Below are 60,948 nucleotides of genomic sequence, written 5' to 3' on the forward strand. Positions count from 1 at the left end.
CTGCCTGCATCGAACTTATGTTCGTGGAAAGATGATCGAGTTGAGCTCCTCCGCCCTCAATGAGTTGTTACAAATGCCATTGGACAACCCTGAAAGTTTGTCATCCTCACTTTTGACCGAGACAAAACGAAATGTTTCCGTATACATCTCTGTCATATAATCAGGAGATTTTTGTCATGCTGGACTTTGTTCAAAGGAACTAACCATGAAGTTCCAATGATTGTTCCGTTTATGTGCTCATAATTTCTTTCCAACAAACTAAGATTTGTATATAGGCTCGGAGATGGGTAAGCTAATCTTTTACATTGATAAGAATTGAGCTCAACTCAATTTTGGTTTCTTTGTTCTTTCAAAGATGCTTATCATACCCTTCATTAATTATGTTGCTGCTAATGGAGAATGGGATCCATCCTGAGGCGGGAGAAAATGTGATTACGATTGCCATATTCCGAAGAATATGGCAGATCAATATATGAAAGCCTGGAAGATTTTTCATGAAGTATTGTCCAAACAACTTGCCATCAAAGTCACCTTGGGCGATTATCGTCAAAAGATTGCCCGTGCTATTAATTTGCTCTCTCATGATCCTCGTGCCATCGGAGCATAGGAGAAGGAAGTCAGTGCACCATCGAACTGATGAATTTTTGGCTATGTGCTCCTTGCAATAGGGGGTATGTGCATGATGATAGGGGGAGTGATAACTCCAAATAATAACATATTTATCGCTTGATAAAACTATATATTTCCTGAATTTTTATGTGAGAACCATCACAATATCTGATTTATGGCACATTTTATTGATTTGTTTCGCTTGATATGATCCAAAGCTCGCTTGTATATATTATTGATGTTTTTAACCTTTTTCAAGCGATGATTATGGCTCAGAAATACCTAAGTATGATTAAATGAGCAAGAGTGTAGTTAGCTATGGCAAGCAACATTCTTTATGCTTACGCCTGAGCTAGCAAGCCAAACGTCCACCGCTGATGAGCAATGATCCAGAAGTCCCAAGAAATAATTAAGTGTGAAGCTCTCAGCAGTCAGCTATCCATTACCAACCAGCGACGGAAACCTCGCTTAAGCTGTGCCAATGGCCTCCAGCCAAGCCAAATGTAGCAAGGCAAGCAAGAAATATCTGTGCCTAACTAATGCAGTCCCGCAGACGAGAGAGCAAGCTGAAAGTTATGGTAGTTTCAACCGTTCAACCAACTAATTGCCCAGCGGTTGCAATAGCATTTCAACTGTTCTCAACTGCTACTCTGTAATCGCCCAATTTTCATCGACTTTTGTTCTAAAAAATCTATAAATATGGTGATTTCTTTTGTAAAATATCATGGAATATACTGCGGTACACTCTGTTTTTACTCTGTTCATTCTCCTAGTTATAAAGGAGGTCGGGGGAGTGGAGATTCTCTTCTCGGCTTACTGCCCAGTTTAGTTTCTTTCTAGGCAGATTTATAGCTTTATATACTATTTTGTTATCGTTTTTATAGCATAAAGTTATAGTTTTCTTAGTGCTAATTCAATATCAAGATTTCTTCATCCTCAACCTCATTCCATAATTCAAGTTTGTATTTGATTATTTAAATCTGAAATTTTACTTGTTGTGAAAAGTGCATTACAAGAATTGATTATCAAATCCTAATTTCACGTCGTATTCATTAATAGATTTTGGGTAGTTCGAAGTAGTTAAGTACGCGGGAGCGTTGTCGACCTGTTTAATTACTGTTCTAATTCAATTTTGATTAAAGAAAGGTATCAGAAGGATAAAGCCACTAATGGAACATATTTCCAGAATAATTAGTTAGACATAGGCGCTTGTCTATCAGGTCTTAGAAATGTCTAGTGACAGTAGTTTTTCTTGCTTATAATATTCTAAATCTTGGTGTCATTGAAATCTTGTTGTAAATCCCTTAAGGTCAAGTACCAACGAGTTAAGAATCTGGTTTATATGAACAAGTATGATCACATTCTTTACTTATGTTGCTTTGCATTATATATATGTTTCACTATTTCACTTTCACCATATGTTTATTTTATCCATGAGAATCTAGTCATTTCGGAACGCACAGATCACACAAACACCACTGAACATTCCTATCGACGTTATTATTGTCGCTCACTTACCCATCGTCATTATCATTCATCACTCATCAATCATTGCTCATGTATATATATACCGTTCACATGACATCCCTACTGTTCTGCTCACATACGCACTCACTGTATCCGCTGCACGTAATCCGTCGCCCCGCTCATCATTGCCCGCTACTTTTACTGCAATTTACTGCTTTAGGCTCGCTCACTAGCGAGTAACTCTTAGTGTTTTTTGTCCAATTTTTCCAGACTTAATAAAAAATTCTTGATTTAATTTCATGACTTAAAATTCTTGTCTTCGACCTGGACACTCACCAGTTAAAGAGTATAAAATCAACTATGGTATAACATTTTATGGTCTACAACAATTTTATTTTCATCAAATTCTATATCTGACCATTAGCTATATGTCAAGATTCAAGATAACTTTAATTCATAAAAAGTCCCTATTTTCCGAAAAGCTAAACAATTAATCAATCAAAACCAAGCATATCAGGGATTCGTGGATAGGGGGAGTTATTGTTTGTTGGTGTTGCTGTTATTTTCTGCTGGTGCTTTTATTTGTTGTTGATCAGGTCAAGTGGTTGTTGTTTTGATGTAATTACAATTCTCTTGTTAATTGTTGTACAAGGCTGCCTGTAACCTTTGTGTTGTCAATCAACCGGTAATTTACTATTATGAACCTGAATATTTTGGTGTTTATTGGATTGGTGGATTGAAGGTGTGGGAGACTATCTCCTACATATTTTGCATGGATCCATATGCAAAACTGGGGAAGAATGTGAAAAAAAATTACCCTAAATTATTTTGGCATATAGACAAAAAGTTTTTTTCATTTAAGTATCAAATTTTTTCCATTTTCAGCAAATAGAGGTTGCAAACAGCCAGCTAATGCAACCGTGTTGCAGACTTGTTGTCTGGGTTTTTTCATATTCAATTTGTCTATTATACAAAATTTTCACAAGAGACAAGTTAGGTCATGTCTCAAACGAGTGAGATTTGGTCCAAAGACAATGGACTTTATTTTTATTGGATATACAGATAACAATAGTGGTTACCATTTTTTGGTATTCAATTCAAAAATTCCGGATGCTCCAAAAAATACAATAATATAATCAACGAATTAATCGGTCTTTGAAGATGTGTTTCCTGCAAAGGTAGGCATTAAATCCATTTCAGCCAATTGAGAACACGAAATAGTGGATCAAGATCGAATAAAAAGAGATAGATTTGAATCTAAACCAAGTCAAGTACCTAACCTCAAAAGAAGTAAGTGGGCAAGAGTTGAAAAGTCATTTGGAGGTGACTATTTCACCTATCTTCTTAAAAATGAGCCTCAAATATATGTTAAGCCTATGGGGTTTCTGAAGCGCCTCTCTGGAAAGGAATTGTAAAAAGTGAGATTGATTCTATTTTTCAAAATTACACTTGTGAATTTGTAGATCTCCCACCTGGCTCGAAATATCTCGAATCAAAGTCGACATTCAAGAGAATTAAAACCATATGGCACAATAGACAAATACAAGACCAGACTTGTAATCAAAAGTTACAAGTAGCGAGAAGGCCTAGATTACTTTGACACATATTCTTCTATCATCAGAATAACATCCATTAAATGATCTTGTCAATAGCCGCTCTACGAAACTTTGAAGTACATCAAATGGACGTGAAAACGACTTTCTTGAACGGATACCTTGATGAAGGAATTCAAATAGAACATCCAGAAGGCTTTATTGTTCCATGAAAAGAAGAGAAAGTCTGTAGACTTATAAAATCACTGTACAGACTTAAACAAACTCCAAAGAAATGGCATGAGAAATTTGATCATATTATGATGGACAATGGTTTCATAGTGAATAAATGCAATAAGTGTATATACGTAAAGACTAATGAGTCAGATTATTTTTGTGCCTTTATAGAGACGATATACTTATCGTAGGTAGCAACAAAAAAAATTTTAGGTCCACTAAAGACATGAAATTCCAAATTCGACATAAAGATATAGGTCTCGCTGATGTGGTCTTAGGAATCAAGATCAAAAGAACTGAAAATATTTTAAGTCAAACTATTTATGTAGACAAAATTCTTCACAAATTCAATAAGGATAATACGGGGATAGCAAAAACTTCATTGGACAGAAGTATCTATTTATCCAATAACTGTGGTGAAAGTGCACCTCAGATCAAGTACGCTTTGATAATTGGAAGTTTGATATCCCTGATGAGTTGTACCAGATCTGATATAGCTTATACTATAAGCAAGTTGAGTACGTATACAAGTAATCCAAGTCGCGAGCATTGGAAAGCCATCATTCGCGTAGTTAGGTAATTACGGTACACTCGAGATTATGGGTTGCACTATGACAGACATCCGACTGTAGTAGAAGGCCATTCAGATGCAAATTGGATTTCTGACACACTCAATTCGAGATCAACTAGTGAACATTTGTTCACAGTAGCTGGCGTAGCAATCTCCTGAAAATCCTCGAAAGAAACAATTATTGTCAAATCAACAATTGAATATAAGTTCATTGCATCGGACAAAATTGGAGAAGAAGCTGAATAAATTCATCACTTCCTTCAGGCTATTCCAAAATGGGATAAACTAGTCTCTAACATTACTCTCTAGTATGGCAGTAAATTTTCTATTGGTACAGCAAAGTTAGTCAGTTTAGTTCTTTAAAAAATTTCATAAAATCAAGATAAGATCTATGGTAAAAATGGACCAAACAATGAGAATCAAACTAGGAAAATGGATTCTATGGGTGTCTACTAAACACTGGGTAAAAACTACATACTACTAAAAACAGTTCAAATGGAAACTTTGTAATGCCTCGATTTTGGAGTGCATAAAATAATATTACTATATCAAATAAATATTTTGATAATATTAATGGAAGCAAAAAATTAATATTTTGGAATAAAGTTTATACATTATCGATTATGATTAAAGAGACTGTTAAAAGAATAAATATCGATATGAATATCTATAAATTATAATATATAATATATATTAATACAATAACAACGATGGATAATAATAATAATAATATAATTATATATATATAAAGAAATAAAGAAACCTATCCAAACTCTTATCTTTTGAACAGAAGCAAGAACACATGGAGAAAGAGAATGAAGAAAAAAATACAAAAAGAAAAATTAGCCATTTCCTTTCATTTCGATTTTGATATTGTGTTCTTTGTTTGTAAGTAGTGTTTAATTATAATTTTAAATTTGAATTTGGATATTGATATATTAAATTAGAAATCCTTCGAAAATTCATAATTGGTTATTTAGCTATTTAATCGACGAATTTCTTTAGCTAATAGTCTATTCTTCGCCCTAGTGTTATATTTCGATAATTTTGTATCGATCCAAGCAGAATTAAAAATGGCAGCGTATTGCACCTGCTTGTTTGTTCATATATTTAAAGGTTTTAATTTATAATCAAGCAACATAAATATTGTGAGGTATAAAAGTTTTATAACTAGGATATCGTTTTCTACTAAATATAAAACTTTGAAACCCAACAAACTAGTTATAGAATTAGCTTTTGAATAAACGGATGACTCCTATAAATAAGCATGTTGCTAATCTGATTTGAGTAAATAATGAGGTAGGTGTATTTTGAGGGAGATTTGGGTGAAATTGTAAAAATTAAGGAGTGTCGATAAAGAGATATACAATAGGGAATGAAATCTAATTTTAATAAATTAGGTATGCATGTGTATATGATTATAATGTTATTGTGCTATTATGTGGATAATATTTTCAGTGCATGTATATATCTATATATATGTGTGCATATGCATGTGTGAGACTTCACATTTTATGATATTTGATATACGTATTTGATCGCGCTGTTGAATTTCTGAAAAAGAAGGATAAATGAGTTGTCTTACCAGCTATTTTCGGTAAATTCACTTATTTGACATGTTACACACTATTGCACGGTTAGCATCCATATTTTATGAATCTGTTGTTTAGTCGATGTGTGTGGTAGTGCTAAGCGATGGCATCATCTAGAGATAGGATATTTGCCCCGATGTATCGTAATATTTTGGCGATAGCGGACGATAGTAGTTGGACAACTGGATGACTTAGTCGCGCGGTCATTCGGGGATTAGATGTAGTTGAGACGTATTCGGTGTAATCATTCATGTTATATGTTATTCCACTCATTCGAGTAGTTACTAATGAGGTCTATTGATAGTTTAGGATCATATATCAAACTCCAAATGTGATCCCGTTAGAACGCACAAAGAGGAGTAGAGCTTTCGGGTTTCCTTTGGGTGATTTCAGGTTGCACGGATTCTACTATATTACACAGGGAAGAGTTAGATAGGGGTCGTATCTTTGTTATCACAGACTATGGGGCGTCTTGTGGTTAATTGTGACAATGTTGCTATTCATGTATTGATTGTAGGAATCGTATGATAGGTATATGAAAGTGACTAGATGACCGTTATATTATTATGGGTTTATCAGGTCTTTCCTTTCATCCCGAGGGTTTTTCAGTTATTTATTGATGATGGTCTAGTGAGCCTATTTTTATGGGGCCAAGGTTATTTCGGTTGCTCACTTAGATAGATACAGTGACTCTATTATTATGGGGTTTAGATTATTCCGACTGCTCACTTCGACAGATATATATATATATGTATGTATGCGCATGATTAATTGAATTTGATAATAATGTTGCATTATTTCACTATTATCATAGCATGACACTTATTTTGTGAATAGCGGATATTAGACTTCAATTTAAAGTATGACATGACATATTTTATGTCAGTTCTTAAAATAGATTTAATTTTATCCTACTTTTAAAAAAATATTTGGTTTAGGTATGCATGACACCTCCGAATCAGGGGACGTATAGGAATATAGAAAGACGGACTGAGTGACTTAACTTGTTCTTATATATTATACTCTCTTCATCTCGCAAGGTTGTCATTTGGTTTTTGCGTCATCGTACTTAACATTAAAAATATCCTAATATTTGAATAATTTACTCAACAAATATCATTGTATTTATATTATAAAAGACTAATAAACGTATTTTGTCATTTTTTTTATTTGTACTACGTATTGATATAATAATTAATAGTCAAATATCAACACGCAAAAAGCCAATAGCAACCTTTTTGCGGGACTAAGGGAGTATATAAATTTTTAACTAAAAAAACCTATATTTAGGAGTGTATTTTTGTAAATATTCATAAAATGATTTGTGTGAAATAATAAGATGTCTTTATAATTAATTTTAGTTTTAACATTGTATTATGAAACCCGAAATATGAAGTGATGACCTCATAATGCAGTGTGGCAATAGTATTTTCAATACGAACCAACTAAGAATATTACAAACTTACTTATCCTACATGTGGCGAATTGTTGGGTGTCTAAGTATGAAAGAGGAAGAAGAAGTGTGTGAAAGGATTATGTCTCACATGATACACACAAACAATTCAATTGTATTTTATTCGATTTTAAATATATTTGATTATATGTCAAATATTTCTTCCATCTTAATTCAAAGTGTTGATGTAATTTTTCAACAAAAATAAAGTAAAATTCAAAGATATAGAAAATATCCTTAAACTTGATTAATTAGTGCCTGAGATTAGGAATCTCTAAACACTGTATGGTACAGAAAATAAACTGGAAAATAAAAGACTGAAATTTAAAGTGGTGATCCCCAAATCTGACTTTGCTTTGTTGAAGTTGATTGAAGATGCCTTGCCAAATGATGATTCAAACCTTTAAATATTCTCTGGGAAACCGTACTGAAAACCGTCACCCGAACGGTTACAACGTCTCCTTCCCAACCTTCTTCCAACCCTTCTCATGCTGACACGTGTCCTCAGCAGACCAAAATTATCCCTATATTTCACTCTTTGAGCCGACCACAGACCTTCCGCTCTTTTGGCCCAACTTCGTCCTTCGCCCGACCTGCTTCTTCGCCCGACCTCACTTGGGCCGACCTCCGCATCAGCCGCCCTCCGTCTTTGATCAAAGACCTCCGCGTCTGTCCGTACCTCTTCCTTGCCCGACCTTCCTCTTGACAGATCTTCGCGTCTGCCCGACTTCGCCTTCTATCCGACCTACGGTTTACCCGACCTGCGGACTTCCCATCCTGATGACTTTCCGTCTTGAGGACCTCCCGACCTGAAGACCTTCCGCCCTGAGGTCTTTCCGTCCTGAGGACTTACCGACTTGAGGTCCTTCCGTCCTGAGGACTTTCCGTCTTGAGGACCTCCCAACCTGAAGACCTTCCGACCTGAGGTCTTTCCGTCTTGAGGACCTACCGACTTGAAGACCTTCCGACCTGAAGTTTTTCCGTCCTGAGGACCTTCCGTCTTGAGGACCTCCCGACCTGAAGACCTTCCGACCTGAGGTCTTTCCGTCCTGAGGACTTACCGACTTGAGGTCCTTCCGTCCTGAGGACTTTCCGTCTTGAGGACCTCCCGACCTGAAGACCTTCCGACCTGAGGTCTTTCCGTCTTGAGGACCTACCAACCTGAAGACCTTCCGACCTGAGGACTTTCCGTCTTATATTTTCCTTAGAAATAAATCTATTTTCCTTGATTTCCTCACGATGTCCTTCAGCCAGTTCAATCAACTCTATTGCCAGGCCCATTCTTCTTTTACCTTGGGCTTTTAACCTAATTCTAAATTTCGTACGTAACAACTTGCCCGCCGCCAAGGGACTTTCAAACGCCATTTAACAATCAATGTTTGGAAGTTCATACATCACTACCCTCTTGAAAAATTCCCTTAGCAACTGCACCAGTTACTGCAATACTCCTGAGTAACTTCCTTCCCCGCAATACGAGCTTTTGTGAATCACAATCCCAAAACACTCTAACCATGGCGAATCAATACATTCCTGCCCTTCCTTTCGACGGAAACCTCCCAGAGGGCCCATTTTCTGCCTCGAAAGTACTAACTCCGACGATCCGCCCATATTGCACTACCCCTGAAGATTCAAATCGGATGAGGGAAGTTTTGGAATCCCGAAATGCCTTGGCTATCAACAATCCTAACTACCAAGCAGTTCGCATTCGAGACAGCATCAAAACCCACCTCACGGACCCAAAAGATCCTTACCGCGCTTGGTATCGACGGGTAGCAGAACACTTCCAGGCCCAATGGCGATCTCAAAAACTCGACCAAGCAATACTACTGTCCACCATGCCTATCAACCTGCATGAGAAGGTGCTCTTGGCCATGTCTGCCTTCTGGAATGCGGAAAATGGGACTTTCCTCTTACCATCGGGCCCCTTTGGTCCAACTCTTATGGATGTGGCAATGATCGCGCATCTCCCAGTCGTGGGTGAAGACCCTGTAATGGGAGCCCTAGATGGGCAGGAGCCAACAGAAGACCATCCAGGGTGGTCTTTACAAGGTGTGAAGGAATGGGGTTGGACAAAGTTCGCAACCGACCAGCAAGGGGCTCCAGGGACCCCTGTGACCGACCGGGAACATACTGCCTTTATCCTTTTTTGGCTTTGTAGGTACGTCATTGTTTCCCCTTCCAAATGTGTTCTTCCTTCTCATCTCGACCTGGCCATTCATATCGCGTCAGGTCGGTTCTTCTCCCTTGGCACCCTGTTTTTAGCCAATCTGTTTGAAGGACTCACCAGGGTTAGCCTTCGTTTAACAGATAACGATAATAGGAAATTAGACACTGCCGCGTCGGGTCCTTTTTGGTTTTTAGAACTTTGGTTTCGTCTTTACTTCCCCAACGCGTTTAACTTAGGATCTCCGCCCACTATGCCAACATCTGAAAAACATTTGGGATTAGCCCTCAACCGACTCTGTTCAGGACGCAATAAACTCCAATCTTCCGATCCAATAATAACCGCAATTTTAACAGATACCCGCAGTAACTCTCGATTTTCTATGTATAAAAAATATGCGGGTTATGCTCCCGACCATTTTTGGCCCTTTCCAGCACCAAATCCTCTTCCGACTCCTGAGCCTTGTCCTCATCCCACCTATCCTTTCGCCTGGGACGCTGCCCTCAAACCCAGGTCTCTTTTTAGTAGCAAAAAACTAGATAAAAAGGGGCAGAAAACCTTTTACGCTTTTAATTATGAACCTCAATTCATGGCGCGCCAGTTCGGCTGTTGCCAAGGTATCCCTGGACCCGTCGCGTGTCCGCATATAATTTTTCAAAGCCCTGACCGACGAGTCCTACCTAACTCAATCCCTTCTTATATCTCCCAGCTCACCACGTACATAATTTCCAATTCTTATATTCCTTTCCGCTCCAACCCTGAGACTGTAGAAACATTCAATGAATGGTGGTCGGTTGTATGGCCCCTGATATCCCCTGATGAGGATCGGTTGCTGAACATGCTCCTTCCCCCCCCAAGGATTGGTTCTAGGGGCGGCTAGACACACTAGCACTCCACAACAAACAGCCGCCCCGGGAATCGGATCTAGTGTTCCAACACGAAAAAGGAAAGCTTCCCAGCTGCAAACACCCCCGACCTCTGGGGCCGACCAGCAAGCTACAGCGGACCTTGGAACTACTAGGACGTCAGCAAGGACCCGACCCCGAATAGGTAATTTTCCTTAAAACCATGAACAAATTCATTATGTCTTAACTTTGATATCACTTCTTTCATTCACCAGAACCGACCTTGGTAACACCGACCACACAACCGACGCCACCCCCAGCCGACCATTCAAACGTACCTTTGGTCCAGACTGAGACATTTCCTCTCCAAACCCCTACTCCACTTCTCACTTTGCCAATGAGTAGTCGGGCGGAGGACCCGACGAGGAGGCAAACTCTTCCTCCCGTACCGAGGAGTGGTCGGGCCAGGCACCCGACCAGGAGGCAATCTTTACCAGCAGTGCCTATAGAACCAGTAAGTTCTCTCACCAGCAATACGTAGGATTCTAATGATCAACCTTGATATATTTAACAACAACATTTCCATGATTTTTCACAGACACCTTCACCCATAGCATCAGCAGCAGGGGTCTCTTCAGACAGCGAGGGGACTACTTCCCAGATGGGTCGACCGCCATATATGGCATCAGACTCATCCATGTCAAAGGAAGGACCAACTGCCCATGCCGAAGCTGACCCTCAAAATGACATCCTTGATGCTGCTGATCCCGAAATCGAAGGTGCCCCAGAGATCCCGGCTGCAGTTCTAGATGCAGCCGCCCAACCTGCAGCCGCCCAACCAGCAGCGGCGCTCCCTCTAGCCATCGAGTGGCAGGCAGAAGAACCACCTGTGGCAGCCCAACCTCCAGAAATGGAAGAAGTGTCTTCATCCGATTCGGAGACTTCTGTGAACTTGGTAAGATTAAACCAATCCATGCCATAATGTTTCTTTCGGAAAACACTAACTGTTTTATATACTACGTTCCATAGGGACCCAGGTCGGCACCTCAGCGACCATTCGCAGCAGCCGACGAGTCGGCTGCTGTTATACCAGCTGTCTGCCCTACTCGACCGACCTCATTGCTGCCCCCCTCACTGACAGCAGTCCGCCCAGAGGTGACACATATCTTACCTGAATAAATTTGCACCTCCCTTGGAATACTTATTGACATTGTAGGACTTGCAGGGGCCTTCGGACTTAGCTGTCCTATCGACTGTTCCGGTTCCAGCGGAGGCCCAAACTATATTCACTGAGGCCATTAACCGTCCCCTGTCAGAATTAGGATCCGACTTATTGGACAGACTCATTCAGACGGTTGGTGGCCTTCTCTTTTACACTCCGACGGAATCGCCAGCCGTCCCCATTCTGCATCGGCTGATGGAAAGACTTACAGAGCTCAAGACCGAAGTTTTAGTCATTGGACTTCTATCAGCCGAAACCCCCCAGCCTGTCTTTGATCAAACAGCACTGGAGAATTCTTTGGCTAAAACCCGAGAATCCCTTCAGCAGACTACTGGAAGGCTGGGCGGTCTCCTCAGCACGAAGGCTCAAGTCGATGATGCCATTCAGAAAAAGGAGGCATAATTGCGGGAACTAAGGAAAGAACAGTCTACCCTGGATAAGCAAATTACCAATGAGCAGCGTCTGCTTGAGAGGTATACCAAGAATGAGGCTGAATTGGATCAAGAGCTGAAAACCCAAGCCCGATCCCAATTCATCATAAGATATCAGACGGCTGCCAATACCAGAAGGCTATCCAGGGATGAAATCAAGTGGACACATATAAAAACTGCCCTAGGGGCACTTTTGTAATACTTCCCCCTTTGTAACACCAATTGACTTAGTAATATATTGTTCCTTCTTCTCACAAAACAAGGATCACCTTTTAATTTCCAAATTTGTAGGAGTCGAAACAAACTCCTTCTTTAAAAGAACACTGTTTCTCACATTTTAGGAAACACATTCGAAGGCATATTTTGAAAATCAAAACACTTGAAGTGTTAACAAACATGGCAAATGACCGACCTCATGTTCCATCAAGCAACTGGGAAGGTGTTCTTCAACCTTTCTTTGTAGGTAATCACCCTATTGGAGGCCATGCAGAAGACTTGTTACATGTACTCAAGCAACTAGACTTCAAATTCCGATTCTCCCAACGAGGTAGAAGAACCATTCATCGCGTCATCCGCCTAATGGAAAAAGTCATTGAAGGGTATGAACCTCTTCGTGACATCCTTAGCCGCATTCCTGATCTCCATCATCACATGGAAATGATTGAAAATCACGCAGCAACCATACTTCCAGATCTTGGTTGGGATAATATCTTTTCCAATCAACGAAAAGTCTTTTCAAGATTACGGACCATTGTTGACCGTGAACATCAAGCCATAACAGACATGCAAGCACGTACCCATCAAGATCTAGACGACATGCAAAACCAATGGGAAAGGTACCGACCAGATTTGGAAGATCTTATTGAAGAAGAACCAGAGCTAATATCCACTCACTGGGATGAAAAGTCTGATTCAGAGGCAGAAAATTTCTCACAAATACATGATGACTAACAGAAATGAACCTTTAAATAGGTTCGAACCCCATAAATGGGTTCTGAATAATATTTTGTTTCAGGCAGTTTTGTTATCTGAAAAGGCAGGATAATACCTCTTCAGATATTTAGCATTAATACAATCATGTACTCTCTTACCTTCATGATTTACAATAATGAAAGCACCATTCCCAATATCTTTTTGAATAATGTATGGTCCTTCCCAATTCGGTGACCATTTTCCCAATTGGTCCGTTTTCTTATATGTAGGAAGGATGGTCTTCCAGACTAAGTCTCCTTTTTGGAATGTCTTGTGAAGAACTTTCTTTCCGTAACTCCTTGCTCTGATTTCACTCTGTTTCACACTTCGACTTATCGCATGAAGTCGGTTAACATCCAAATCCTCCAACTGTTGCATCATAAGTTGCTGGTACTCTTTTGTAAAATCACCATCAGTAAACCCTGTTCGGCCAGATGATACTCGGATTTCGGCTGGTAAAACAGCATCTTGGCCAAACGTGAGTTGGTAAGGTGAGAACCATGTGGCCGTATTTCTGGTATTCCTATGTGCCCATAAAGCCTGAGACAATAACAAATGCCACTTTCTTGGGTTCCCTTCAACCATCTTCTTTATAATCCCAATAATAATCTTATTTGCTGCTTCCGCTTGTCCATTGGCTTGGGGATAATAAGGTGAAGAATGATGTAGTCGGACACCAAATTCTGCTAAGAAATTAGAAAACTTTTCCCCAGTGAAAACCAGGCCTTGGTCGGTCGTTATAGACTGAGGAATACCATATCTATAAATAATTTGATTCAAAACGAAGTCTATCACCTCCTTCTGATCCACATTCTTCAAAGCAACCGCTTCTACCCATTTGGTGAAGTAGTCAGTCGCGACCAATATGAAACAATGATGTTTCGATGAAGCAGGATGTATCTTACCAATAATATCCATAGCCCATGATTTAAAAGGCCATGGTTTTGCCAAGAATTGCAATTCGGTTACTGGCAAATGGTTTAAGTTTCCATGTCTCTGACATTCCTGGCAGCCTTTGGCAAATTGTATGCAATCTTCAAAAATCTTTGGCCAGAAAAAACCCAAACGATGAATGGCCCATCTCATATTCAGACCTACCCGATGAGCTCCACATATCCCACCATGTACTTCTGTCATTACCTCTAGAGCTTCTTTAGACCCCAAACATTTCAAAAGTAAACCTTCAAATGATCTCTTATACAAAATTCCATTTATCAATTGAAAACGCAAAGCCTTCAATCGCGTCGCAACTGAAACACTTGCACCTGGATTCTGTAAATACGTGATAAGCTCTGTTCTCCAATCGGGCACTGTTTCACTGGTATCTTTGTGTCCGACTGTAACTAAGCCGTCGGGATCCTGTCCGACAGTAACTAAGCCGTCGGGCTCCTGTCCGACAATAACTACGCAGTCGGGCTCCTGTCCGATAGTCTCCTGCCCGACCATAACTTCGCAGTCGGGCTCCTGTCCAATAACCTCTTGCCCGACCGTAACTTCGCAGTCAGGCTCCTGCCCGACAGCCTCTTGCCCGACCGTAACTTCGCAGTCAGGCTCCTGCCCGACAGCCTCTTGCCCAACCGTAACTTCACAGTCAGGCTCCTGCCCGACAGCCTCTTGCCCGACCGTAACTTCGCAGTCAGGCTCCTGTCCGACAGCCTCTTGCCCGACCATTCGGTCACATATTGGGTCTGTCTTTTCTTCTATGCCCGACTTGACCTCCGACCACATATCCTCCAGAAGTCCTTTACAGGCCCGTTGAGCCAATTCATCAGCACGTTGGTTTTCTTTCCTCGGAATGAACTCAATTATTACTTCTGAGATTTTTGTCAGTAACCGACCAACAATGTCCCTGTATCTGCGAAGATGAGGGTAATTGCAAACATATTGATTGTTTACCTGGTTGACTACTAATTGAGAATCCCCCCTTATGATTACAGACTGGACCTTCCTGGCTATTAAAGCCTCCAGACCCAAAATTAAAGCTTCATATTCTGCCGAATTATGGGTCATAGCTTCCAATCGTAGTTGCAAATTGATCTTTTGACCATTAGGTCCTTGCAAAAAGACCCCTGCCCCTGATTTGTTTCCAGAGGTAGAACCATCAAAGAACATCAACCACGTTCTGGTACTTATATAAGGCACACATCCGACCTGTAGATTATCCAGATATGATGAACAACTAAATGGTCGGATACTACCACAAAGAGAATACCCGACTTGTGAGAATTCTGCTAAGAAATCGGCTACTGCTTGTCCCTTGATTGCCCTCAGCGGGGAATGTTGAAGATCAAAAGGAGCCAATTTGATGGCCCACTTCATGAGTCTGCCCTTCATAGTAGGTCTCTGTAAAATCAATTTGATGAGATCCACCTTTGATATGACCTCAACTCTTCTGGGCAGCAAATAATGCTCGAGTTTAGTACAAGCGAAGACCAATGAATAACACATTTTTTCTGGCATAGTGTAATTCAGTTCTGGTCCTGTAAGGGTTTTGCTGAGATAGTAGATTGCCCTTTCCTTCCCGTCATCGCCATCCTGCGCCAACAAACAACTAACCACTTCATATGTATTTGCCAAATAAAGTTTGAGTGGCCGACCTTGTTTAGGAGGCATCAAGACTGGAGGGTGAACCAATGCCTGCTTGATAGCATCTAAAGCCGTCTGTTGATCGGGACCCCATTCAAAAGCATGTCTTCCAGCTTTCAACAATTTAGTAATGGGTCTGACCTTGCCAGCAGCATTAGAAATGAAACGCCTTAAATAATTCACCTTACCCAAAAGACTTTGGATTTCTTTAACCGTCTTGGGTGGCCGACTATCAAGAATGGCTTTAGCCTTATTGGCATCAATTTCAATTCCTCTCTCATGAACTAAAAATCCTAAAAAGCTCCCGGCTGATATTCCAAAAGCACATTTGGTTGGATTCATCTTCAACTTGTACTTCTTCATTCTTTCGAATGCCTCTTCAAGATTTCTCAGATGTTCGTCAAAACTGGCAGATTTAACAATAACATCATCAATATAAACTTCCATAGATCTGCCAATTAAATCATGAAAGATTGAATTCATGGCTCTTTGGTAAGTTGCCCCTGCATTCTTTAACCCGAATGGCATGACTGTCCATTCATAAATACCTAAAGCCCCTGGGCACCTGAATGCTGTCTTAGGAATGTCTTCTTCTGCCAGAAATATTTGGTTATAACCTGCATAACCATCCATCAGACTAAGGATTTTATGCCCAGCTGCCGCATCTATCAACATGTCGGCCATAGGCATCACATATTCGTCCTTAGGGGTAGCTAGATTCAAATCCCTGAAATCAATGCATATCCTTATCTTACCATTTTTCTTGACCACTGGTACAATATTAGCCAGCCACTCCGCATAACGGCAAGGCTGAATAAAACCCACTTTGAGAAGTTTTTGGATTTCTTCCTTGATTTGAGGCATTAGGTCCGGGCTCATTCGCCTTGGAGGTTGTTTGTAAGGCTTACAACCTTCTTTGATAGGCAATCGATGCTCTATTAGACTTCTTGTCAAACCAGGCATCTCCGAATAATCCCATGCTAAACAATCAATGTTGTTTCTAATAACTTCGAGCATCATTGTTTGTTGCTCTTTAGACAAATAACCACTTAACCTGATCACTTTTGGAACCAATTCGGTTCCTAAATTAAACTCCAGTAATGGATCTTGTGATGAAGCTGTTGGTTCTGTTTTTTCTAATAAATCGGGCCAACGAAATTGTTCATCTTCTTGGAGGTGAACATCAAGAATCTCTTTACTATTTTCTGCTTTATGTAATAATTGCTTTAAATAGAACTTATTAATAAGAGAACTACATACTTCTAAACTTGTATCTTCCATAACAAACAAATTATATGGGAATGGGTGTGGCTTTATCATGAGCCATACAATAAAGGTGTTCTTTTAATAGAACATCGAGTTCTGGCCAGTGACTTTATAACCCTTGTTTGGGTATTCCCTGGCCATATACAATTGAGACATCGGAGCCAAATGACTGGAATAAAACACTGACTCTTCAACTTGTTCTGATACCTCGAATGGGTTGTCATTTGCTTCCATTTTGAAGACCTGATTTCCTTCCCAGAACATTAACTGCTGGTGCAGTGTTGATGGTACACATTGAGAAGCATGAATCCAGTCTCTTCCCAGCAAGAGAGAATATGTAGTATCTGCGTCCACAATAAAGAAAACAGTAGAAATCTTCTTTGGTCCGACTTCAATTGTGGCAACCATCATGCCTTCAGGCTTGGTCGGCTGCCCTGTAAAACTTGTCATTTCGAATTCCACAGGAGACAGATCATGAATTCCTTTCCCTAGCTTCTTGAGAGTCTTCAATGGCATAACATTAAAGACTGCCCCATTATCCACAAAAACCTTTGTGATTGGTTTCCCACAAATGTGAGCATTAACATATAGAGGTTTCAAATGGGAGATCGCACCCTCTGGAATAGGAGGAAACACAATCGAAGGTGCCTCCGGCTGAGACTCAGAATCTGAAGTCTTTGCCCACTCTGTTTCCTCTAATTCATCATCTGCCAAGAATGCCCATAAAGGTTCGTCCATAGTATCATCTACCAGACTCGCCCACATCGGTTCATCTCTCATCTGATTAATCTCTGTCATTCGACAAGGAATTCGTGGTCCCAGGCGAGATTTAACAGATCTTGAACTTTCCTCTGTAGTTACAACTTCTTCCTTCGTCTTATTCCGAGATTGAACCGTCAAAGATTCTATACGGAATTCTTCAAGAGATGGATTGATGTTGATCCGTTCACAATGTTGGCATCTAAAACCTTTAATTATTTCATCTGCCATCCCTTTACCTTTCCCCAGTCCCGACGAACTTCCTTTGGCATAGTCGGCTGCGCCTAATCCGTCGTTGGGTTGCTTTCCTGAACAGACCCGACTGGACCGACTTGTTGGAGATTGCATGGCTGCTCCCTGCTCGTTGGTCGTTTGTTTTGGAAAGGCTCTAATGGACTGTTCTCCTGCCAAATGGTCGGCTGCTTTTTGTTCGTCAGTTCGTTGTTTTGCTGAAGGAACTCGTTTCCCATACTTTGCAGCATACCTGCGTTTGGCATTGCGAATCTGTGTACGATTCATACCTGGGAACCGAGGATATATATCAACTGGTAAAGGCTTTTTATTTCGAGCCCAATTGTTCCCGACTGATCCTGTTTTTCTGGTCGGGTGGTCACGCACTAAAACCTTTTCTTTCACTTCCACATTAAAAGAACCGTCTGGACGGTCCCATTTTTCAGCGACTGGCCTTTCAAGAACTTTGAGTCGTTCTTCCGGTCGGCCACTGTTTGGCCGACTTCCTTTTCTTGTTTCGGGGCTTGCCTGAGTTTGTTCCCCTTTTTGTCCATCATTGGCCGAACTTTTCCCTATTTCCGAACTTGGTTGGATGTCAACCATTGCAGTTGTTACTTTCGGAAACGGTTGCTGGTCTACACCTAGAGTGATGTATTTGAGCCGACCTGTCTTGATGGCCTTTTGAATTTCCTTCCTGAAATGAGTACACTGACTTGTATTGTGTGTGAAAGAATTATGCCACTTACAATATGGTCTCCCTTTGATTTCTTCTTTAGTGGCCAATCTTTGCCCCTTTGGAATACGGATCTGCCCATCAGTCAGTAGGATATCAAAGATTTCATCAGCTTTCGAACTATCAAACGTCGGTTGCTCCTTTCCTTCAGATCCTGGTACTGGCTTCAATTTAGGGCATACATAAGGTTTTCCAGAAAGGATTTCGGCTGCCATCTCTTCTGACTGATTAAAATCAAAGTCACATGTTTCTGTTCCCATACTCGCCATATGTTGGCCTCTATTACGCCTGTTATGCTGATCTTCCTCTCTGAACAAAGATTCTAGACGTCCTGCCTTGGATGCAAGACTTGCCAAATCCTCAACATCGAGGGCAGTGAGTGCCTTTCTTAAGTGAGTATGCATATTCCGGACCACTAAATTGGTCATCTCTTTCTCACTGATTACCGTAGGACATCGTCCCTTCATCAATCGCACCCTTTCTATAAACTGCGAAGCAGATTCTTCTGGATACTGTCTCAATTCTAGTAAATCAGTTAAAGAAACAACTGGTAAAGGATTGAAGAATCTAGCGTGAAATGCCATCTCCAGTCCTTCCCATGTCTGAATTTGTCCAGGAGGCAGACTTACAAACCACGAAAATGCCGTTCTAGTAAGAGATAAACCAAACAGCTGTAACTTATAAAAAGGGTTATTGCCAACTTCTCCTAATTGTGCTGTGAATCGACCAACATGTTCTATAGTGGAAGATCCGTCCTCCCCTGAGAATGCATGAAAGTCGGGTGGTCGAAAATTCCTTGGGAGAGGGTGTTCATTAATGATCCTTTCTGGGAAAGGTCTCTGATATGCAGGGCGGTTAGCCATCTGAGGAGTTAATCCATACTGATCCCTTAATATATGTGCAATCTCATCAGGATCTACATGAAAGCGTTGATGATCAGGAACATGGAACGGATCCTGCACAGGAATATGAATAGGATCATGTATATATCCTTCATGCCTGTCCTCCCTTGTATTGTTCGGCTGCGAATTGGTAACCCTTGGTCCCAATGGAACATTGTTGGGAAAAGTCAAAGGAGATTTTCCCCTATCCATTCGGTTGGGATTAGTGGCACTTGGGAATGTACTATCCACGAATGATGGCCCTGCGAAATTTGCCTGTGGTCTGGACGGGGACACTCCTGGTGGCGTTTGAGTGGGTTGAAGACTAACCCTTGACAGTGCTTGATCTATCATGTTCTGCATCAGACTCTGTTGCTCACGCAACATGTTCGTTTGTTGCTCACGCAACATATTCTGCATAACCAAAGTATGCTGGTTGTTCATTTGTTGAATATAAGACCACCAATCAGTTGGTGGTTGTGGGATTTCCCCGGCATTTGGCACAATAGGTGGTGGAACGGATTCTCCCACCGGTGCCGAAGATGATTGTGGTTGTGAACCTGCCATAACCCTTCCGATAATTCGGCCGGATCTAAGACGTATGAAATTATCGCCGGAATTGGAATGAGCAATTTTGTCTTGCTCCCACTGTGGTCGCCAATTTGTTGATGTAATTTTTCAACAAAAATAAAGTAAAATTCAAAGATATAGAAAATATCCTTAAACTTGATTAATTAGTGCCTGAGATTAGGAATCTCTAAACACTGTATGGTACAGAAAATAAACTGGAAAATAAAAGACTGAAATTTAAAGTGGTGATCCCCAAATCTGACTTTGCTTTGTTGAAGTTGATTGAAGATGCCTTGCCAAATGATGATTCAAACCTTTAAATATTCTCTGGGAAACCGTACTGAAAACCGTCACCCGAACGGTTACAACGTCTCCTTCCCAACCGTCTTCCAACCCTTCTCATGCTGACACGTGTCCTCAGCAGACCAAAATTATCCCTATATTTCACTCTTTGAGCCGACCACAGACCTTCCGCTCTTTTGGCCCGACTTCGTCCTTCGCCCGACCTGCTTCTTCGCCCGACCTCACTTGGGCCGACCTCCGCATCAGCCGCCCTCCGTCTTTGATCAAAGACCTCCGCGTCTGTCCGTACCTCTTCCTTGCCCGACCTTCCTCTTGACAGATCTTCGCGTCTGCCCGACTTCGCCTTCTATCCGACCTACGGTTTACCCGACCTGCGGACTTCCCATCCTGATGACTTTCCGTCTTGAGGACCTCCCGACCTGAAGACCTTCCGCCCTGAGGTCTTTCCGTCCTGAGGACTTACCGACTTGAGGTCCTTCCGTCCTGAGGACTTTCCGTCTTGAGGACCTCCCGACCTGAAGACCTTCCGACCTGAGGTCTTTCCGTCTTGAGGACCTACCGACTTGAAGACCTTCCGACCTGAAGTTTTTCCGTCCTGAGGACCTTCCGTCTTGAGGACCTCCCGACCTGAAGACCTTCCGACCTGAGGTCTTTCCGTCCTGAGGACTTACCGACTTGAGGTCCTTCCGTCCTGAGGACTTTCCGTCTTGAGGACCTCCCGACCTGAAGACCTTCCGACCTGAGGTCTTTCCGTCTTGAGGACCTACCAACCTGAAGACCTTCCGACCTGAGGACTTTCCGTCTTATATTTTCCTTAGAAATAAATCTATTTTCCTTGATTTCCTCACGATGTCCTTCAGCCAGTTCAATCAACTCTATTGCCAGACCCATTCTTCTTTTACCTTGGGCTTTTAACCTAATTCTAAATTTCGTACGTAACACAAAGTAATTTTTTTACTATTTTTATCCATCTCACTCAAATATACCCATTTCTTACCATTACACGTAACAATTACTTTATACAAGAAGTCAAAACACAAAAATATCAAAATTTGTTATACATTTCTACTGATCCATAAAATATTTTTATTTCTTAATCTACTACAAAATTCCAAAAATGTCCTTTAGAAAAAGACGAAGGGAATACATCGGATAAAATAAAATTGTCATTCAAATCTATATTCACTTTTCTTTTTGGATTTTTATAAAAAAATATATTCTCATTTCCTTTTTAAGTAAAAATCCATTATACTTTTGTACCTTTTTTTTTTACTATAAAAAAAATAACAATTATTATTCATTTTTATTAAAACTCGTGTCCGATCAAATAATTACATATTTACATGACGGCATGACGGAGGGAGTATTATTTAAAATTCAATTTCTTCCTTTGCGCAATATGTACAAAATGCTACACTAAGTACAAAAGATATACCACGCAATTTCTTTTCTCCATTCTCTGAAAAAAAAAAAAAAAAAAAAAAAAAAAAAAAAAATCTCTAAAAGTTCCTGCTGCTGTTTTCCTAGTTCGGTTGTGATGGGCTTTTTAAATCCCAATTCGAATTATTCAATTCGTTCTATACTTAGTAAGCAATTAATGGCAGATCGAATTTGTTTCAAAAAAATTTGCATGCAACACGAATTTAGAATTTGATTTTAATTCATAAATCGAATTTGTTATTTGATTGGATCTATTTTTCGGGTTTGTCCCATCTCGTTTTACACGAATATATTGCTAACATTTATCACATCACGGCCTAAACAGCAGCAATCATCATAACAACAAAGTGTTGGCTGTCTTTATTTCTACTAAAGTTAGCTGTTCATCATTGGCAATCACATTGGGATGCTTTATTATGGAATGGAATGCCCATGAGTTAAGACAATATATGTAAAATAGTGTCCGTCTGCGGGCATCTTTATTCTGTGTTTCAAAGAACAGGTCAGCAATCAGTGCATATATATATATATATACCTGTGAAGTCAATGGGGTGGTCATCTTCATGCTCCCTCCCTAGTCCCTAGTATGAATTTTGTGGGACACTGACTGGCAAAGACTAAGTTCCGATCTGACCCGACCCGACTCAACTGGAGCCTATCACCGCCTCAAAAGATACACAATGATAAACTGTACAGGTCAATTTACAGAGAGAGAGAATGCAGCTACGCTACCTAAACTTGAGACTGAGTTAAGAAAATGCTACCATTTCCTTCCTACGATTGGTTCTTTACAATTTTAACACTGCTGTAGAAGCGCTTGAGGTCTCTCATGGCCTTCTCCTCGATCTGGATAGAACGTAGTGATGACGGGGTCTCGATGTCTGGCTTGAACCAGCGATTCACGCTACTGGTTTCTGATGGGGATGGAGATGATCCCTGACCAGTCATCACAGCAAATCCAGTTGTTCTGTTCGTTGGGCTATGAGAGATGCCCTGATGCTTCCCCTGGAACAATCAAATTAAACAAAGAACGGCACATCGATCACTTTGTGATAAGAAAACAGAAATTGCAAATACAAATCATCAGAAAGACTGAAAGAAAAAGTTGTGATCTAGGATTCAGTCTAGAGTATTCATCAATACTGTGTAGATACAAAGACTAGACGGGACTGCAACTCAAGATTTTGTGAAGGGACTTCCCAAAAATCTAACACTAACTACAAGCAGTTACTGCAGAGCCATGAGGAAGGTCTAGTTAGTCAGCTTCCTCATATGTCTCGACACTTTTTGCATATGAATAAAGAAGGGATTGTCAAGAAAAATGGATATCAAATTTCAATTGAACCTGAACAAGCTCTAGCCTATTTAACCACGTATACGGACCACATTGTGCGAGCATCTACATGAAAATATAGCGAGGAGCAACAACTACTCAAAACAATCAAGGAAGCGGAGGTGATGTCATAAGATGTCCATCCAAAACCTTAAATATTCATAGAAGAACAAGAAAAACTAAGATGCAAAATTAACATAACCATAGGCTGATAATTATGTAGATTGATTCTTAAGACAGAAAAATGAAATGCACCTGTTGCAATTGGATGTCCCTAAGAGATGGACGGGTAAGGGAAGGGGGAGTGCCTGAGGCAGCCCAAGGAGGTGTGCTTTTATCTCCATCTGATGCCTGGGTCTTCCGACTAGTAAGTACAGGTATTGGGGAGGAATCCAAAAATGAACTCAATGGGATTTTCCCACAAGAAGATCCTTCAGAAAAACCTTCCATTTCTTTCTTTCTTGTAAGCTTATTCTCCTTTGTTTTGCTCTGCTCATCCTGAATGTGGCGAAGAGAAGTCAACTCTCGAGACATTGCAACTCCACCCCAGGCAGGTCCCTCATTTTTGGGCATTACAGGAGGTGGGGCAGCAATTTTGGGGATATCATCAAGTGCACCACTCAGAAACATAGAGAGTCCGCCTTTTCTATTCTTCTTCTTTGATAATGCTGGAAAAGAATTCTTACGTTCAGCTACATCTCCAGTTATTTTATTATTATGTACTGGAGACAGCTTGGCATCTTGTATTGCCACCGCACCTTCATGATCTACAACTTTCTCCTAGAGATTTCAAAATTATATCTATCAGGATGAAGGCTTGAAAAAATTGGTAACACCTCATAAAACCTTCACAGAGAAAGGCAGTTAATCTCAACAAGTAAATGATATACCAGGTGGCTACTTATTCAAATAAGTTATATAACCAGTAAATCCAGCACTTATGAAATACCAGTAAAAGAAATTATAGAAGTTGCCCATCACATATTAGATACAAATTTTTTTCATGTACATAAGTTATGTTTTACTTTTATCCAAGTTAAATGATGAATAGTTCATCCATACCTTATTGAGGTCTTTTGAAAATTCAGTATTGATGAAGCCCTGCACCTTATTGATATGATCAGGGACTTTGGCATCTGAGAAGCACTTTGAGACACTTGATTCAGCATCAATTACAACACCATGCGACTCCTCTTCCTCCTCCGCAGACTTCTGTTTGTTTTTTTTTCTTTGCTTTCTCGAACCTGCTTTCTTTCTACCTTTTTCATCCACAGATGAAGTTGCTTTGGTTGGCACACTTTCAACTGGTACACCAAGCTCAGCAAGAGATCTTTCCAGTGCAGGCCTTGTCTGCAATTTAGCAATCTGCTGATCATCAAGCACATGACCTTTTGAATGTTTTTCCTCGAGCAACTCAATCTGTTGCAGCTTTTTCCTGAAAGCCCTTATTTGCTTGTTAACGCCCTCCATTGCCATATCATTGGATTGCAAAAAGCCATCCAATCTTTGAGCTCCCACTTTCTGGAAGGTTGGCTGCTTTGTATCAACATCACGAATCCTATATAATTCACTCTCATCATCCTCTCCTTCACTATTGATAATAGGTGGAAAGGTAGCAGTGGGAGTAGGTAGTCTACGCCAACTCCATGATTCAGACGATTTCAGATCCAGTAATTTCTCAAGATTTGCCAGCAAATCCAGTGAAGTGCCAACAAAAGTATGTGCTGCCACAGTAAGAATATAATCCAGGTTTCGAATTGCAATCTCCTGCAGCAAGTATTGATATGTTCTAAGCATTAAATCTTGGAACAGCATTAACTTGTGAAAGAATAGTTTAAACAACATAAGTAAAAACGAGCACAAACATAAGTCGCAAGAAATATACATGTAAGTCCAATCCACACATACTTTCCTTTTACAAGCATGCAAAGAATCACATAGCATTTTTTATTATTTGAGCCTAGGAATACACTTCATATTTATCTTTATACATATTGGGAGATTCATGGATTACAGAAAAGCTAAAACAACAAACAGCTGCTAGCAGACATCAGCTAAACAAACAAGCTCTCAAGTAGAGGACACAGTTCCACATAATACAATAATTGAACATATATCACTGATATAACAACAATCTAAGTTTCACAAGTTAGAAATCAGATTATTAAAGGCAGGGTTGGGAGTAGCTACAAACAAATAATTGAAATATAGCAATGGGATAAAACAAGAGGGATATAAGGTACTAGTATCTCCTTGAGATAGAGAATATATCCAGTCTCCAAAAATACTGCTACTATTGAAACCCTCTGGCAAACTAAGTTTCAAGATCACTGTTTGAGGTGCCAAAGTTCCTATTAGGTTTCTCTGCTGTATTAGTGTTTTCCATTAACTCTGCTTATGAAAGGTAAGACTGGAGTACAAGGCATTAGAAATAAGCTAGCTGATTACAAAACACATTCAACAAAGGAAACCTCGAGGAAAGTATGAGCCAACAAAATAACCAGGCACTATTATGCACTATAAGTGGAAGTACTAACTGCTGCTCTTTACCAACAGATATGAACAGATGAAAAAGGAATACTGAGGAAAAGCAAGAGAGGGCATCGATACATACTTCACAATGTGTCTTGAGATCATCTGCTCCTAACGAGTCAGCAATTTCCAGCAGTTGTAAGACATTTCTTGGCTCCACCAAATGCTCTGCAGCCATTTTCTCACAAAGGCTTTTTAAGCTGGGAACACTTCTTTGGTCAGGGGAGTTTACAGAAACTTGCAATGCAGAGTTTCCATAATCATCCTTCTGTGTATTAGATAACTCATTCTCAGGCTCCATATCATCAAACATGAAGCTTTCATGCAATTCATCTAATTCATCCTGGATCATCTTATTCTGACAGCCGCCACCGATATTAGGAAGATAACCTGGATGATACAGTGAGCTAACAATCAGTAGATGTGTCTCTCCAACTGCCATTGAAGTAGCCTTCTTCACCCCTTGCAACCTAGTCAGAGAAGGTGGATTGCTCCTGCCCTTCTTACTGTCCCACATATATACATCACCGGCTGCAGTAACTGCACCAGTCCAATACTTCCCAGCAGATATGCTAACTATATTTCTACCACAAAGTGTATACAACTGCAAGAGAATAAGACATGCGACTTGTACATTAGAAATACACCAGATATAAAATGGGAAACTCCATGAAGTAAAGCAAAAACCTGATGACACTGAAGATCTGGCTCTGATGATACCCAATAAAATAATGCACCATCATCTGAAAGAGCTAGACTATGTGTCATCCCAGCAGCTACTGCCACCACATTAAGGCGTTCCTTTCGATGAAACTTCATCACGGTATTTCCAGTTTTCCTAATATTTCTAGAAATAACTACCCTCTTAGGAGTAACAAGTCTGTGACCCCAAGTGAACACCTGAAAACCAAAGAGATAGATATCATATCATTATAACCACAATTTCTAAATTTCCATACAACATTATAAGGAAAATAATGAATGTCTTTTCACACCTCTCCATCAGACCCTAAAACAACAGTGTGATACTTGGCAGCAGAAACTGCTGTAAAAGATTTTCCCTTGAGGTATTCCACCACCCGAGGAGTATAGTGTGAGGCTGAGTTAGAGGTTCCATAACCAAGTTGGCCCTCTCTATTGCAGCCCCAAGTATAGATTTCACCAGCCTCTGAAACTACAGCAGTGTGTTTATTTGCAGCAGCAACAGCAACAATTCTTGCCTTCAAGGAAGTAACTCTACGGGGAGTGGATTGAGTATCAACAGAAGTATAGCCAAGTTGCCCCTCTGCAGATTGTAGGAAGAACTAATTCAACTAAACAAGTTATGTGGACAATACCAGAAAATTGTTATTCTACCACAATCTATATCTTATAATGCCATAAGTAAAATTAAGTGAAAAAACCAACTAATTGATCACATTTTGCGCAATCCATGTCTCTCAACTTAAGGCCTCGTTTAATTTATAATAGCAGAGGATAGTAGAAAGACAAATTTCACACTCCATAGGGCTTACCTCTATTTGAACCCCATGTAAATACTTCACCACTCTCTGTCGTGACAACAGTGTGATGTTTAGCAGCAGCAACTGCCTTAACCTGACGCATACCTAAGCCTGAAATTACTTGGCGGGGAGTAATGACGGCAGCTTGACCACTGTAAAGACAAAAATATACACCAGCAAGCTTTCAGAGAAACAAGGTGATGGGAAGATAAGCATTTCAAGTCATCAGTTGAATCACTAATCTTGATCTTGACCACAGAATCAAGCTGACAAGGGGAATATAGATCTCATTAAGTACATAAATCCTCCACCAAGCAAAGACATCAATAGATATGGCTGTTCCCATGCTCTCCAACTGTAATGCTCATAATGACGACAATTTGTATAGATAGATAAAAGGAAAAGAACAAAACAAACAATTGAATATCAGAGTCTTCCCATGTTATTTGTGTAAAATCCAAGCCTACTTTTGGTTACAGACCAAGGGACTTTAAAGTTTACATTAGACTTGTGAAAACTAAATTGACTTGCACTCACCTGTGTATATCAAAGTCTGGATGCCCAAGTCGGCCACCCCTTCCAAACCCCCAAGTATAGACTTCCCCACTTGCACCAACTGCCACACTATGGAACTTGGCTGCAGAGACCAGTTTGATGAACGAACCATGAAGTGAATCAACTTTGCATGGTAATTTCTGTATGTGTGCATTTCCAGTTCCAAGTTGATAGTTAACACCACTACCCCAGCTAAAGACCTCTGTAGCTACTGATTAAAAGAATAAAAGATTGTTACATATCAACCCAAATGATGCCACAACAGACCAGGAACTTTACATTTCAGAGACTAGCACCATACTTGAATTATTCTCCTTCCCAATAGCTTGCAGTACTGGCCCTGAGAGGAGGTCAACTGGAGTCCGAGCTTTTGAATCCTCCAATGTTAATGATGCACCAAACTGGAGCAGGACACAGGCAACTGCCAGATGTCCAAAATGCAGTGCTCTATGAAGGCTACTCCATCCAGATTCCCCATCCTGAGAAAAGTCTACTATATTTAAAATATGCAAAGAAACCAATACTACATTAAAGAACCTGCAGAAGCAAACAAGTAATTACTGAATCTTAAAATCTTATATTGCCTCCCTTGCCACTACTATAGACACCTTTCACATGGAGAAGCCTTCTTTCCAAATGCATCTCATCTCATTGGAAAATGATCCAGATAAGTATGATAATACCCTTTCTTTATGAAAAGCATATAGTTCTGGTAGACGATGGAACTTTCAGTAATATTAAAGCAACATTTAATTCTTTTAAGGAAATTTTATTCTCCATAAAATGGACTTAGTTGTTGGCTCAGTGGAGAAATGATCAGTTGTAATTTCATTGAGTAGTCTCTGACCTACCTCTTTGAAATATGTGGTTCAAGTAGTTCACCTGATAAAAAAATCTGATATCTATAAGAATACACAAGTACAAAAACACAAAAACCATCATGTGATCACCAAGAACATGAAACAACTTTGAATAAAAAATACATATTAATAACTCAGCATTCATTGCAGTAATGACCTGTGTATGGACATATTAGAATACCAATAAGATCATAAGGCAAACTGTACCCTTGCATTGGGGTCTGCACCAGCTTCAAGAAGCCTTCTAACAATAGGCACATGATTCCTCCAAGTTGCAACATGCAAAGGAGCAGCACCAAATGGGTTTCTAGCATTAATATTTACCCCATTTCTTTTAAGCAAAGACAATGAACCATCAACATCAGAGACAGATCCCTCTCGCACAACCGACCAAAGATCCTTGCATTGTGTGTACTTACGTGGCGTTTGTATAGTCTGCTGCTGAAATGGAGGCACCACTAAATCCTCCATTGTGCTATATTAGCATATATTTCGATCTGCTACTTATCTCACACACCCCTTACTACACACACATGGTTCAAACTAATGTTAATAGCGGTCCTTGGGCCTTGCTAAGACAACTAATTCAGAACAGGATTCTCACACCAACAATAGTGTACAATAGCAGGATATCAAACACCGTCACTCTTCGTTTGCACCACAGACATGCATCATCCAAACTATAGTTTCTTCATAATAACACCATCCTCGCTAAATGTCTGGACAAACTAGAGACTGCAAAAGAAAAACTTTCTATTACCAACAGTTGTTTTTGTCTCAAGACACTGAATCTCAATCAGAGGAGAGTATAACACAACACTATTGAAATGCCAATGGAGAAATGTGACAGACAAGAAACATTGTCATAGATTTTCAGATAGAAAATCTCTCATAGATTAAACAACAACGAAGATTATTGGATCTATCAGAACCGCAATAAATATGTATACTTATATACAGCGGGCAGATGCGTGGATCGCCAAATTGCATCATCATTTTCTTAATCAAATCGATCCTCGAGATCTATATATTTACCTATCCACATCATCTTCAAACAGAAAACCCTAACGCGATTCACGTGAAATTAGAAAAAGAATTCTTGCAAAACCACAAATTCCGAAAACGCAATTAATCACGGAAAATAATTTAACCTCACAATCCACGCCTTCGTCAGTGCCAAAATGAAAATGATCTTAATTTTTTAGCACCCAAGTTAGCTAAAGTCCAATTCAATCAAGACATTTAAACAACGGAAACAGGCGGTCTAACCCACCCAACGCCAAAACACCCACCACAAATCGCACCACCATGGAAAAATCGATGTAACATTAAATCGTTGTGACCCAAGCAGAAAAAAACAAAACAAAGCAAAGCGAAAAAATATAAATAAATAAAAGGAGAGAGAAGAAAACCCCCAAATAATCAAATGCGCAAAAGTCACCTCGTATTCTCGTCAGAACACGATCATCGCTGAGAGGAATCAATGCACTAAGTCGCGGATTACAAGAAAGCTACAAAGCTCAGCATCATCGACTCTCTCCCCACATCACATACATACATTAGATGTACATGTAATATATGTAGAGCATGTGCGATTGGATTTGCAGCACATAGAGAAACCGGTCCGGTTCGGCAGGGAGAATATACTCCTAAAATCCAAGGTACAAACGAGAAGACGGGTTGAAGGGTAGTTTGGTAATATAAGTATTGTGATCTGACGAAAATACCCTTGGATATTACGCGCGGTTGGAAGCGGCCACGAATTACGATTCTTCGCTGGATGTCTGCCTTCCTCTTCTGGTTTAACTAGATGCTGACACGTGTACTACACGGCTCGATTTCTAATGCCTCTGGTTTTTCATAGGCGTTTTGTGGAATATGCCCAAATATTCTCTTCCCCACACTAAATAATGTTCCATCAGTCTCATATACAATCGTATACCACGTCTGCTCCACGGTAAATACTGTATTTTAGAAGGAATGTAATTAGTAGATAATTAAAAATATATTAGTGAAAATAATTATTCTATAATATAAATAATTATAAATTAAGATTAAAATAATTAATTAATTTAATTAAAATTAAAAAATTTAAAATGAAATTAAAGTGTGTAATCATTTTTTAAAAAAAAGAAAGTGACATGATATGTGGGACGGACAGAAACAGCAACGTGGACATGGTATGTGAGACGGAGGGAGTAAATTATTTTGATATGATTATATGCTAATATTGTGCCGATTTATATTTTGGTTTATTGTTTCTTTCGATATTTTGTTAAAACATCATATTTAATTATTACTTTTTATTTAAAATTTTATAATAATTAATTTTATATAAAGGTAGGTTATTAATTTTTATAAATATATTTAATAATATTGTTTATTTTTATAATTAAACTTTTATTAATATCCCAGTAATTTTAATTTTAATATTTTATATTGTAATTATATCTTATATTTTTTTCGTCTTATTTTTTTGCGATTCTAACATTTTCTTTTAATTTTATACATAAAATAATTGTATATATAATATTTTAAAATTAATTTTATATTTATAATTTAAATAAATATTAATAATATTTTAGATAGAATAGATGAAAATAGTAAATTTAGTATTGGAATGAAAAGCATATTAATATATTATATTATATTATATTATATCATATAGTCTATATATACAAGGACGGTGTGAGTTTTGATAATTTATATTTTTTTTCTCAAATTTTTGTTTAATAAAAATGTTTTTTTCTTTTAATTATGGATAGATTTTGCTAATTATAGTTTTATACATTTGGATAAAATCAAATAAAATTAGTTTAATCTACATCATAAAAGTTATATAGGATTTATTTTTTTCATTATTTTATATTTTCATACATAAATAACTTATATATTTATATATATATCAAGATTAAATTTCTTTTTAATATGTCTATGTGAAATGTAGGTAAAGAATTGTCTCATTTTTTTCTTATTATTCTAGTCTTTCCGCCTAATACATAAAAATTATTTCATTTAATTATATATATATATATATTCAATTATAGTTTTATTTAATGACAAATAAAATAAAATAAAAATCCAAAGTGATATAAAAATTCATAATTTTTGATAGATGATTAATATTCTCTCTATCCATTAATATTTAATTATTATTCTTCATTCAATATTTTTTATTATAAATATCACAATTACTTTGGTACATTCTTTCTTCATTCTCTTTAATTTCTAAATTTTTAAAAATACATCATACTATTTTTTTTTATTTTTTCTATTTTTTCAATATATATATTTTTTTAATTCACATACCGCGCCCAAATGGGCTAAATTTCTTAGAACGGAAGAAGTACAAATTTTATCAATATGGTTCCTAAAAGAATATTAATAAACTAAAATATTGATATTCAAATATGTACGGATGAGTTTGGATTCAATAATATATATAATCAAGTATAGTGTTGAATACTCTCTCAATTCCACATAATTTGTCTCTATTTTATATTTTCTTCCGTCCCACATAACTTGTTAATTATTTTTACTAATATACTTCTTAATTACTTACTAATTATGCTTTACCTAAATTTCCGTGTCTACAATAATACACTCATATTACATGGGACAGAGGAAGTATTATGGATAAATATAAAATATTTATGAAAATTATGTGGGCAACAAATTAAATTTTTTCAAAGTAGAAATTATTAATAAATAGTATGCATTAATTTACAAATAACTAACTTAATTGGTTAACTAAATTTAGATGGTAAAACACTTCAAATATAATTATTTTAAAAATATTTTAAGTAAAAATACAATTAATTTATGTATCTATTTGTAAAGTGAAATTCTTTATTTATTTTTTAAAACAATATTGATCGACTATATGAATTAATGGTTTAATATTATATACTCCATATATATCGGCCAATCGATTATTTTTAATTTGTACTTAGACGCAGGAATGGAAAAAAAAGAACCTAAGAAAAAAAATAAAAGACGATACCAAATATTAAATGTGTATATATTTTTGTAATTAAATTAATTTTTTTAGTATATTGTATTTGAAAGCTCTCATTAAATATTGTGCACATGCATATGCTGACGTCTCATCTAAAAAAACCCGAACTCGAGATTTCGTATAGGCTCTAATACCATGTCGAATGCAAAATAATCGTCTCACCTAAAAGCTCGAATTTTTAGAGAAACGCAGCCATTAATCATATCATTCACACACCATACATATCTGTGATAGACACCATCTCTATTATATCTATACACGAGAATAATATAAGATAGAAATTAGATAACAATATTGATATAAATTTGAGTTATGTATAGAAACGATAGTTCCGTCTATCACAAAACCAACGTGAACAGTTTTTTCGTTAAGCATCTAAATATGAAGTACTTACGGTCGACATCCAAATAACTTATTAGTTTCCCCTAATGAAATTCCTTGAGGTGTCGCCACTAGGCCGAAATATATTGTCGTTATTAAAATCGATAACCATCCTGGGGATTCATGGGACTTGTATGTACTTAGTTTTCTTTGACTTGGGCTTCACCGAGGGCTCTGGAATTAAATTCTTTGTTTTGGCCATTGACGGCGGCAGTGGCTCTGTGGTCGACAACGGGATTGGAACGACTGCAGCGGAGTGGCTAAGAATCGCGAAGGAAGGTTTCCGGTATGACGGGATTAGAGCTCGGGTTATTTTGGTGAACAACGGGAGGCGAACAATGACGGCAGTGTGTGGTCGACGGCGGGAGGGGAAAACGGCGGCGGCATGGCTGGAAGATTAGCAATTGGGTGATTTTGCATAGGGGTTAGAGCTGGATGAATTTTGGGGGAGTGGGGAGTTATTTCCTCTAGTAAATAGTTTCATATTGTTCATTATGGAAAAAAAATTTATTTAAGGAATATTCTAAAATTAATACATAAATTATCAATGTGCGATTATGATGTTGATTTCTAAAAATTATTCTGTTGATTGAGGTTAAATTTGATTCGTGAGTAGGTTTGAAATTTTTAAAAATGCAGAAGTCAAATTTATTCAATATAATGAATATTTCACTTGTTGAAATTATTGTATCATATTGCGAATTGGTGAATATCAAAATAAGATAGTACATATTACATCTATTTTACATTTAATATCATGCTAGTGATACTATGACAATATGTGTGAAATGTACGTACATCATTATGTTTTTTCGAATATCTTTTATTTGAAAAAAAAATTTAATTGTATACGTTAGGTTAATATTTCCAATTATAACTAGTTAACATATTTAATTTTTTCTTAATTAATTAATATTTAATTACATTTTTCCAAAATTCCTAAGTTATCCCAATCAATAACAATTATTGTATCAAGATGAATTTTGATTGGATGAACATGATGGGTTCAGAATAGTCCTAAGTCATATATAAGATCAGGAGGATATATAAAATATTATTTAATTTAGTCAAATATTCATTGCATTAGACTAGGGTGTATTTTTTTTAAAATGATTTGAATATTTTTTTTAATGTAAAGTATAAGAAATTATATAGAAAAATATAAAAATAATGAATTTATTTAATATATTAATTTTTTACTAAAAGAATTTATTCCAACTTTTTATTAATTTGTCCACTTTTTTTTTATCTCGGTTCATCCCATATAATTTGTTTTTTTTATATAAAAATTTAATTATAGTGTTTAATCATATTTGAAATTCAAAATTTATAATATTTTTATTTTAAGTAAACTATTTAGTCATTTAATTTATAATTATTTTTATTAAATTATAATTATTTTTACTAATACAATTCTTAAAAACTTACTAATACACAGTACCTAAAACTTCGTGTCTAACTAAGGTGAATAAATTAACTGCGACTATGGAGTAAGATATAATGTAATCTATCGGAATCATACCCAATTTGGATGATACCATGGATTTTTTTTAATTTATTTTTTTTTAAAAAAAAATCAGATTTTAATAATATTTTATAAAAATTAATTTATTTCTATTTAAAACCGTATCGTAGTAAATAATACTATCGATACCAAACTACAATTTGTTTGGTTATAATTTAAAATCAATTTAAAATAAAGTGTTAGATTTGAATTTTTGTTTAAATAGTATTTTGATATATGTGAAAAAAATATAATATATTTTTATTAAAAATAATACATAGTGAATAGTGTTGATTTTAATTTGAAATTACAAAAGAACAAACCTATAAATACTCTACTTAACATCAACCTTAATTTGTAGTCTATTAGGTGTTAAACAGAAAATTTATCCAAAACACTCTAAAAAGTAGCTACAACAAATTCCCGCATCATAAAAAAAAATAAAAAAATAAAAAAATGAAACACATAAAATTCAACTCAATTTTCCTTCTATTTTATTTTAAGTATTACATTATATATTTAAAACATCACATTCGCATATATTCATAGAACATCAAACATATTTTAGCCAATCCAAATTTTGAATACACTTTGGGTTTGCGTTTTCAGCTTCTTATTGCTTTCAATAAAAATAATACTCTCTCCGTCCGAAAAATTTAATTTATTTGGGTTCGACACGCGAATTAAAAAAAAAATATTTTATTGAAAAGATAAATAAAGTAAAAAAGTAATTGGAAGTATTTTTAAAAATTTTAATTAAAAAAAAACAGAGATAGAATGTAATAAAATGAATAATATTTGAATGAAATGTAATAATTAAATTTTGACATTTTAAAAATTTTAAATATAATAATATGATAAATTTAACGGACGGAACAAAATAAAATAAAATTTATTGGATAGAAGAAGTAATAATTATTCATTACTTTCTAATATGGGTGTGTTTGTTTTGGAGATTGGATTAGATTTATACTATTCATCCAATTTTTTTCCCCAAAAACATCAAATCAAACACTTCTTTTTTATTTTTTATATTATACTAAAAATCAATTTTACATTCAAAACATAACATTAACATCTATTTATATCACATCATATAACTATTCAAATTCAAAATTTTTACTATTCAAATCCCAACTCAAAATCCAAACCCCCAAACAAACACACCGTAAAAGTATTCCCATTGCTTCTTAAAGAACAAGGGTGTGTTTGTTTGGAGGTTTGGATTTTGAGTTGGGATTTGAATAGTAAAAATTTTGAATTTGAATAGTTTTATGATGTGATATAAATAGATGTTGATGTGATGTTTTGAATGTAAAATTGATTTTTAGTATAATATAAAAAATAAAAAATAAGTGTTTGATTTGATATTTTTGGGGAAAAAATTGGATGTTTTTTTGGGGGAAAAAAAATTCAATCCCTCAAACAAACATTTGTATTTGGTTGAGTTTGGTTTGAATTTGAAATAATAAAATATTTAAATTTAAATAACTATATGATTTGATATAAATTTACATTAATACTATATTTTGAGTATAAAATTGAAATATTTAGTATAATATAAAAAATAAAAAGTAAACATTTGATTTAATTTTTTAAAAGAAAATAAATTAATGGCAAAATAGCAAAAAACTCCTGTGATTTTTTAAATTCGCTGAAAACCTCCCGTGGTTTTAAAATTTAAAAAAACGTCCTTGTGTTTCCAAAATGTCACTCTCTCCATCTCTAAATTTAACTAACAAACGTTAAATTTTATCAGATTTGACCGTTATACTTCTATTTATATATATTAATTTATTTTTCTTTCTTCTTTTCTTCTATCTTCCTTCCCAAATTCTTTTTCACACACAAGTTTTTTTTCTAATTTTTTTTTTCTTCCCCAATTCTTTTTCACATCCCCGCAGTTCATCCGGTTCTTTCTTTTCTTTTTTTCTCCAGATTTTTTTTCCTTCTTCTTCATGTCCAATTCTTCTTTGAAAAATGAATAATTTCAAAAAAGAACTGGAAAATAATAAGAAAAGAAAAAAGGAAGATGAGAAAGAAAAGAAGGAGAAGAAGAAAATAAACAATAAGAAGAAGAAGCTGGTTGGACATTTTTTTTTTCCCTTTCATTCTCTTTCTTTTTCACGGTCTTTTTCTCTAATTTTCTTTTTTCTTTATTCTTTCTTCTCAATTTTTCTTTCTTTCTCAATTCTTCTTATGCAATCAGCAACACCAAATTCTTTATATTCTTGTTAGATTGATTTCAAATTTGGATGTCAAATTGATTTCTTAGATTTCTAAATTTGGTAAAACGATAGTGAGCAATAAATTTGGGATCAATTTTAAATTTGGTTGTATTTAGCTGATTTAAAATGAAAAAAAAATTGATATTAAATTTTAAACTTAGGGAGAAGAACAAGGAAGAAGAAAAATAAGGAAGAATAAGTTGCTGTAAAAAATAGTCATTAGGGTATTTTAGTAATGTTATACAGAAATATAGACAAAAAATCGTATATCAGGCGCGTGACATACAACCATCGTTAAATCCTAATGGAGGGAGGATTTTTTGCAACATTTTGGAAACCACAAAGAGGTTTTTTAGAGTTTTAGAACCACGAAAAATTTTCAACAAATTCGAAAAAATACAGTGGAATTTTATGTAATTTTGCCTAAATTAATTAATAGTAAAATTCGGGATAAAAACCCCCAACCAAACACACCTTAGATAAACACAACAGTATATTTTTTTTCGAGGATTTTGCTAGAATTTTATTATTTATAAAAAAATTCATAAAATATCAAATCAAACACTTATTTTTTATTTTTTATAATATATTATAAACTAATTTTATATTCAAAACATAGTTTCATTATCTATTTATATCACATTATAATTTATATCACATTATAAGATTATTCTAATTTAAAATTTTATTATTCAAATTTCAATCCCAAAATCTAAACTCCCAAACAAACACACCAGCCAATCTCATGCCAACCCAAAACTTTGATGCAATTCCAAATATATGTAAAGGCGGTTGGAAAACTTATTAACGAAATCTTATATATGAGAAATTCGATAAACACAAGTAAAATAATTTTGAAATCGAATATAGAATGTGAAATCAAATTCGAGCGATTTTCTTGAAGCGAATTTAGCCCTCCACCGATCGCCTCCCAAGATAGAACGAATAACTCACGAAATAAAGGATTTTCCAAACCGAATTAAAAAGCTTTTGCAAAAAGAGATTTTACAAAAAAAAAAAAAAAAAAGAGAGAATTTTTGGAAGAGAGATTTTTGTTTATTGTTTTTTTTTTTTTTTTAAAGATGGAGGAAAAATATAATATATACTCCCTCCGTCTCATATCTATCTATCAATTTGCTTTTTGTATGAAGTTTTAAAAATATTAGTATTATATTGAGATGTAGTAGAAATAAAGGTAAAAAGACTAAACTAACCTTATTAGTATTGTATGATATAAATGTAATAACATTTGGGTAATATATTGTAAATTGAAAATGTATTTGTAATGTTAGGTAGATAGTACAATTACTAAAAACTGAAATGAATACTTTGTTATAAGACATACCAAAATGAGAAAATAGATAAATTGTTAAGGAACAGAGAGAGTATTATATTTTTTTCAGATTATTTTGTATTTAATCACGTGAACAGGTAAAATTTGCCCACTTTTGTACGTTGCATTCAATTGCAACAAATTATTTTATTTGATTATTTAATTTTTTTCAAGTTAAAATAAATTAATAGATAAAATGTGGGACAATAATTTATCCCTTTTTCACCTTTTTTAATTAAATACCCAACAATCCCCCACATGAAAGAGAAAAATGATGATTCGACAAAATAAAAATGAATCCTGCATAGGATAAATACTTTTTGTTTGAACTTTCGTTTGAGCAATACGTTCAATTTTTCTAGTAAGTGGGCTATATAGCGACCCAGAATTCATGTGCCTAGTTCGGTTCTCATTGTTTGGTCCGTTTTGGCTATGAAACCAGTCCTAGTTCAGCGAAAGTTTCTAAACATATGAGCCTAAACAGTTCTCCTTTGAAGCAACCTTACTTTTATCTCACATAGGTAATTTTTCTAAATTTCCGAGTGATATTTGCTATTCTCTCTACTCTGTCACTGTTCGTTGACAGGAATGAGTAGAGGTTATTAGCCCCCTCAGTGACACATAATCTTATAAGTAGGTTGTCCCATTGAACCTAATTTTTAGGATTTCCAATCTAGGTTGAGTTTTCCTTTATAAAACTTTTTCCTCAGCAAGCTTAAACTCCATTCCTCTAGTCAATCTTTTAAACTGCATCACAATTTAACTATTTAGTTAGTAGATCCGCTAGGTTATCCTTTGACGCAACACGATCTATCGTAATAACCTCAGTTGTGATAAGTTGTTTTACGGAATTGTGTCAATTATATTAGCCTTGCTACCAGACATCAGATGTCCTATGCTTTCCAGGTTCGATCTATGCTCATCTTCAGTTTGGAGACGATTGATTAGTCTCGCCATTTCATTTCCTTTCGTTTGTGTTTTAAGTAAATCTTGAAATCTCCCTAACTAGGCGACAATTTTTCAATTATTGTCGCCACTTGGAAGGCTTCACCCAACTCCATCCCTTCGGTCTGGATTTCATGCAGAATCACCTGAAACGCATCAAACTACTTCATAACGCTTTTTCCGTCCACCATTTTGAAATCCAAAAACCGACCTACTATGGCTTTCTTGGCACCAGCATCCTCAGTTATGTACTTCTTTTCCAACATCTTCCACAGCTCCTTAGTCGTTAGTGCATGGCGGTACACACAGTACAGGGAGTCGCTCAAACCGTTCAGTACATAATTTTTGCACATAAAATTTGAGCATTTACAGGCTTTCAGAATTAGTGCTTTATGTTCTTCCGAAGATCCTTCAGACACAACAGGTGCAGCCTCCATCAGCCAATCTGTCAGATTCAACGTGGTTAGATAAAACATCTTTTGCTGTCATGTTTTAAAATCCTGCCCGTTGAATTTCTCTGGCTTTTCAACTGCCGTAGCAACAGGTTGCTTGAAGGTTGCAGCAACAAGCTGCATTACATAGTTCGCAACAACAATAGGTTGTATACCCTTCAAGTCGTCTAGTTGTTGTCTGTCATCCGACAGACGCAACAAAACCCTGTGCAAGTCCTGCATCCATATGCTGTGGTGAGGCAAAATAGCAACAGGTTGTCTCACACGGGTATCAACATGATCTTTTTTTTTTTTTTTTTTTTTTGCAATATGCTGGTTGTAGGTTGCAGACTCTCTCTATCGCAGCCTTGAAGGCCTGTTGGTACGCTGCCTATGCAGCCTTTTCGGCAACAAGCCTCTTAGTCTTACCATTTGGGCTTAGTGGCTAAAGTCGTGGAACAAAGAGAACAAAAGTGTGAGACTTGCTAGAATTAACCTCCCCATTCCCCTCCCCATTTGTGCCAATTTGAATATTAGATTCGTATTTCTATCGCCTCCATCGTGGACAACATCGATCATTCCTTCGTCATCAGGTAGGTTCTGGGTAGCCGTGATGTGACCGTGAATCTTGCGTAATATCCCGTCTGAACAACATCAATGAATTTGTGCTTGCCGGCTGCGAGTCTGCCGTTGCATTTAATCAAATCAACAATCACACCATTCAACTCTCAAATCGACAGATCGCGCTCGTAATCCGACTCGCCTATCTCCAGTGATCGACTCATCTCCTACCTTCTCAACTCCAAAACTAAAGAAAGAATCCGAAAGGCTAAAGGATGCATCAAAATCATCGTCCTCTTGTCCACTGTGTTTGTTGCCACTGCTGAAAATGTCCGATGCACACCTTAAAAAATACATAAAAAAATCTCTCCCAAAAAATTATTTATTTATTTTTTCCTCTAAAATCTCTCTTTCCAAAAACTTCATAATTCTGTTCACAAAATCCGTTATCCCGTAAGTTATTCGTCTATTATGAGAGATGATCGATAGAGGCCGAATTCACTTAAAAGAAATCACGTGGCACACAAGACTTGGATTTGATTTTGTATTCTATATTCGATTTAAAAATGATCTTATTTATGTTTATCGGAATTTCGCCATTATCTCATATTTTGCTAATAAATTTTTCAACAAAGGCAACCAGATATTTGTAGACTGGGACTCATTTGTAACGTCGGCATTAGCCAAATTTGGTCAGACACTCGTACATAAAATTGGTTAGTCATAGGTAGTATTTTTTAATCAACAGCCAAGATTCTTTCCTGCTCTGCAGAAACCTTCCACATTTCGATGCAAATTTGATCATGACTTGTCAAAGAAAAATCAACAGCAAACTTTCAAATGAGAGATCAATCAAATACTACAACTCACTCAAGGACAAATGAATATAATATAATAGTAGTAGATAATTAAAAATATATTAGTAAAAATAATTATCTTATAATATAAATAATTATAAATTAAGATTAAAATAACTAATTAGTTTAATTAAAATTTTTAAAGTTTAAAATAAAATTAAAGTGTGTAATCATTTTTCAAAAAAGAAAGTGACGGACAGAGACGGCAACATTGGACATGGTACGTGGAATAATTACTAATATATATATATATATATATATAAAAACCCAATACAGAGATAGCAATAACTAATGAAATGGAATTTGACAGAATCAATCAATCATATGGGAATGGTAGTGCGACAAAATTGGGGGAAACAAAAACTGCATATTACAAGTAGAAGAAGATTGATTACTCCAGACAGGATAGGATAGGATTTGCCACTTCATTATCAACATGTGATCATTCATGTGCAGAATTAATTAATTAATTATTAATCAATTAATTAATGCAGCAGCATGAATGAGATGAGATAGGACAAACACAATCAAATCAAATAAAATCAAATGAGATGCCAAACAATATAGAATGAAATCAAATACATACATTTGACTCGCGAATTGGAACTGCTCCTTCCCACAAGGATGGCTACCCAAACTGCAGAAAGCTCGCCACTCAGGCTGCAATAGGAGGGTCCTGCACATACACCAGTTATTTGTGAAATGAAATGATAGGCAAGAATTTAAAGCAACTACAAGAACAATCAGAGGAGAGAAATGAGGTAGCTAATGAGCATAGCATGAAAAATATTGAAGTGCAATCTATAAGAAATGAGATAACTAAACTAGATTGGCCGGCAAGAAGAGCTAATCATATACTACTTCCTTTGTCATCCACATTTATTCTCATTTTTTTTTTTTTTTTGTCATCCAAATTTATTTTCGTTTATCTTTCTAACAAAGAATACCATTTTTCCTACTTTATTTTAAAAGAAAGAATTTAAATTTTTACCTACTTTTCTTAAGACCCGTACCCGTCCAAATTGATATAAATTTACAGGACTGAGGGAGTACTATATATATTTAGCGGATAGTTATATGTGAATTGGAGAAGATGCACACACTGAAATAAAGTTGGACTACAAAGTTATAGAGCGTTGTAAAAGCCATTAGGAATGCACCTTTGCCGTCAAATTGGACAGGGCCATATTCCATTTCTCTCTAGTTTTTGTACCAGCAACCTGCCCCGCTTTCGCCACTTTGTTGAAAGCACCGTTCAGCCAAGCTGTTCCAGCTGTCACATACCTGATATATATATATATATATATAGATCCATCAGCATTTAGACTATTTCTAGCATCATATCAATAAAACACAACTTTGATCCACTAATGGCAGGTTTTTTTTTTTTTTTCTCGTGTTTGAATTCCAAACCTGCTTGATTTTACAGCTGATCCAGTGTTGTTTATTTTCCTCTCTGCTGCCATAAGAGCCGTCATAGTTTTATCAGAGACTTGAAATTTTTGATCCACTGATTTCACTTTCTCATTTACTACTGAGATTCCGACTGTAAGTTTTTCGGTCAATCCAACTCTCCGATCAAAGGAACTCACTCTTGCTGATGCATTGGCAGTCAGCCTATGCTTTTCATCAAATGCTTTGGCCTTATTCACCGCATCTTGTCCAATAGCCGAACCTTTTGCAAGCATGCTTGACACAACATCTTGAGCTTTATTGACATATACTTTCCCATTATTTGGACTCCTCTCTCCCTGTTACCAAGAATATATACAAAGATCAGTAAATCCAAGCAAAACAAGCTAAAATTTAGCACCTGATTGGAGCTTTCAAATTTTGATCAGATTGTATTGAATTCAAAACAAGTCATTTTAGGTGATTCCATTACCTCAGAAACTGGGGAACTATTCTCCTGAGATGTGCTTATAGCATTGTCAACAATCCTTACTTCCTGGAGACATCAGGAACAGATATTCTTGTGAATTATATATTACAAAAGAATCATTAATGAAAGCATGTACAGTCCAATACCTTAATCTCAAGCTGTGGTACATAGTTCTTAGCAGGAGTTATGATAACAACCTGGTCCACTATGGTTGCACCCTGCAAGGCACAAAATCAGCAGAAATGTTTTTTTAAAGAACAGATTATGAATTATAAAATTCAACATAAATTGATCTCAACACGAGCCTCCAAATGACACCTTGTGGCATATCAAATTTATCGTGTCCCAGAATTTTTTATTATAGCTGTTATTACTACTTTCCAGAAAGGTATTATAATGCATTCACTCAGTTGAAGTCACGCTAGTGTTTACCAAGATAAACTGTCCACAATATTCAGTTTCAGTACGAACACAGGTAGGAAAAACAAGGCAGATGAAGCACCGGACAATTTATAAGTTCTATCATGCATTAACGGTATGACTTTTAAACCTCAAAATAATATAGCCTGTGTTCTTAAGCATATCCCCATCACAAATTTAGAATATAAAATGAAATGCAAATAAAACTTATTGGTACATTTACAGCTTACCTTTATAAGCAGAAATCATCTTTCAAATAAGAATACAGAAAAGGTAAACTTAAGGATGTGCATAAAAATCAAAGCGTGAAGATATCTCAGCTGCCAGTGTATAACATACAATTCTCCAAGCTGCCAAACCCCACTCCACATGGTGAATGAGGAGAAAGTTTCCCAAATATGATCGATAACAAGGTTTTCTAGATAGAGTGATGCAAATATATGAAAGACAAATGCATTCAAAAGATACCGAAAGCCCATGTTTTGCAATGCAATTTTACTCAGAACCTCCCCTTTAATTAAGTTAAACTCAACCCTCGGCAATGATTTGATTGTAATTATCTTGGCACTATGCATCTGCTAAATTGAATAAATCAATCTGTTCAGAGTTTTATATTTCATATTCGACCACTGCATAATAAAAGCCTCAACAGTCCAGATCTTAAATTTAAGACCTGTTAGGTAATTCAAATTTCTTTGGTGAAAACCAGCTGCTACCGAGCTCAACCAAGCATTTTATGGTCAGCGTTTCTCAGTTATTTAATTAATAATATATAAGCAACTTTACGATTTTTAAAAAAAAGGTTTCAATAACTAAACACAGCTGCTATCCAGCTCGACCCAGCAGTTCCCAGATCAGCTCATTCTCTCATATTTAATTTAGCTAAAAAATAGAAAGACTTGCAAAGAAGTTCGCTAAATAGTTATGAACAAGCTAGAAAGTTCAGTAAACATCAAGAAAGTAGGATTTACGCAACGGATTCAGTGAAAATAGCAGAAGAACTAGAGTAGTATCGAAGATAATAGTTAAGAAATTACAGATAGCAACAAGGCGATTTCCAACGCCTTGGGATCTTTAAAGGTCACAAACGCCGTCTTGGGGTGTCCTGGCTCTCTGCAACAATCAAGAAATATATATCAAAACAGAACTTCAAAATTCACCGATAGTAATTCAAATCAAATAAAATAAGAAGGCACCTTAATCCAGTAATAATTAATTTATAAAAAATATATAGAAAGAGGGAGAGACAGAAAGGGAAAACAGCAAGGTCACCTGCGGATCTCAATGTGTTCAATTTCACCGGAGAAAGAAAAGAACTCATGGATTTCCCTCTCCGTCGCGAGATCTGATATCCGCTTCACCTCTACCGTTCTCGGCTGCTAAAAAAAAGAAAAGTCACCGAAGGCAAAAGCATATAAGCCACGATAAACCGAGAACAAAAAGTGGCGACAAAAAATGAAGCGCACCTGCATTGTCGGCAGACCTTTCTCCACACCGTACACCGGAGATTAAGCTACGATTGCTCTATAAATATGCGGATCAACACAGCGCCGCCGATCGTTGCAAAATCAACGAAGACAGAAGGAGAGAAGCCCTGTGGGAGGGAGAAGGGGCTGCGCAGGATAATGTTGAAGCTGAAATCCAGAGCCTTCTTCTTTAATATATATGGTAACTTTATTGTGTAGAGCAAAGCAACAGCAACAGCAACAGCAGCAAAGAACAGCAACAAACAGCTACAGCAACGGTATAAAAAGGAATGGTTGATTTGATTTGGTTTACTGATTATTAATCATTGTTGTTTTCCACGTCCACCGGGAGACGATAACAGAAGAGATACATTTTCTCTCACACCCGTCTCCATGTGAAATGTCGGTCTTGCCCCTCCCTCTCAGTATTTATTTATTTTCATTTCCCTACACTTTGCTTTGCTTACATAGCAAAATAGTTTGTTTATTTTATTTTTATTTATTAAATTCAAATCGTTACTGTCTACTGTTTTTAATATGAAATAATATATAAATTAAATTTTAAATTTAAATTAAAGGGTTTGTTTAGATAGAAGTTTTTGGAAATTTTTAGAAATTTAAAAGTTTGAAAAAAATAAAAAAATTATTATGTGATTTGAGATGATATTTTTTAAAAAATAAATAGTATTAAATGAGTAAAATTATATTGTGTAAAACAAATTCAAATCTACATGTCTTCAAATAAATTTTCTGATCAATATTATAAATCACATTTATATAAATTTAAAAATCGATAATTCGAATGAAAATATATTACACTGTTTTTATTTAATATTAAAAATATTTTATATAAAAAACACAAAACATACCCATAATATTTTTAAAACAAACAAATAATACTCCCTCCGTTCCACGGTTGTCCTTATTTTCTATTTTCATATGTCCCGTAATTTTTCATTTTTATTTTTGAAAATATAATTATACATTTTAGTCACATTTTAAATTTTAAATTTTATAATTTTCTTAATTTTAATTAAACTATTTATTTATTTTAATTTTAATCTATAATTATTTTTACCAAATAATAATTATTTTTACTAATATAGTTCTTAATTATTTACTAATTATAATTTACCTAAATTCTTGTATCCACCGTAATATATTCATATTACATAGCACGGAGGGGGTAATAAATAAATAAATAAATAGATAAAAACAACAGACATGCTACAAGAGAAAGCACTTTTAATACCAACCGGTTCGAATCCCCACAAAATGATTCTGCATAGAAAAGAACAACCATGGTTGAAATTCAATTTGATTGGTTTTTTTAATTATTACTCCTTCCTTCCCTTAATCGAAAATTATATTCATATAGTTAGTAAGGAATTTTTACAAAAATAAATAAAAATAATTGTTTTTTTTTTTTAAGTAAAAAATATACAAAAATTGAATACTTTTTACTTTAAAAAAGATATAAATATTTTTATGATAATAAAAAATATATAAATTTGGATGATAGAAATTTTTTTTAAAATACTCGTTACTCGTTCACACCTTAATATTTTAATTTTATTAAATTAGCATAATCTATTCAAGCATAATGCATAAAAGTGATGCTCAATATATTGATATTACTAAATACTTTTATATTCCTATTTAATTTGACTTTATTTTCAATAAAATTATAATTTGTATTATATGTTAATGAATTTTAGTTGGTATTGATAGTATAAGGAGGAATTGGATTTAAAAGAAATTTAAGATCAGTTTCTCCACGTTAATAGCTGACTGTTACCAAAGAATATTGATATTATACTGGTAGTTGATAAAAAAATATGGATAAATAACTTTTTTGTTTTTATGAGTATATTAGTGTAAAAAGTAGTGACAATTGTGTAATAATAATGAAAAAGTAAAAATAGTTTTATGGTGATATGATTATTTATAAAAATGAGACTATTATTTTGAGACGAACAAAAATGATAAACAAGACTATTGTATTGGGACGGAGGGAATAATAATATAATGCTAAATGTAATATATATATATATATATGTATTTATGTGTGTGTACGGGTGTGTTTATATTTATATACATATTTGTATGAAGGTGTATATATATATATATAGTTACAGAGGGAGAGTGAGAAATAGCACAACCAAGATAATAAATGCTTTGACGGTGAAATTCTGTGTACCTTCTTTCATTGTGTTATGACACACATATATATATATATAGTAGAATGAGTAATAATTACAATATACGTAGCAGTGTGTTGTATAAAATGCATCCATATACTAAAATACGCATACGTGGATGCGATGTGTATAATATGTTGTGGACAAAAAATCGTATTATTTTTAATAAAAATAAAAATTTATATAAATTATATTTAATTTAGATTTAAAGCCGGTTATATTCTCTAAATTGGTCATTTGATTCTCCTTTCGGGTTGATTTGTTTCCAACTTGGTTTTCGATGGCTTATTTGATCCGAAGAGATTTGGTTTTCAGTTTGACTTTTCTGGACTTTGGAGGTTTAGGGCTTTGGTCTCCATGCGGGCGATTTGATCGTCGGCTTTGAATTTGATGTCTTCTTTGGACGATCCGATGCTTTGATCTTTGGTTTGACTTTGCCGCTTTTTGGAGAGCTTTGGTTTCTGTATGGGCGATTTGATCATCGGCTTTGGATTTGATGTTTTATTTAGACGATCCGAGGCTTTGATTTTTGCTTTGTTTTTGCCCACTTTTGGAAGACTTTGGTTTCAGTGTGGGCGATTTGATCATCAGTTTTGAATTTGATGCTTCTTTAGACAATCCGAGACTTTGATATTTGGTTTGTCTTTGCCGCCTTTTGGAGAGCTTTGGTCTCTGTGTGGACGATTTTATCATCGGCTTTGGATTTGATGTCTTATTTGGACGATCTGCGACTTTGATATTTTGTTTGACTTTGCCGCTTTTTGGAGAGATTTGGTCTCAATGTGAGCGATTTGACCGTAGGCTTTGGATTTGATGTCTTTTTTAGACGATCAAAGACTTTGATATTTGGTTTGGCTTTGCCGGCTTTTGGAGGGCTTTGGTCTTCGTGTAGGCGACTTGATCGTCACCTTTGGACATGTCTTCTTTGGACAATCCGAGACTTTGATCTTTGGTTTGGCTTTGCCGAATCTTGAAGGTCTTTGGTCTCCGTGTGAACGATTTGATCATCGACTTTGGATTTGATGTTTTCTTTGGACAATCCGCGACTTTGATCTTCGGTTTGGCTTTGCCGGCTTTTGGAGGGCGTTGGTCTCCGTGTGGGCGATTTGATCGTCAGCTTTGGATTTAATGTCTTCTTTGGACGATCCCAACTTTGATCTTCGGTTTGGCTTTGCCGCTTTTGGAGGACTTTGGTCTCCGTGTGGGCGGTTTGATCATCGGTTTGGAATTTGATGTCTTCTTTAGACGATTCGAGGCTTTGATCTTTGAAGAGGTGGATTTGGTATTCCATAACACTTTTGGCGGCATGTCCCTTTGACTTTTGGATCGTAGAGGGCTAGGTTGATGCTTTTGATAAAGAACACGATAAACGTCTTGAAGCTTTGGGATGAACTTTGAAGGCTCTTCCTTGACTTTGACGGATCCTTCAACAGCTTTCGGTGATATGATCCTCCCTCCAGCTTGGGCATATGACGAATAGCGTTAATTTCATCGATTCGTCAACCAATATTGAATCATTTGTCCAAATTACTGACTTTCGACGAAGAACACCTCGAATGACACGAAGAACATGAAGAACAATATAGAGAGAGTTTAGAGACTTACCTCTTTGCTTGAATCATCGATGTAACTTCGATGTTAAATGAAGTGGCCATGGCTCCTATTTATAGAGGAATGGTGACCTCGGCTTCCTTTTTGAATGATGGCACGTGGTGCGTCCTGATTGATCAATATAAAGATTTTATAATTTTTCATTTTCCATCGGACGTTGTTTTCCATTCTTGACGGATTTGATTGTACACCTTCCTTTCTCGCAAAGATCTTTATATCATTGCCCTTTTCGGAAGATATTAATTTATATACTTTCTTTATTGACAAGATTATTATTTTTTTTTCTGCCAAATTTATTATGATTCTATTTATGCACGTAATATTTGTACGATATTTTCTATTTTAAGCAATTTTTTGCATTAATGGTTGATATTTATTGTACAAAAATTAACATATATGCATAATTAAATACTATATATTTATTTTCTTTCAAAATACATGATATTATTTAATTTAATTTAGACATTTAATTTTTAATGCATATATATGTGTATTACACTCCCTTTTAGATGTTTTATACAAAGGAATGTACCTCGTTTAGGAAAAAAACCCTGTGGGAAAAAGTCCTAGTGAAGGAAAAAAGTACAACATTTTTGTATTAATACGCTTCCCTTATTTTGGACTTTATTTGATGTTTTTCATTCGACGCATTCCGATTCTTTGTATCAGTTTGTTGAATGTTGTAGTCCACAGCCCCTTCGTAAATAAATCTACAAAATTTTCAGACGAAGATATATGTTTTTTCCGATCGCTTTTAATATATCCTTTTTTTTTAAATTGAGCTATATAAATTGTATTATCTTTAAATATATCATAAGAAATCAAAGCCACAATTTTTTTTTTTTTTTGAGTATGATGAGTCACAGACTTCATGACTGTCGTGAATTGCTTTATTAATTAAATAAATGAATTCATCAAAATTTGTCAAAAAAACAAAAAAGCTCTCGATACCGCATCACATTTGGCAAGTCTCAAGTGCAAACAGCACAATACACATAACCTTCGAATACTCGCTCGCTCTATCAGAAACTACAAGCAAACAAACCACATAATCGCAGTATTATATATTGCTAATGAATAATTAAAATTCAAGGCGCAAAGAAACCAAGAACTTGTAGGAACACCACCTGTTTACCTGTCTGTTAGTCAGTGTTTGTACCAACAGCAAGTTATTGAAAAATGATCACCAAAAACAACACAACAATAATAATAATAGTAATAACAATCTTCAAATATGGAGGACTCATTTGGCACTGGCAAGCTGCGTGCGGAGCTGCTTGGCGGCAGCCACCATGTTCTGAAGTGCCGGCTTCACTTCCCCGTACTTGCGAGTCTTGAGGCCGCAGTCGGGATTGACCCACAAAATGTTGGTCTCAAGAACAGCAAGCATCTTGTTGATCCTGTCAGCAATCTCCTCTGTTGACGGTATTCTTGGGGAGTGAATGTCATACACGCCCGGCCCGATTCCGGCGCCATACTTAACTCCCTCACGGAACACTGACAGGAGCTTCTCATCAGAACGGGAGTTCTCAATGGTGATCACATCAGCATCCATGTCTATGATTGATTGGATGATGTCGTTGAAGTTGGAGTAGCACATGTGGGTGTGGATCTGCCAGGTTAGTTAGTTAGTTATTGAACAATTAGCTTATACTCCATTTAAACAAATCGAAAGGGACCTGAGTTGTGTCCTGGATGCTGCAGTTGGTTATTCTGAAGCTGTGGACGGCCCAGTCGAGGTAGAAAGCATGCTCAGACTTCCTTAGAGGCAACCCTTCTCTCAATGCAGCCTCATCTATTTGGATCACAGTAATGCCAGCCTTCTCAAGATCCTCGACCTCGTCCCTAATTGCCAGAGCAATCTGATAGCATGTTTGGTACCTGTTAACCAAGAAATGCAAATCAATCAATGAATGGGGCGGTGTAGTTTTCTTCTTCAGCCTATCTCTATATGTAGAGTATGTATGCGCACCTTGGTTGATCGTTTCTTACGAAAGACCAGTTGAGAATTGTTACAGGACCCGTAAGCATTCCTTTCATGGGGCGCTTGGTCATGCTCTGTGCAGTGCTGGACCAGAAGACGGTCATTGGCTGTGGACGGCTTACGTCACCAAAGATAATCGGAGGCTTCACACATCGGGACCCGTAAGACTGCACCCATCCATTGGCAGTGAAAGCAAAACCAGATAATTGCTCTCCAAAATACTCAACCATATCGTTTCTCTGGAATTTAGACACAGAAAAAGGTGTTACAAGGAGAGACACGATAAAGGATTTATATATATACTTACGGACTAAGAAACCAATTGGCATACCTCTGGCTCTCCGTGAACAAGAACATCAATATCAAGCTCTTCTTGGAGCTTGATGACTTTGTTGATCTCCTCTTTGATAGATTTGACATATTCCTCCTCGGATATCCTGAAAACAACAAGTATAGACCATCAAAACTTGAGGGGCATGCTTAAAAAACATGAATAATGATTAATCACGTTGACACTCACTTTTTGGCCTTGTATTCACGGCGGACTCTCCTAAGTTCTATGGTCTGCGGAAAGGAACCGATTGTGGTAGTTGGGAGGACTGGGAGATTAAGCTTCTTCTGTTGGGCATCAAGTCGAGCTGTAACGTTTGTGGCACGGCGATGATCAGAGCCCTTCAAAGCTTCAGCCTGATTGAGCATTAGAGGGATACATTAGTAAAAGTCCTAGACAGTTAGTTCAGTACAAATGACAAAACAGGTGGATTAGTCACTTACAGCCTTCTGGACAGCTTCATTTGTCACCCTTGGTGAGGATTTTCGAGAAGCCTGAGCAGAGGCATTAGCAGAGAAGAACGCCTGAACCCAAGCTAAAATTATCAGTATATAATTATATACTGCAGCAGCTAATATCAAAATATAATTAGGTTGACAGAAAATATGATAATCAGTTGTAATTTTGTTGGAAGATGAAGGCTTTTTTTTTTTTCCTCAGGTTTAATGACATGTGTAGCCAACTATACCTCATCCTTGCTTCCAGCCAAAGCCTTTGCTAGAGCATTTACTTCAACAATCTTCTGTGCAGCAAATGCAAGCCAGGATTTGATTTCTTGATCCAGCTTAGTCTCATTAACAAGATCAACAGCAGTGTGGAGAAGAGAGCAGGAAGTAGACACAACAAGCTTGTCTGCCAAAAAACACATGTGAAAGATAAGCCTCGTTGAAAGAAAATTAAAACCATACAAGTGGGGATATAACATACCCTTGCCCACTATGCTTTCAAGAGACTTGAGTGTATCAAGAGAAGCAACAAGATCATTGGCCCAAATGTTCCTTCCATCAACTACTCCAGCAAAAAGGAATTTTCCTGAAGGGAAGTCGCTCTTAATCAAATCATGAGTTTTAGTTCCACGAACCAGATCAAACCCATAGCCGGCAACTCCTTTCAATGAGGTAAGAGTTTTGAATGCAGGTGCAGGGACATCAGCAAAATAGGTCACAACCATGGCTTTGAGACCGGATAAAGATGATTCCAGATCACTATAGGCCTTGGTGAATGCTTCCAACTGGTGAGACTCAAGGTCCAAAACTAGAGTGGGCTCATCAAATTGGATCCATGAAGCACCAGCAGCCTTTAGTTCGGAAATAACTTCCCTGCCAACATGTTGGTACATTATGTCATATTTGGCTCATAATTGAACTGATGAGGAGTGATGCAATCACAAAAGCATGTCATACTTGTAAATGGGTAGAATCTTGTCAAGAAGAGAGAGAAGAGAAAAGGTTTTCTCAACGCCCTTGGCAGGCTTGGAGAGCAACAAGTAAGTAACAGGGCCAACAAGCACCGGGACAGTGTCAACACCAAGCTGCACAAAAATGATATATGAGTTTCATCAGGTAGAATAAATATATTAATCAAAACTGCAATTACACTTCAATCATACAAAAGCATTACGCAAAAACTTTCACAAAGCACTTACAGCCTTGGCCTCTTTGTATTCGTTCACGGCCTTGTGTGAAGCATATGAAAATTTGGTATCAGGTCCCAATTCAGGCACAATGAAATGGCTGCATGAATAAAAAACCAAAGATTCAATTAAATCCTACTTATAGCATCAATATAAATATTAAAACTTCTAGGAAACTTAATCCATTACTTACTAGTTGGTGTCAAACCACTTGGTCATTTCCATAGCAGGAACAGAGGCATTACCTCTAGCCATGGAGAAGTAAGTGGAAAAACCAATCTCCCCACCAGTCCAATTGTATCTAGGGGGAACAGCCCCAAGCATAGCAGTTGTATCAAGCACCTGATCATAGTAAGAGAATGTGTTGCTGGGAATGTATTTGATTCCAGCACCAGACATCTGTTTCCAGATTGATGCCCTGAGGTCTGTTGCCACCTTTTCCAAATCCTCAGCACTGCTCTTGCCATCCCAGAATGATTCCAGAGCAAACTTCAGCTCTCTTTTTGGACCCATACGAGGGTACCCAACAATGTGAGATGCCATTTTTCTGGTATATTATGTTCAATTAATTAGGCGCATAATACCAAATAAAAAATATAAAAAGGATAGCAATATATTATATGCAAATAGCAAGAAAAGAGAAAAACAGGTAGAAAAGTCATTACATATTTGGTTGTGCACGTAGTTTCTAGTTACTTTCTAATGATTTTAGCTACTTTATTACAGAATCAAAGATCAGCTACCACGCCGGTCAATATCATCATATATCAGATGCGGCCTTTCCAGATCGGTGCAAAAAGTAATCAAGTCAGACATGATTTCAAATAATAACCAACATTGAGATCCTAGATCACCTAACCTAATAGAGAAAGATCTTTCAGACTCTACGATCGCATGCAATGATCTTGGCCTAGAGTGATGAGATCCTCAGATCCACAAAGTCCAGAAATAAAGGAATCCAAATAATGGAGGAACATTACTTTACACGATCGAAACACAATGATGCGGCACAATGCAGACAGACAGATTCAACCAAATTAAACGAACTCGATTCCCAGTTCAAAGTCAGATCCACACAGCAAAACGCTACACAATACATACGTATCCTCACAATTCCAATGCCATTTAACGCAGAGATCACTCGATTCCAATTAATGCATTAATTAGACAACACCAGTTAATCACCCAAGCAAACCCCCCACAGATCTAATTGAATATACCAAAAAAACGAAAAAAAAAAAAAAAAAAACACAGAAGAGCCACACGTCCATACCTTTAGGCAAGGCAAGCGAATGCGAAGCGCACAAGGCAGTTGTATAGAGAAAGAGCAACAGGTATAGAAGGGAAGGGGGAAGGCAAGAAGCGAGAGCAGAAAAGCTGTATTTATAGAAGAAGTGAGTAGAGAGGAGGTAGATGTCCATGGGTATGTATGTGGCAGTTATTGTAAAGCGTCCTCCCTCCATAAGCCAAATTTTACCATTTTCCTTCAACGCTCAAAATGGTGATGGCACGTCACGGCACGCGCGCATTTGCCTGTTTTCAATCCTGACCGCACGATCGAAATCTCAGATCTCGCAGAATGTCTCTGCCGACAGATAGAAAGAGTGTAACAAAACTTGACAATGATTTTTTACTACAACTATTATTATTATTATTATTATTATTATGTTGTATTGGTTTCATAAATGAAAATTAATAAAAAAATTAGTTTTAAAACAGTTTGAATGTCACGTGCAGGGTGAGTGGCTTAGGGGGCAGGCAAGCCGTGGTTGGTGTAATGCAAGACGAGACATAGGTGGTGGTTGGTTGGTTGGTGATAGTAGTGGCTCTCCTCTCTTATTTTCTTTTATTGTCTTATTTCTTCTTTCAAATCTTCTTTCATTTTATATATCTTAGGGTTCTATTCATGTGCATTTGTTAATCTTTATGTAACTTCTTTATTAATCTTTAAATATTAATTATAACTTCATTCATTGTTGGTTGGAACCTTCATTTAATGTTTGTGTAATTTTTTTTTTTTTTTTTTAGTCTTGGTATGACCTTATATAAAATTAAAAATCATCATGATTCCATTGTGCCCGTTCAATCATAATTCATATAAATTCAATGGTTGTGTACTTTAGAAATTTTTGAAAAAAAATAACTAAATGTGAATTAATTAAAAAAAAATTAAATACGTTAACTATCTGTTATCCTACATTTTAAACCCATGGATGAACCAGAAACAGACCCAAGCTCCACAAAATCGATCCGGATGAGAAGCAACCCAGTCCGGGTGAGAGCCCAATGACAAGCCCAATAATGGATCCAACAGCCTGAAATGGAACTGGTCCAAATGAGAAGCTCGTATACTTTCTGATCAGGAATGTAGTCGAAAGAGTGGTTGGGTTGGTTCCTAAAAAAAAAGTGAAAAATTGAGGAAAGCATGGAGTATTGACAGACGTTCGTCACATGCTGCAAAATTTAAATAAAATAAACCTACTTTTGCAATAAAAATAACGTAATATAGATGAAATAGAGTCGTCTTCTCAAAGAATTAAAAAAGTTTTATTTTTCAAATGTTTAATTCTTAAATATAATAAAAGGGGGGATTTTGGAAGTAGGAAATAAAAATAAAATAACAAACTAAAAACTCTACGACTAAAAGATAAATTCAATAAAAATAAGTTTTCAGTCTATGAATAAAATTGACAACTTAGGTAGTGGATTTGATCATTGACAAATATTTAATTTTATTGGTTTCTAAATAAATTAGTTATAGTTACCGACATACGCCTAATAACCAACTATTCCCTAATTTCTCGACAGTCTAGGTACGCCCGTCAACTGTTTCTTTAGTTAGACTAGAACCCTAGTGACGCCACAATGAATTTACCAGTCTAACCGTCTTGTGAACTAGAAGAGCCTAATTCAATTTAACAATTATCTATGCGAAATTGTTTAAAATTGATTCATTGATTTCCTAATGGTGTTTGCCACTAGTTGCTACTTGAACCAAATTAAAATGCAATTACGGACGCCTAATTTAGTTTAGCAATTGATCCTTAATCCAATTGGAATACCTGGCCACAATACCCAATCAAATAAAAGATTATAACTCAAAGAAATCAGAAACCACAGAAATACTTACGAACCAAAGAAATATTATAAATAAAAATCTCTCAAATCCATACCAAGTTGTTTTTCACTCATAGACTAGAAAATTAAACTACTCGCTAATCATAGGAGGAAGAACAAAGGAAGCAAAGAGAAACATCGCCTGAGAATGATGTTGGTAGGGGTAGAACTCGAAATCTTCTTGGAAGAATCTTTCTTCTTCTTGCCCTTGCACGGTTTCTCCCTTGAACTGTTCTGCATAGTGTTCTCCTTGGCAAGTGGCATAAAGTGGCGCCTCCCCCTTATTTATTTCCTTTATATTTTCCCTAATTTTGTAACAATTGGGTTTTGGATATTTTTGTTCTCTTTTCCCACTAATTCTATCAATTTTATTATTTTTCTCCTGCAAATCATAAATAAATAATATATACCAAAATTAGGTAGAATCTAATCAAAATCACCCAAATATCGCAAATAATATAAATATTTAAGGCATGCGATTTATGACTATCAAATCTCCCAACACCTAGATCATGCTTGCCCTCAAGCATAAATTCGAAACAAGCCAAAAGAAATCGCAGGTGACTCAACATGACAAGAAAATCTAACTCAACCAAACCAATCGGAAATTCAACATATCAAGCCAAACCAACCCCACAGGATAAAGTGTATGCGCACATGCTCTCTGAAAAAAATAAATCTGTATAATCAGCTACCGCTTAAGTAGTGCAACAAAAAAATTATCTCATATGTTTGAACGAAATCAAATCTCTCTTGCTTAAGATACTCAAATCTAACATCAAGAATCAAAGAGACTTTTTTATAAAGGTTGTCACGGGGCTGACGGTTAGGGGTAGAAAAAGGATATGAGAAGGCTAAAATATGTCAGAAAAAAACACAATAAGAACACGATGCTACCACGTGAAAAACAGTTTGTCATAAACAATGAAACCCTTACTTTATTCACTACCCAAACTTCAATAACATAATTATATCAATAATACTTCATCAAGATAATATTCTTTTTTTTTTGGACCTTTTTCTGTTTTCTTTTTCTTTTTTAAATATATATATATACACGCCTTTCACTACCCGTTCTTATTGAAACAAACACTTCTGAATGCATTATTTATTTATACTCAAACTTCGTTTCTAACTAGTGCCGAGCAAATAAGGTGCATCACAACGTGAACTTAAACTAATTCTTTTTAACATAGGGTTAGAATCGGAGAAGACTTAATATCAAAAGAAGGGAATGCAGCTAAAAGACGGTTTAATATAGAAGAAAAATAGGTTAAAAAGTCTCAAATGGGCTAACTAAGGGAAATATATTGTGTTGGGTGATAAAAAAAGACTCAATTGGTTACCTAATGCCTTTATCATTTTCAAAATGCAAGACTCGATAGTTGCAAGTTCAACATGCATAATCACTCAAGTTCTAGGTCATCTAATTAAGCACTACAAATCACACAAGAAAGAATTTCCAAAAACTTGATAATATGTAGTTTATTTTCTAATGTAAGCTTTTTGGAATATATACTCGAATTCTCACAGGGTTCAAATGTCAACCTGGCTCAACATATTTCAAATCCAATGATATCAATCATGTTAGACTAACCTATCACTGAAACCACCTTTTGACTCACTTCAGACAAATCTCAAAAACATGCGAAAGGACAACAAATTAGACATCAAAAGTAGCACAAAATGAAAAATTTGCCCAAAAAATTTGCATTACTCTCTCCCCAAACCTAAAGCAAACATTGTCCTCAATGTAAAAAAAAAAAAAATAAGAGAGGAACTTCCCTGGAGTCCGTAAGATTGGTGCGACTGCATGTTTTTGTTTTGGATTCCAAACTTCTTCAAGTTGATTGTGCGTCTCTTTTAGCCAACACCAAGATTGATAGCTCAGGGAGGAAGAAGAAGAAAGACGACGGTTTTTTTTTTTTTTTTCAAAATTCTCCAAGAAGTTTCCTACAAAAAATAAAGAATCCAAATCAAATAGGTGATGTTTAAAAATAAAACCAAAAAAAAAAGAAAATTAAAAAAAATAAAGCTAGAAAACTTGGGTTGCCTCCCAAGAAGCGCCTCTCTTTAACGTCTTTGGCTCGACGCAGTTACCATGTTAGTCATTAGGTAGTACTACTTCAGACCGTCTTACGCACTTCAGTTTTTGTCTTTTACTTCCATGTTTAAAACGATGATTACTCACAAAAAATTTCTTTGCAAGATTCACATTATCATTTAAGTGAACAGACTTCAAATGATTCGGATGCGGCTTCGATTTTATGTCCATGATAGATTTCTCATGCAATCTCAAGATTCCCTGCATACTTTTGTCAATAACATTCACACTGCACAACACATTAGATTTTTCAAGGTATTTTATAGAATCAGAAATGTTAAATTGCACTTTCTCACCATCAAATTCCATATAAAGTATACCTTGTTTCACATCAATTTCAGTTTGTGCGGTGCACATAAATGGTCAAACCTAGTAAAATTTGTGCAGTATTTGGAGAATTATCATCATGCATATCAAACACATAAAAATCAACTGGAAAAATTAATTCGTTAACTTGCACTAGGACATCTTCGATAATTCCTTCAGGGTAAGCATTTGTCCTATCGGCTAGTTGAATAATAATTCCAGTTTCCTTTAAATGTCCAATATTCAAATATTTGTAAATAGACTTAGGCATCACATTAATTGCAGCTCCTAAATCTAACATTGTTCGTTTAATCTCCAACTTACCTATCTTACAAGGAACCGAGAACATAACTGGATCTCCACATTTAGGAAGAAGCTTACGTTGTAAAACGGCAGATACGCTCTCGCCAGCAATAATGCATTCGTCTCAACGTAGTCTCTTCTTGTTCGCACAAAGATCCTTCAGAAAAATCAACTGGAAAATTAATTCGTTAACTTGCACTAGGACATCTTCAATAATTCCTTTAGGGTAAGCATTTGTCCTATCGGCTAGTTGAATAATAATTCCAGTTTCCTTTAAATGTCCAATATTCAAATATATGTAAAAAGACTTAGGCATCACATTAATTGCAGCTCCTAAATCTAACATTGCTCGTTTAATCTCCAACTTACCTATCTTACAAGGAACCGAGAACATAATTGGATCTCCACATTTATGAGGAAGCTTACATTATAAAATGGCAGATACGCTCTCGCCAGCAATAAAGCATTCGTCTCCACGTAGTCTCTTCTAGTTCGCACAAAGATCCTTCAGAAATTTTGCATACTTCGGCACTTGCTTGATTGCATCTCCATCATCTCTTTATTTTTGTCATCCTTCTTTGCTTTCGCCAACCTACAAGGAAATGGTGCAACATTAGTTTTAGTATTAGTAGGTGTATCGAAAGTTACCTTGTTCGATGCTTCAGTGGAGGTTTACTCTATTTCTTTCTCAATGTCTTCCTCATTCTTATCCTTTGGAACTCCAATCTTTGATACTTCCGAATTTTTGCCATTTTCTATAACAATCGAGCTTACATTCCTCGAATTGGCGTCGGGTTGTGAAGGAAATCTACCTTTTTCTCTTGATTTCATCTTCCACATCTCATTCGCTATTTGACTCACTTGTTCTTCCAAGTTCCTTATGCTATTCCGAGTTTCCTGTTGAAATTGCAACATGTTAGAGGCCATAGTTTTTATCATATCCTCTAAGGAATTACTCGGAACCGTTTGAGCGGGTTGTGGTGGGTGGTTAGGTGTTGGGAATCCTCTCAAATGATCTTCAAAGTTAGCTTGTTGATTCCCATACTTTAAGTTCGGCTGATCTTTGCATCCTGGATTGTAGGTATTCGAGTAGTGGTGGGATGAATCCTGCAGCAGTGACATCTACTTCTTGACTCAAAGTAGGACAAATATCCGTAGGATGTTCCGAACTTGTGCAGATTCCATAAGCTTGTTCCCTACAACAAATTTTCGAACAAATGAAGTCAGTTCAGTCAATTTTTGTTGAATAGAACTCACATCGCTTGCTTCTTTAATTGCTACTGCTTCTCTTAGTCTGAACTATTGTGAGTTCATCGCCATATTGTTTAATAAGTCCCACGCCTCTCTAGGAGTTTTGTTCATCAAGGCCCCTCCACTTGCTGCGTCTATGATTCTCTTATCGATGGAAGTCAAACCTTCATAGAAATATTGAATCAGTAATTGCACGGGGATTTGATGATGGGGACATCGAATAAGTAAAGCATTAAAGCGGTCCCAATATTCAAATAAAGACTCCCATGTATGTTGTGTCAGTCCGCATATCTCTTTCCTCATGATCGCAGCTCGTGAAGCGGGAAAGTAATTTTCGAGAAACTCTCTCATCATGTCAGTCCATGTAGTGACGCTTCCGGCAGGTAGTTTGAATAGCCAATCTTTTGCAACGTCTTTCAATGAGAAGGGAAAAACACGAAGCTTGATTTGATCTTTTGTTACTCTTTGTGGCTTCATACTTGTGCAGACGACATCAAATTCTTGAAGATGTTTATGTGGATCTTCTCTGACAACCCATGAAAAAAAAGGCAACAAGTGTATTAGTCTTGATTTTAATTCAAAAGCACTGTTACCGTCTACCGTCGGGTATGCTATGCAGAGATGCTGCTGAGTCAAGTTAGGAGCTGCCAGCTCCCTTAGTGTCCTTTGATCCCATTTCTTCTTCTAGCTCTAACGCGTCAAAACTCAAATCGCTAGATGATTCGAAAGCTAAATTTTTTTGGCGACGCTCCTTAGTTTCTTTTCTTAATCGACGCACAGTCTTCTCAATCTCGGGGTCAAAAATCAAGTTTCCCTGTGCGATCAGATCTCGACATAAACCAGAAAAGTCAAATTTTCAAAAATAATATAAAACAACCAAAGATAAATTGAACCAATTAGAATTCCCCGGCAACGGCGCCAAACTTTGATAGGCGTTCGTCACACGCTGCAAAATTTAAATAAAATAAACCTACTTCTGCAATAAAAATAACGTAGTATAGATGAAGTAGGGTTGTCTCCTTGGGGAATTAAAAAGGTTTTATTTTTCGATTGTTAAATCTATAAATATAATAAAAGGGGGGATTTTGGAAGTTGGAAATAAAAATAAAATAACAAACTAAAAACTCTACGACTTAAAAATAAATTCAATAAAAATAAGTTTTCAGTCTATGAATGAAATTGACAACTTGGGTAGTGGATTTGATCATTGACAAATATTTAATTCTATTGGTTTCTAATTAAATTAGTTATAGTTACCGACACATGCCTAATAACCAACTCTTCTTTAATTTCTCGATAGTCTAGGTACGCCCATCAACTGTTTCCGTAGTTAGAGTAGAACCCTAGTGACGCCACAAAGAATTTACTAGCCTAACCGTCTTGCGAACTAGAAGAGCCTAATTCAATTTAATAATTACCTATGCGAAATTTTTTG

General features: G+C 36.4%; 3 protein-coding genes and 1 non-coding gene across 6 annotated transcripts; 1 reads left to right on the forward strand and 3 right to left on the reverse strand.

Moving 5' to 3' along the window:
* Nucleotides 1-22,201: 22,201 nt before the first annotated feature.
* Nucleotides 22,202-30,268, reverse strand: LOC127264787 (uncharacterized). Of its 2 annotated transcripts, none has more exons than XM_051294322.1 (11): nucleotides 30,088-30,268; nucleotides 28,854-29,381; nucleotides 28,088-28,265; nucleotides 27,769-27,994; nucleotides 27,244-27,383; nucleotides 26,725-27,014; nucleotides 26,417-26,629; nucleotides 25,812-26,333; nucleotides 24,260-24,964; nucleotides 23,453-23,977; nucleotides 22,202-22,869 (listed from the first exon to the last, which is right to left on the reverse strand). In XM_051294322.1, exons 2-11 carry the CDS (start codon nucleotides 29,115-29,117, stop codon nucleotides 22,639-22,641), a joined length of 3,294 nt encoding a protein of 1,097 aa, XP_051150279.1. In that variant the 5' UTR covers nucleotides 29,118-29,381; nucleotides 30,088-30,268; the 3' UTR covers nucleotides 22,202-22,638. The 2 variants fall into 2 exon arrangements, with proteins under 2 accessions (XP_051150279.1, XP_051150278.1); XM_051294321.1 differs by having other exon boundaries at nucleotides 27,769-27,997; nucleotides 30,088-30,267.
* Nucleotides 30,269-41,183: 10,915 nt separating this feature from the next.
* LOC127264762 (binding partner of ACD11 1) lies at nucleotides 41,184-45,003 on the reverse strand. 2 transcript variants are annotated; one of them, XM_051294272.1, is made up of 8 exons: nucleotides 44,673-45,003; nucleotides 44,479-44,582; nucleotides 44,244-44,319; nucleotides 42,933-43,004; nucleotides 42,790-42,852; nucleotides 42,318-42,655; nucleotides 42,065-42,188; nucleotides 41,184-41,580 (listed from the first exon to the last, which is right to left on the reverse strand). In XM_051294272.1, the coding sequence occupies exons 1-8, from the start codon at nucleotides 44,676-44,678 to the stop codon at nucleotides 41,560-41,562; spliced, it is 804 nt and encodes a 267-aa protein (XP_051150229.1). In that variant the 5' UTR covers nucleotides 44,679-45,003; the 3' UTR covers nucleotides 41,184-41,559. The 2 variants fall into 2 exon arrangements, with proteins under 2 accessions (XP_051150229.1, XP_051150228.1); XM_051294271.1 differs by having other exon boundaries at nucleotides 44,479-44,585.
* A 4,523-nt stretch (nucleotides 45,004-49,526) lies between these two features.
* On the reverse strand, nucleotides 49,527-53,870 carry LOC127264761 (5-methyltetrahydropteroyltriglutamate--homocysteine methyltransferase-like). The gene is made up of 12 exons (XM_051294270.1): nucleotides 53,706-53,870; nucleotides 52,626-52,979; nucleotides 52,445-52,532; nucleotides 52,203-52,330; nucleotides 51,727-52,118; nucleotides 51,488-51,651; nucleotides 51,243-51,323; nucleotides 50,989-51,155; nucleotides 50,800-50,905; nucleotides 50,457-50,707; nucleotides 50,164-50,365; nucleotides 49,527-50,096 (listed from the first exon to the last, which is right to left on the reverse strand). Exons 2-12 carry the CDS (start codon nucleotides 52,973-52,975, stop codon nucleotides 49,728-49,730), a joined length of 2,298 nt encoding a protein of 765 aa, XP_051150227.1. The 5' UTR covers nucleotides 52,976-52,979; nucleotides 53,706-53,870; the 3' UTR covers nucleotides 49,527-49,727.
* A 5,842-nt stretch (nucleotides 53,871-59,712) lies between these two features.
* LOC127265111 (small nucleolar RNA R71) lies at nucleotides 59,713-59,819 on the forward strand. The gene has a single exon (XR_007841904.1). It is a non-coding gene; the product is annotated as a small nucleolar RNA R71 (small nucleolar RNA).
* The last annotated feature ends 1,129 nt before the right edge of the window (nucleotides 59,820-60,948 follow it).

This window comes from Andrographis paniculata, unplaced genomic scaffold, assembly GCF_009805555.1.
Source record: "Andrographis paniculata isolate CXL003 unplaced genomic scaffold, ASM980555v1 Contig71END, whole genome shotgun sequence".
Lineage (NCBI taxonomy): Eukaryota > Viridiplantae > Streptophyta > Magnoliopsida > Lamiales > Acanthaceae > Andrographis > Andrographis paniculata.

What these genes read in the sequence shown, in the direction of transcription:
- LOC127264762 (XM_051294271.1), bottom strand. An exon ending in ATAGTTCCCCAGTTTCTGAG is followed by an intron (nt 42,656 to 42,789) that starts GTAATGGAATCA and finishes TCTTGGTAACAG; the next exon opens with GGAGAGAGGAGTCCAAATAA. An exon ending in TCAGCTGTAAAATCAAGCAG is followed by an intron (nt 42,189 to 42,317) that starts GTTTGGAATTCA and finishes TATATATATCAG; the next exon opens with GTATGTGACAGCTGGAACAG.
- LOC127264761 (XM_051294270.1), bottom strand. Translation starts at nt 52,975, where the DNA reads ATGGCATCTCACATTGTTGGGTACCCTCGTATGGGTCCAAAAAGAGAG. An exon ending in AAGATTCTACCCATTTACAA is followed by an intron (nt 52,119 to 52,202) that starts GTATGACATGCT and finishes ACATGTTGGCAG; the next exon opens with GGAAGTTATTTCCGAACTAA. An exon ending in GTAAGAAACGATCAACCAAG is followed by an intron (nt 50,366 to 50,456) that starts GTGCGCATACAT and finishes CTTGGTTAACAG; the next exon opens with GTACCAAACATGCTATCAGA.
- LOC127264787 (XM_051294321.1), bottom strand. Translation starts at nt 29,117, where the DNA reads ATGGAGGATTTAGTGGTGCCTCCATTTCAGCAGCAGACTATACAAACG. An exon ending in TGGGAAGGAGAATAATTCAA is followed by an intron (nt 27,998 to 28,087) that starts GTATGGTGCTAG and finishes TCTTTTAATCAG; the next exon opens with TAGCTACAGAGGTCTTTAGC. An exon ending in GGGACATCCAATTGCAACAG is followed by an intron (nt 22,870 to 23,452) that starts GTGCATTTCATT and finishes TGATTGTTCCAG; the next exon opens with GGGAAGCATCAGGGCATCTC.